We start from the raw sequence: 72,089 nt of genomic DNA, 5'->3' as shown, positions 1-72,089 counted from the left end.
GAAAGACCTTATCATAAACCAGCGGTGCTTAAGGCATACTAAAATTGTAAGGATTTTCTCTCCCAAAGAATTAACACAACGTCCCTCTGGCACTGTTTAGAAATTCTTCATTTGCTCCACAAACATTAAAGAGCTGGAAGAGCATAAGTGTAAAGAGGGAACACCAAATAAGGACTATTTAACTGCATTCAAAATCAGCCTAATTTTTAAAAATTATTTCTTGAAGATTATTATCATGTAAGACAACTAATAATACAACAGACAGGAAGTTTTTGAAATTCAAACCTAAGTAGCAAAATTTTTAATATTAGTGCTTCTTCACCACAGTATTATTTTTCATTAGCAATTAAATCAGCCTTTTAAAGCAATTATAATTTCTGTGGATCAGCCCTGTCTCTCTCTTTCATTTCTCTGTTTGTCTATTGTAGGGAGACAATAAAGGGTCTTTTACCAAGATAAAGTGTTGGTGTCAATAAAATATGCCACTTTTCTTCTTATTCAAGTCAGTAATATCACAGCCCTCCTGAGAAAGCAGAAACTTGATCAAAGGGCGTTGAGCTCTTGTTCCAGCTGAATCCTGGCTAGCGAAGTGCACACATCGTCTCAACAGGGAGATGCAGATCCCAGAATTAGTGCTGGATCTAGAGTGGACCACAAAGGGACAGCATTTTGTAGAGATGGGAACAAGAAAATCTGGATCAACTATTCCAGATCAAAGGAGACCTCAACCTGGGTGGAACTCCTTAGGATAGATGCCACTCTGCAGAACTGGGCCCGTGCTCTTCATAAAAAATTTCCTCCTTCTGTCTAACCTAAATCTACTCTCTTCCCTCTCTCTGGACCTACTCCAAGAGATCCATGTATTTCATCTGGTTAGGATTCCAGAGCTGGATGCAGCACTCCAAGTGGAGTTTCACAAAAGCAAGAAGAGAAGGGCAGAATACCCTTCCTTGCCCTGATGGCCACACTGCTTTAGATGCAGCCCAGGATAGAGTTGGTTCTCTGGGCTGTAAGTGCAAATTGTCAACTCATAACCAATTTTTCATCCACCAGTCCTCCTCAGGATTGCTCTCAATACATTGATCCTTGGTTTATGCTGGTAATGGGGATTGCCCTGACCCAGATGCAGGAGCTTTCACTTGGCCTTGTTTAGCTCCATGAGATTCACCTGGGTCCAGTCCTCAATATTGTCAAGGTCCCTCTGGATGGCATTCCTGACTCATCTCACTGTCATCTGTATACTTGCTGGGGTTGCACTTGACTCCTCTATATATTTTGTTGATGAAGATATTAAATGAGTTTTGTCCCAGTACTAACTCTTGAGGGAAACCACTATTTCTGGTTTTCACTTGGACATCAAACATATGACTGCAACTCTTTGCATGTGACCATCCAGCTAATTCATTATGCATTTGAGAGTTCATCCATCAAACCCTTAACTTCAATTTAGGCAATGGCAAGAATTTTGTGGGATACCATGTCGTAGTGGATTTACAAAAGTCTGTATAGTTAACATCTGTTAATGACTTCCCTTATCTACAAAAGCAATTGCTTCCTTGTAGAAGGCCACTAAATTCATCAGGCAAAATTTACCTTTGATGAAGCCATACTGCCTGTTTCTAATCACCTCTTTGTTTTCTAAAGGTTTTGACAAAATTTCCAGGAGGTTCTGTTCCATTAGTTTACTACTTATTGAGATGACACTGACAGGTCAGTAATTTCCAGCATCTTCCTTTTAACCCTTTTTAAAAATGGGTGTGAGATGTCCTTTTCTCCAGTCAGTGAGTCTTTGCTTCTGTAGGATGTATCTACAAATTCTGAGAAAACTGTTGATGCCATTGTGATGCCAATCTCAATTACTTTTGAAGAGTCATGATGATCAGCAGAGGTTCCTTAGGGGCTGGAAGAAAGCAAAGGTCACCCCTGCCTTCAAGAAAGGTAAGTACGGTCCAGAGAACTACAATTCATTCAGATGCACCTCAGTCTCAGAGTATGCAATGGAGCAAATAGCCATGGAAACCTTTTCCAAATGTGTTAAAGGAAAAAAAGTGATTGGGTTGTCAGCATGGATTTACAATGGGAAAGTAATGCCTGATCAACTTTCACAACAGAAGGGCTAGCTCAACTCAAGGGGCAAAGGGGAAGTAGGGGGCAGCAAGAGAGGTGGTGTTGCTTATTCCAGATTTAGTAAGGCTTTCAAGACTGTCTCCCATATCACCTTCATAGACAAAATGAGGAAGTATGGATAACTGGAAAGTAGTATGCACTGAAAACTGGTGGAGCCACTAGTCTCTGAGGGCTGTGGTCGATGCCATAAAGTCCAGTTGTAAACCATTCTTCAGTGTGTTGATAGCTCAATTAAATTTTTATGCATGAGACTGGCACACTTATGATAAAATAATTTCTAATCATGAATGTTTTAAACACAAGTGTCTCTGAGATTCCTTCTGAAAGAAAAGTACTAGTGCCAGACAAACATCAATTCAAAACAATATAGATCTTTATCTATGGTATTTCTCAGACATTCCTTTGAGCCCTCTTTTTTCAGTTGCAGCTACCTTCCTAATAGTATGTGAAAGTGAAACTTACCCAGAGAGACAGACATCAGGCTCAGGCTTTAGATTTTCTGTAATTCAGTTTGAAAATAAATGCCATTAGAGAGTATGTGTACTTAGAAGTGAGCTCTAATGTCATCTCTTCTTTTGGTTTTTCACAAATTGCATAATCCCAAAAGAGGTTTTATGAACATTATTCTACCCCCAACAGTGTAAATACATGGTTAGTTACACTTACACATGGCTTTCATACAAACTTAAGACCTTCAATGTAAAATAAAGTTTAATTTTGAAATACAGTGTCAAATATATAGCTCTGAGTAGCCTAGTGAATTAAAAATTACCCTGTTCACAGCAGAGAGGTTGGAACTAGATGATCTTTAGGTGCCTTCTAACCCAGGATATTCTATAAATATGATTCTATGAAACCTGGGCAACGTACAAGAAAAGCAAAGAAGAGTTCATGCTGCTGCAAAGCAACTGTAAAACATGCTTCATTTAAGCATTTTCTTTTTTTAAGATATGATGAGCCCATAAAATGAGCCAAACACAGTGGTAAGGAAATGCAATGCAATGAACAAGAAGGGTAATACAGCTGAGATGCTAAGTGGATCAAATCATAAGGACTAGTGGAAAGGAGGAAGAAAGACAGAAAAAGGAAAGGGAAGATGATCTGCATGGGGATTCTCTAAACCAGTCGTGTAGAACAGCAAATCTAGCAGCTCTGGGCCACCATCTCTGAGCTCAGCTCTCATTCTTCATTAAGGGATTCTGAGATCCGAGTTTCTGCTGCAAGTAATTGCTATGTATTTCCAAAATTATAACAGCCAGTGCTAATTCTCTCTGTGGTGAAGGTAACTATTGCCCTTGAGCATGGAATGATCTGGGAAATGAGTTATCACTCAAATGCTCAGAAGAGGGAATATGACTATGGTAGAGAAACACACACTGGCATGTGCAGCAGTCATGGGTAATGCTTCATTTACTTCCATAGCTCTCTTTTTCCCTCTCTCTCCTTCCAAACTTCTTCCCAGTTGCTGATTATTGCTGCACTGAGGTGAATTAGTGGTGCTTTAAAAAGAAGGGGAAAATAGCATAATAAAAGATCTGGAATGCAAAATATGAAACAAACATACAGCATTGAAAAATAAAATTCCTAAATTAATACATAAAAAGCATGAACCTATAATATTACCACTTGTTCATCCACTACATCTGTGTCTTTACAGTACTAGAACTGTTACACAATGCAGTCTTTCTTTCAAATGAAAAATTTAATTGATTACTAATTTTTAAAAGTGTATTAGAACACCATATGCATACTTTCAAAGAGAAGAACATAGGGAAATTTTAAAAAATAGTTTGACATTAGCTTATTTAAAGTTTACATTTATAAAATGCTTTTGTGTCAGGGTGGCATTTCTGGCCTCAGCAGAAAGGTGGAAAATAGATCATTTTAAGCCCAAATCATTCTATGAATCTATAAATATTTTCATTTGTGTAATACCTATCACATACCTAATATTTTATTTGGGGTAAAATAGAGACATGGGGGAAAATAGAATATATAGAGTAAATCAATCTTCATGATCAATTTCTTCAAATGAAGCCTGGCTGTCTTTTCATTTGTTCAAGTATAATTTGTAATAAATTTATTTAAGTTGGAATTATAATTAGATACACCTTGTGATATATGAACAACAGTTATATTTTTATGAATTTATTAAACAATTATTCTATTGTCACTTGTTCTAGAGCAAAACATACAATTCAACTCAGAGTAGTTCCAGTCACTGCAAAGTGGATTTCTTTAATAGAAATCTATATAAAAATGGTGACTTGATGTATGCATCAAATGCACCTTCATGTCACAACCAACAAAAGGATGTGACACACTGACTGGTCCTTTTGACTGCTTTGAGCCATACACAGAGCAGAAACATTCAGTCAAGGAAATCATGCTAAATACAGTGTAGAGCTAAAACTCAAACTTTATGTATGGTAGACATAAATGCCAACATGACCTGCTTTGATCTGCTGATCCTTCCCTACAGGATTGAATTATTTACTAATGTAAATTTAGTCCATAATTTCTGGTACTTTGCATTCAAATTCCTGCCATTGATGAGTTTTATATAACAAGGACTGCTCCAACTAAAATTCTTACTATGCATAAATTCCCTTATTTTTTTGCCCCCAGATCAACCGTTTAACATCTAGGATCCACTCTAGAATTTATCTCTGAAGAAACAGCTCTCAATCTTTTTGTGTCAGTGGGAGCTGAACTCATTGTGATTTTCTGAATGCTACAATGTTCAACTCAATGCATCTTCATTGGCCCAAAGTGGTTTTGACTGGTCCCATCTCCCAGTATGTTCTAGGAGATATATCCATTTTTCATACTAAATGAAAGTGAATTAATTCTTTAATTTTGACACAACATCCTTGACAGCACACCCTCTCAGTGTGGGATGGAATCAGAGAACCTGTGCAGTAGGAGCCAGTACATGGCAGAGGAATACTGTCCCTAGTTTAGACAGATTTGTAAGACTAAACTTTGATTTCCTTGCTCTATTAAATCTTCTGCAACTATCAAGCTGGATTTGCTGTGTCTGTATACTTTTCCCTAATCTTCTTTGACACAATTCTCTTCCTCTTCATATCTATTCACTGTTTTTTCCCCATCTTTGCTCATATTGTCACCAACAGGTGGACAAATCAAGTATACCTCAGAAACATGTTCACTGTAGCAGAAAACAAAAACATCCACATAAAAAAAAGCAGAAAAGGAAAAAAAAAAAAAAAAAAAAAAGTACATTGAATCTGTTGCATTAATGCACCCAGCCTTTAGCTGAGATTTCATGAGGTAAATGGCCCAAATCAGCCTACAAAGACATTTGAAAATGCAGATATATCTTAAGGCTCTGTATGGTATTTGGCTTTAGAACAATTATTGGAGAATTCAATTAATTTTGCAGAGTACTCTACGCTGATCTGTACGTGTCAGAAGAGAGAACTTCAGGCAAAAATGATGCTGTTTTTTGGATGAATGTAGAAAAGCAAAGTCTCCTGGGACCATCTCTATTGCTAGCCTTTCTGAAGCAGCTTGCAGGATTGGAGGGGAGGCAAAGGTGGGAGGGATTTTGTTGTTAGCACTGACTACCCTTCAACTCTACAATTACCTTTGTATAATGGGTCTACAGTGGCCATTTTGGGGCAGAATCCTTCTGCATAAAGGCAGCTTGTATATAGTCAATCTGAAAAAACAAAGAACTGACATTGGTCATTGGTGCATTGACAAGTTAAAACCAATTAGCTGTCATCAACACTTTGCAATTCAATATTATAATGTTCTGAATTGGACAAAGTAAAATAACTTTATATAAAACTTCTTTTTGCATGATCTTAGGCAAAGTTCTGAACAACACAGTGCTATTAAAATTATCTGGAGAGAGAGATAACCAAAACTAGCAACACTGGCATTTCTAAATTACTAGTTTGATCCAGTGAATGTAGTGAAGGGGCAGGAAAGCTGAGATCTCAGAGATGTTCTTAAGCCTCACTTGTACCCACTGAGTAAAATATAGAGAAGTCCAAGAGCACCAGTAAATCCACCTTAACAAATCTGTTCTGCAGCTGGATGAAACCATGTCATAGCAAACTACCAGAAGTCAACAATGTCTCTCTCTAAATTAAATAAGCAACATTAAAAAAAACAAACCAACAAGCAAACAAAAAAATCTACATAGCACTAATGAGCAAAAAGATCTGGCTCAATGTTTTTTTGCCTCCTTCTATAAGCCTTCTTCATTTCAGTGTGAGGACACTAGGATAAAGGAACATTTTGCTGCACAGTTATGAGCATCTTTAATATATGCCTTCATCCACTCAAGGAATCCTTTTAGGATTTTGGGAAGGATTCAGTTGACTAAATTTTAGTGTCTAATGTCTTCTGAGGCACTCCAAGGAAGTAAAGATGTATATGCAAGGACGACAGATACCACACTGGACTTACGAGAAAATTGTACCTTTCAATAAAGCTGGGAGTCGGGCAGGACAGCCTACAGCATCTCATGAGCAAAAGATTATTTATACAGAACTCAGGTGCATAGAGCTAAAGGTATTTATATCTAGCCTGACTCTGTCAGACACACAGAGCATAATTACAGGTCTGATGACTAGGCCTGAAGGACAGTAAACATGAAATTATCTCAAAGAAGGAATTTCCTTCCCATCCTTCTTTCTCCTTCAGAAATGGGCTGTTGGCACTGTTAAATTCTGTTGATATTTAATAAAAGCTAACATCTGTGCCTTGCTTGCCTCCAATTATAGAGCTTCATCCTAGGGCCACTTTGGAGATTCTTACAAGCACTGATGCTTGAAGCACAGCTATAACAAAAGAATGGACTGACAGTTTTTATCGGCCTCTAGCTACCTTTATTTGTTCTTTTTTTATTTTTATCGGTCTCATATTTGCCTTATATTTTAGGTGGCCATCCTAAATGACCAGCCTGCAGCAGTGGCACCCCTGCAGGAGACCATTTGATCAATCCTCTTTTATGCAAGGCCTCCCAGGAGCAGAAAATATCAGTGAAGGATGCTTCCATGCCCCAATTACATGCAAAAACACATCACCACAGCTACAAAACTGTTGGACTTGCTGAATTGGCTGGAGAGAATTATAAGGATTCTTTGTCTATAAGCCATGATAGATAATGTGAAAGTACTGCTTAGAATTGTTAACAATGAACTCATTATAAGAAGGTTATCTCAGAATTTCTCTACAAAGCTTCTTTAGGGTTGAAATTCACTTCAGATCATGTTCAACATCTGTCAGCAAGAAGCAAAAGCTGGAGAAAAAAATCTATCCAATTTTATCCATTCTTGCCTCTCTAAGAGTCTTGTGGAACTGCTAGATGACTAAGAACAACTGATTTAGAAATTCACATTTAGAAAGAAAACAATATGAAATAAGAAAATAGAGGACAAAAGAGAAAATGTCAAAGGAAAATCAAACAGCTAAACTGGCATCTGAGTTATATTGAACCAGGCATGCTTTCACTATCTAGCAAGTATTTCCTACTCACTTTAATTCAAATTTTTCTTGATTTTTCAGGCTCTAAATATTCCAGTTTTTCTGCATTGTAAATGTTGTCCTTCCCTGAGTCATCACTGTTAGTGATGATCATTTGTATAGATCCATATTAAATTAGATTTTGTGTAAACAAAATGTTGAGGCCTATTATGCTACATAATCAACTATAGCTATAACATAGAATTTCTTAAAACTGTTGCATATTAAAGCAGTCAATATGTGCATCTAAGTGTATACCTTTTATGTGCAATTTTTTCATATGTCTATATATTCACATATACTATGCTTCTTTGTAGATATTATGTAGGAAATAGTAAAGTTGGTGCAAACAAAAATGAACTTTGGTAGATAAGTTTTTGAAGTTTTGTTGGACTGCATTAACATAAACTAAAGAACCTGGGTTTCTCAATTTGTTTTTCCATAGTATCTATGACATGGTCTCAATGCTGTGAAAATTCACATTTTAAAAACAAGGCCTTTCCAAGACATCCAGGCAGAAAAACTGTAGTATATTTGGCAATTCTGAAATTTTTGGATTTGAATTATTTTCCATAAACTGGCATGCACAATATCAAGAAGCATTATTGATCCAGCTCAGAAATGTATATATAATTTTCTGTGCAAACATACAGATAACTGCATTTCTTTCTGCTCTACTGCAAAATGTTACTCTGGGGAGATGTCTGATATTCCCATCACACTAGTCAAAGCCAGGTTTAATACAAGTTATTGCAAGCAAGAGAAATAGGCTACTTGCACGCCAAGAATTCAAGTTAGATACAACACTCTCTGTAACACATCAGATTTTTCCCCTTTTCCCCTAAGGACCTCCAGGTTATTCAGCAAATGGAGCTGAACCACTCTACCATTTTTCAGTCAGTGTGAAATAGGCCCTAAATGGAAAAGCAGTTGGGCTGTGACACACTATTTCAGACACTGATTTGTCATCCAGCTCAATGAAATGCTTTACTGAAGAGCACTGAAAAAGTAAATTTCTTTTTATATTCATATTTGCAATTAATTACAGATTCAGTCTCACCACCAAAAAAAAACCCCAGAATAGACAATCACTACTGATGAGCACTGGGTCAAAGAAAAACTTAGCACACACTACATCTGTATTCTTCTCTTTAATTGAAGTTATTCTTAATAGCAACAAATAAAATCTCCTTTCTTTGCTCATAAAAAGCATTTATGTCTGTATTTTCAAACCCTAGTTTCACTCAAGTAGGTCCATTTTTCATAAATATGAAGTTGATATAATATAATTTATATATTTTTCTGAGTAACTATTGTCATTTTCAGAGCCTAGACACCCTCTTATTAAAGTCAGAACTATAAAATATCTGTAAAGAACTAGTAGGAATTTTTCTTATAATTATTTTTCATTGAATACTTCACCAAGGCATTCATTCTAACCCTTTTTAAATCACCAATTCTTCCTCAGAAAATATGGTTTCCTTTTCTATATCTAAAATGTCAGAAGGTAGGTCCATTTTTTGAATAGTTGTAAGGCTAGAAATTAGAGCTCTATGCCACTGGAAAGGATCAGTTTCCCAGTTTCTAACTTTGGAGCATCCCCAAGATACTGGATGTTAATGTCATGACATTTTAGATACAGAGAAACTCTTTTAAGCTATATTTAGAGATTTCAAAGGCTCCCTCTGTAACCTTCACACAAGTGGACCCACAGTAAACAGGGAATCTAACTTTCCCTTAGCAGTATGAGATAATCCATAAACATACTTTAATGCTTTGATGTGTACCTAAAATCACTTCTTTCTAACATACGTGGCATGTACAGAAAGTATGATGATATGATTATACATTAAAGGTTTTTCCACGGTAAATGTAGGTCATCCAGAACAAATGAAACTGATAGCAAAAGGAAAAAAGCTAACCTAAGGTGAAAAATTTCAGTCCAAGCTTAGAACACTCAAGAAGTAGTCACGTGTTTGTTTTGGTTTTTTTAAATTCTTTATTAATTTTATTTATTTATTTATTTATTTATTTACCACAGAGCTAATATTTCTCTTTAAAGCTGCAGATTATTCATTGCAGAGAAACTATAGGGACTTTAATAAGGCATTTATCCTCACCCTCCATGAAACTTTCATGGTGCTTACTTTAGCACCACAGGTTTTACACAAAAAAAACCCCATAACTATTGATGAGGAAGCACAGGAGTTTGTATAACATTTTGTATTGTCTTCTACTCTACAGCTCTGTATTTATTCAACAGTATATCTTCAACTGAATTGAGAAATACACATGATTTTAGAAGGTGGATAGACCCTTGGACCGTTTAATTTATAAATTTATTTTTAAAGTCCACTAGTGTTGGATTTTATATGATAGATATTCTTTATTATCTTCATGCAATACATGTGGTACCTCTCATCTAATTAAAAAATAGACCCCATCCACAAAGAATGAAATCTAGCAAAATAAGAAAAGCCTAATAGTTATTTTGGTTACCAATATTTGTAAGGGTATTACATTTATGTCAGATTCTCCTGTATTCTTCTCTTTGTTCCTGGGGACAATAATTTATTCATTTTTCAGGCTAGAAAGAAAAAAATCTTACGTTTTCCCCTTAGACTAATACTATTTATATGTTATAAATTCCCACCACAAATCTCTTGAGATTTGTTTGAATAGTTTTTTATGAATTAAAGAATAAACCATGGCCAAATGTTCCACTCTTTTACCTTATAAAATCATATGCAAAGCAACAGTGAATTCTCATTAGTTTCAAGGAACATATCAAGCATGTTTTATTTTTTCCTTTTCCTCTACAAATATTATAGATTCATCAATATTCAAGCCTATCATAAGATACATGTTACATTATAAATGTTATTATTCAGCAGAATGCTCAACATTTAGGCAGCAGACCTCCCAGAAATTCAGAAATTTAGAGATTTTCTTAAAAAGCACTGCAAAAGTAGATGTTCATGCACAACCAGTTTTCCCATAAATGAGGTTAATTCGTGTTAGCAAACTGTCAAAGAACCTGTCATATTCCATTGTCTTTCCAAATATAAAAAAGTTAAAAAGATTACAGGACTGAAATAATACCCCAAAGGAATCCTGGGCAATGAAGAAAATCAGCTGATTTTTAAATTCATATATTTAAATTACATTTACATCTGATTTTAAGGAATAACTTTTTTCCTGATTCTATATATTAAATAACCATGTTCTGCATTTTTATTTTCATTATATTCTCTTTAAAATTGCTGTAATAATAGCAATAGTTCTGTGGAACTATTTCACCTTTTATAAATGCAAGGTCAAATGTTTCACTCCAGTACAAATTTGAAAAATAATTCCATGCCTTCTGTTCTGTGCAATTTTAATAAAAAAATTTTAAAAGATAGAATATCACAATCTGTGGAAACAAATACATTGTGCAATTAACAATAAGTGTTAGTTACATTTTTAGAAAACCAATATGCACTGGAGATATTCAAGAAAGAATGTGTATGTGTTGTAGCTACCACAGGACTAATAAAATTGATTTTTTTCTTTTTTTACTTTAAAAGTTTAGACTTTAACAAATTGTAGAAGAAGATGGTAATTGAAAGATACATTAGGAGTAATTCTAGAGAAATAAGAATTAAAAGTCATCTGATGCATTAACACAGGACAACAGTTAAAAAAAGAGCTTAAAAGCCCACATTCACAATTTACTAGGAAATTACATACTTGGTGTGATAACATGGAGTTCAGTGTATCTTAATATGAGATAAATTGTGGCTTCACACTGCTTTCCACATGGTTTTCAAAATAATTGCTTTGATTTCCTAGAACTTGAGTGAGCACATAAACAGACAGCAAATAGTGAAATATGTACCTGTTCTCTTAGTATAACAAAAATATTCAGCAAACAAGTTAAATTTTATAACTATATTGCCTTATGGCAGATATATAAATTTACTATCCCAAGGATAAGAAATAGACAGTTTAGCCTTTTTTTTTATTCCTCTTTTTTCCCACACACAAAAAAAAATCGTTCTGTAAAATGCTTGATGTTATTATAACATGCTGTATAAATACTTGTACACTTTTCCACTAAAAAGACATCACAATTACTTCTTTGTAAGTAACCTGTAAACCCACCAAATGCATGCTAAAATAATTTCTATTTGTTTTTATATCAGTGAAAGCAAACAGATATCTTTACTGTGTAAAGTTAATGAATCCAAGTAAGGAGTCTCCAGCACATGGGTGGAGATATAGGGGAAAATAACATTGAATTCAGATATTACCACATGGAATAAATTCTCTTAACATGCCTTTGGTCTACATTTTTCTCTGACAGCTACATAAACCAATAGTTTAGTCCAGTTCTATTTTTCAAAGAGGCATTTGAAAAGATTAATAAGAGCAGTATCCTTTCAAGACTGAGTCTTCTCATACACCGAGCACGAGGAAAGTCTTCAAAAATCGCTGTCTACTGGTTAGCATTCATTAGTGACATTTACAATTTCACATGCCCAGACCTGATTCTTATAATTTCCTACAAGGTTCAAATAACTTGAACTTTTATTGATTACAGACCATTCAACATTTTTCAGGAATCAGACAGGGACAAGGATATGCAACCACATGAACCATTTATCCAGACAAAGAAATTGAACCAGTGAAAACTGTGAATTTAAAATATTGTAGTCATGTCTGCATAGCTCATACATGTAGAACTGCTTTTTCTGAATTAAGTGTGTTTAAACATGTACATACATACACACATACACATGCACACAAATAGCAATATCCAGATAGCTTGGAAGGGGATTACAATCTGGAATAGGAGACTTCGCACAGATCTTTATATTGACCTGCTTCAGCTTACTCTGGCACTACTATTAAAACAATATATTTAAAAATTCTTCAATGCAAACAGGTCTTTAGGATGCAGCAATGTTTCTGGAATATTTCTAAATAGTGGAGATGTCACTAACATGAAAAAAATGCAATGTATTAATCCTTTGGTGCAGTTTCTATTGAAAAAACAATAGCCTCTGAAATAAAGTTTTAAGACATTGATTTGAAGATACAAAATATTTATTGGATAAACAAATTCAAATGTATCTTTTATTGAGCTTATGTTGGGACATATCCTTTCCTTTTTCCAAAGTAATTATATTTATTTACAATCAAAAAGCTGAAATGAATGTATCCCTTTCTGTGTACATAAATGGATATTGTCCACAAACACAGATACAGACTTTTCCCCTAGAAAATATTTTTTCTAAAGTATTTTTGTTTTTATTCATTGTATTATGAGTAAAAGCAAAAGTATTTAAATATCCATTTTTTGTTTTCCTTCATTATTGTTTTGCAAAGTGCTAATTAGCAAAGATACTTCATACAAATGATTAGCTCTTATATCTGCTTTAACACTTGAAAGGTTACAGCAATAGGAAAAGGAAGAACTTTAATTAAAGAATGAATTATTCAATACTCCATTTTAATTGATGTAGCCTTCTGCTATTATTTTGTGTGTTTATAGATATTTTATGTGATTCAGTAATCAAGATCACACACAAAAAGGAGTCTTTACTAAGGCTAAAGAATGAAGGGTGCTGATCACATTCAGCCATTTAAGTTCAAGAATCATGTGAAGTATGGTTTCCATGACAACAAGCCACTAATTGCTAACAGAAAATAAAATAAAAATCAACCTTGATGGAATTTGGCAGTGACATGGAAGAGCAAAAACCTTCCAAATAATTATATGACAATTTTCATATATGATGAAGAAATACAAGCAACCCCACCTTCTGAGACATGATGAAAGCACTCAGAGTTCCAGGGTTATTTCAGATTTGGCAGAGCTGACTGCATACAGTAGTCACTGTGTATTACACTTGGTAGTCAACACCTATCTTCAGTAACAGATAGGAAGAGATGTTTGTGATGAGGTGATGAAGGATTTTTGTGTCCTTGGGCTACGTACCAACACAGGAAAATGCTGTGGAAAATGAATCAAGTAAAGAAATGACACAAACCCCAAAATTTTAGCATAAATTCACAGGGTAAGAAGAAAAACAAATTAAAGAAGAGCAGAGGGGGACGAAAGAAGCTATAGTCGTACATACCACCCATGCTAACTTACTAATAAGTGTGTCAGACACCTCCAGCTGGCAGACAGAAAGAGTCTTTTGAGACTGGGGAAAACTACTTGGGAAGTACAATGATGCCATTCAAAATTTACTGACTTATGAACTGCTGCATATCATTTGTAAAAATTGCTTCAGTCTGAGTTACCTTTCACCAGCTCTGTAAGTCGACTCACTGGGTCACTAGGAGTGAATAAGAACATTTTGATAAATTCAGTTTCCATGACAATGAATTAGCCATGGAAAGGGGGAGGTGTTGAAAGATCTGTGTTCTGTAGAATACTCTTCAAATGTTTGCCTGTTTTCATTTTTAGCCATTTAGTTCTCATGGCTCTGTTCCAGGACTCTAATTCACCAGTAGCAGGTTTTCCTCCACAGATTAGAGGAGTAATTCATCAGTGAATGTTTCACTCACTGGCCCCATCTAATGTAAGAGAATATATAAATGAATTTTTCCAATTATGTTTTTTGTTTGTTTTGAAAGAATGCAGCAGACTCTTGTTGCTGTTCCTCTCTACCCCAGCTACAGAATACTTAATCTTTCCTATTTATTGCACACTACTGTACTTAGGAGAACAATTGTAACTTGTAAGATGTTGGGAGTTTGTTCTAAATGACCATGAACCCCCAAAACAAAACAAAACAAAACAAAACAAAACAAAACAAAAAAATGTTTTGGAGCTTGCTTTAAAAGAAACAAGCCAATAAAACTATGTCATATTCAAAGCCTGCTATAGCCTACATCAATGGGAATTGCAGAGAGACAGACCTCCCAAAACAAATGGTATTTATTTTTGATAGAAGTGCTTAGTTATTTTTCATTTGTCTGCCTTTTGAAAGGCTAAGCCAGTGGGATATTTGTTAGTGTCAGAACTGAAATCTACTCAAATTCAGGAATGTCGTTCAGCTGTTTTCAGTGGGCCCTGCGTGAGAGCCTTGTGCTAATGAGATTAAGAGTGAAGTTGTTTAACCATTCATGAAGCATGAGTATATTTCAGAACACAAAGTAGCAGGGAATCAGAAGAGCTGTTTCCACGGCTATTGGGATAGGTGGGTTTCCATCCAGAGGCAATTGAGAGAAACTTGACTCTTTCAAAAAGTAAACCTGTTCTTAGTACCTCCAGCAATATGCTCCCCATTGCCATAAATTAAAATTGAAAGGACTGTGCACATTGTTTCTGCTGTCTCTGCTGTACAGGATTGTTTCATGTGCTCCACAAGAAATGGAAGGGTTTTTCAAGAAGCTGTTAGTGTCTGTGACAGCCCAGCATGGGCTAAAATGTCTGAATGACTTTCAAAGAAATAAAATGTTTCTAGAAGAAAAAAAAAGTAAAGAAAAACAACAAGAAAATCCCAAACCAAACAAAAAAAAATCAAAATAAAAGCACAACAAAGGAGGCCACTACACAGAAAAGATAAAAATAAAGCTAGAAGAAGAAGGGAAAAAAGAGGGAAACAAAGGAGGAGGAGGGCAGCAGACAGGTTCAAAGGAAGAGGAGAGGAGAGGAGAGGAGAGGAGAGGAGAGGAGAGGAGAGGAGAGGAGAGGAGAGGAGAGGAGAGGAGAGGAGAGGAGAGGAGAGGAGAGGAGAGGGAGAGAGAGGAGAGGAGAGGAGAGGAGAGGAGAGAGGAGAGGAGAGGAGAGAGGAGAGGAGAGGAGAGGAGAGGAGAGGAGAGGAGAGGAGAGGAGAGGAGAGGAGAGGAGGAGAGGAGAGGAGAGGAGAGGAGAGGAGAGGAGAGGAGAGGAGAGGAGAGGAGAGGAGAGGAGAGGAGAGGAGAGGAGAGGAGAGGAGAGGAGAGGAGAGGAGAGGAGAGGAGAGGAGAGGAGAGGAGAGGAGAGGAGAGGAGAGGAGAGGAGAGGAGGAGGAGAGGAGAGGAGAGGAGAGGAGAGGAGAGGAAGGAGAGGAGAGGAGGAGGAGAGGAGAGGAGAGGAGAGGAGAGGAGAGGAGAGGAGAGGAGAGGAGAGGAGAGGAGAGGAGAGGAGAGGAGAGGAGAGGAGAGGAGAGGAGAGGAGAGGAGAGGAGAGGAGAGGAGAGGAGAGGAGAGGAGAGGAGAGGAGAGGAGAGGAGAGGAGAGGAGAGGAGAGGAGAGGAGAGGATATCCCTTTTGTATGTACCTTCACAAAGCTGTTTTGTGTATGCCAGTAAGAGAACAATTTCTATTCACTAATGTACACATGTAAATATATCTTATATAATATTTGCATATATTCACAAATGACTGTATATTTTCACTCACAACCCTTCACTCATAGACTCAGAGAGGGAAAACTACTGGGTGACAAAGAATATCCACAGTTGGAGCACCTCCCCAATGAGAGCAGGCTGAGAGAGCTGAGGTTATTATACCCGGGAAAGAGAAGGCTTCAGAGAGACCTCACCACAGCCTTCCAGCCCCCTCAAGGGGCTTATGAAAGGGAGGGAGAAGGACTTTTTCTACAGGCAGATAGTGAGAGGACAAGGGTCAATGATTTTAAACTGCCAAAGAGTGGGTTTTGATTAAATATTAGGGAGAAATTCTTTACTCAGAGGCTGGTGAGGCACTGGAACAGGGTGTCCAGAGAAGATGTGAGTGCCCTATCCATGGAACTGTTCAAAGCAAGGTTGGATGGGACCCTGAGCAACCTGGTGTATTGTGTGGCATGCCTGCCTATGGCAGCAGATTTGGGGCTAGATGATCTTCAAGGTTACTTTCAACACAAGCCATTCTTTGATTCTATGATTTGAAACTGTTTTACGTGAGAGGCATCTATGCTAAAAAGCTTCTAATTGAAATTGTATGACAATTTTCCAAAGTGCAAATGTCATTGATATTGGACTATTATGAATATATTGCAGTGTGAAAATCAAAATAAATGTTTTACTCAATAAGTACTCATTCTTCTGAAGCAGAAAAATAAGAGCAAGAAAATATTAATCCAGGCTGGTTGATACTCAGGAGCCTTGAGTCTCAGTCTTGATTTAAAACAGTGGGGGCAGTTGCCATCAGGCACCAGAGTGCACATGGACAAGAATAAGCCTAATGACTTCTTTGGTTTATCTGCCATGTGGAATTGTTTCAACATTCTTAATTCAGATGTGAAGGAGGTGTGCTAATAGCTGCACACTTCGCTCCTGGAGCCGAGGCGGAAAGCGTGCGGTAGCAGCGTTCAGGTCCCATTGATGTTAATGGTGAGCAATGGCTCAGCCTGCTGCTCTCAGTGAAGCACAGTGCAAAGCCCACTGCGAGAGACAGATGTCAGGGGCTTCTTCACTCCATCCATGACCTTCAGTTGGCACAGACACTGTGGCACGTCTCGTCTTGTTAACATTTGAACAGGTGAGAGATGGATAAACAACAGTTCTCTCAGACCTGTAGATTGCTAATAAGTGTCACAAAATACACACCAGAGCTCAGGTGCAGATCATTAAAAAGGAAGCAGGAATGTGAGAAATAATGACACGTCAATCTACCTCAAATCAAGTTTGACATCCCCGTGATACTAGTTAGCACCATGCTCAGGGAGTTTTGCCTTCTGTTCTTTCCAACTTGAACCAGGAGCACAGCACTGGAACTTATTTCCAAATGCTTTTGGTTAAACTTTGAGCCCCTGCTCAAATTAAGGAAGAAAATAAGGACATTCAAAAATTATCTTTCTTTTTCTGATAAGGGTTTAAGTGATCTAGTCAAGCACCGTGAACTTTAACTAATAGTTTCATGCTACAGTAATTGCACCTATTATTTGAATTCATTTCCCATACTGACAGCACAACTCAGGCATACTCCTGACTATGCCATTTTAAGCAACTGGTGATTTTCAGTTGCTTTTTACAGTACAATTGTATGAACTGCAGAATAGAATGCATACACACCTCTGTGTAAAATACAGTTCATGCTACTTTTTCTTTTGCCGCTATATAGAAAAATATCTATTTTAAAAATTAAGAATGCTCAGGATATGCATGTTTTCCCATGCTAAATTGGATCAAAAGGAGAAAATACCTTCAAAAGTTTTCATTGCCTCAGTCAAGCCCATGCTGTTCTAGTCTTTATCAGTATTACTGAATTTTATAGTCTAACAGTATAAAGCACAGAAAGTAAGAAATGCAAAACCAGTATGGAGCAGAAAATTAGTCACACATGTATTTTTAAAGGATCATCCATGTCTCATAGCTAACAAACGCTTATCACTCAATTTGTATTCGTTTATATTTTTATACGTAAAAAATATTTTATACATAAAAAACAACTCACCAACATTCCCCTCCAATGCACAAAAAGCAGACATATAATCAGAATTTGGAAAGCTGTACCTATGAATAGGAAGAGACTTACTTTTTGCAGCTGCTTATTCGGTGCAACTTGAGGTGCATAAAATCACAAATTGATCATAGACAAGTAAGAAAAAAATGTGGCAGGAAATAATTCATGCTTCTTCACTCTTTTAAACTCACAAGTTCTTAGTTGGAAGCTTAATTTCAAACTAGGACAAAGTTAGGAAAAGAAGTCCAAAATTTTTCTGGGTTCCCCACATGGCTCAAGATTCCAAGTACTGTGTAAGACAAAACTTGGCTCCAGCATGTGTTATTCTGATGCTTCATTATGCCTTGGCAAGACCACTTCACCATGATGTGTTCACTTCGAGCTAATTTCATTTAAGGGATAAAACCTGCAAATGAAAAGTTGACGGCTTGTTTCTCCTGAACTTAAGATACAGAATCATGTTAATGCTCAAGTGTTATCACCCACTTGAAGCTGACCTAGAAACCAAACCATAGGCATAATTTATAATCATAGAATAGAGAGCAAAGTAGCTCTTTGGAATGACCAATCTATGTATTCTGAAATCCATCTCTTTCCTTTTTAATGAGATTTGGGGAAAATAAAATCCATACATTTTTAAAACAGAATATTTTGTTTTGAAATGCACATTTGCAGGCAGTGTGATATTAGTAATAACTCCATGTATCAGAAGGTGAATTGGTATTATTCATCTGTGCTATTTCCAGTCATGTTATGGAAATAAATTAGAAAATATGAATATATTTTCCCCTTTTCTGTCATGTCTATTACAAACTCCTATATATACTCTTCAACAGTTGTGGGTGAGATATTTTTTAATTTGTGTGGTTGATTGGTGGGTTGATTGGTTTTGTTGTTGTTGTTTTTGTTGTTTTGAGAATTAGGAGAATATCCTGAGAAATAGAAATTAAACCTTTACAGATACCCTGTCTTTGTTCAAAGTCAGTAAAACTTAACTCCAATAACTGGTATTAGGCTCTCAATAGTGCTGAGGTCAAAAGCTGTTCTTGTGCTATAGTTTAAGTACATTTGCAGACATATACTAGTCTTGAACATGGGATCGAAGAGATAAAAGCAGAGTGACAGCATCTCTTTCACTTTATATTCCACCACTCTAAGGACTTTTACATAAGTTCAATTCTCAGTGACATTTTGCCATTGATTTTTTAACATATCTTTTGCATCAGTGTTTTTTCAGGAACCTCCTCCAAGGAAGATGACATCAGAACAAGTTAAGAGCATGTGTGTCTACCGCAAGAAAGACTGTGGGGTGTTTACCCACCACCTCTACTAAAGATTTGTAATGAGTGTGCTGGAAGAAAGATCTCTATATCCCATTGACTGAATATTTCTGCATCATCAAGTATAAAACACAATTTTTTTTTTATTCAAGTATAGTAAAACAGTACCCATCATGGTGCAGTCCTCAGCCAGGTGAATTCAGTGGTAAAACTAACACATTACAACAGACAATGATCTAACCAAACTGATTAAATGTCTACCACAGCATATTACAAGCTGTATTTTGAAGTGTGTGGGTGACTCTCATTGTAACTTTTTGTCCAGTGCTGCAAGATATAGATTTTTTTTTCCCAAAGCTCACCATATTCACTGCTGATCTCTTCAGAAATCTGGCTATTTTTTGGTGAGATAAATAAAAGATTAGTTCTCTTAAAAAAACACTTCTTACACACTATAATAAAAAAAAAAAGTATCAGACCTTGTGCTTTTCATTGCTTCCAAACTTGTGTAGATGGCTAGGAAACTAAATAACAGTACAGAAGTCAATATAAGCTGTTGACAAGCCTAAAAATGTAAGTGTTTATGAAAAATGCTGATGTTCAGCTATTTACTTTTTTAGAAATGAACTGGAACTTAAAAAAAAAAAAACAAAAACAAAAAAAACCAAAGTCACAGAATGTACAGAAAAATGTCTGGAATGCTGCCCAGCAGCAGAGGATCTGGGATTGCTGGTCAACATCCATTGTGACATGTACCAGCAGTGTTCCCAGGTGGCCAAGAAGGCCATTGTCATCCTGGCCCATGCCAGCAATAGTGTGGGCAGCAGGAGCAGGGCTGGATTGTCTCTCTGTACTTGGCACTGGTGAGGCCACACCTCAAGTGCTGTGCTCAGTTCTGGACCTTCAATTCAGGAAGGACATTGAGGGGCTGGAGCAAGTCCAGAGAAGGAGCACAAAGCTGGTAAAGGGTCTAGAGAGTGAGTCCTGTGAGGAGCAGCTGAAGGAGCTGGAGTTGTTTAGCCTGGAGAAAATGAGGCTCGGGGAAGACCTTATCTCTCTGTACAATGACTGAAAGGAGATTGTAGCCACATGGGTCAGTCTCTTCTTCCAGGCAAGTAGTGACAAAAGGAGAGGACACAGTCCCAAGCTGCACCAGGGGTCCTCTAGGCTGGACATCAGGAAGAATTTTGTCACAGGAGTAATTAGATATTAGCATGGGCTGCCCTGGGAGGTGGTACAGTCAGAGTCCCTGGAGGTGCATAAGGAAAGACTGGATATGGCACTTAGTGTCATGGTCTAGTTGACAAGGTGTTGTTAGGTCGTAGGCTGACTTTGATGACCTCAAAGTTCTTTTCCAACCTCATTGATTCTGTGATTCTGCAACATGAAATCTTCTGTTGCCAGGTTGAACATTCATAAACACATTCAATTTATTTTTATGTAAGCACAAATCTGTCCTACCTATCTAGTTACTCAATAACAAGCAGACATTTTCCAGTAAGAAATTTGAACTTTTGGAGAACAGAATATTCTATTGTGGATCTTTACATCAAAATATTAAAATTATGAAAAAAAGGACTACTAAATATCTGCTAAATCAGAAATTGGTGTAGATATATTGGTTAAATGTCAAGAACAAGCGAAATCTGGACCAGTTTGGTTCCCTGATCATTTCCTTATTCACACAAACAATATAGGAGAAGCCAAGTCTGGCAACAGACGTAGTCTTCAGCTGACTCTTCCACAGTTCAAGTGAAATCCACAGGCACTGGACTAGAGACCATTCAGGAAATTCTCTCCTATGGCATAAATTTCCCCCCATAATCTCTAAATTTTTGAAGTAAAATATTTTAAAATTACCTACTTTCACACAAGCTTTTATTTACAGCTAAACAAGATTCTGAAATCACTTCAGATTGAAGATACATTGTTAAAAAATCCTGACACTCCTTTTTATCATTAGACATGCAGCAACTCTAGTAAATCAGACCTTGCTATAAAGCTATAGCTAGCAGACCCATTATTGTAAAAAGGGGATAAAGCTAACACTCTCTAGGAGGAGTAAAGTAAGTTAAATATCAAAATTAGGGGTCTCAATTGCTTTGCATACTGTGTGTTCCTATTGTGAGTTTGTCTGCACAGAATTCTCATTCAGCTCTGAAAATATTGCTTTCTCATCACTTCTTTTTCTTTTAATATAGAATAAATGTATTTGTTGTAATCAATTCTAGGAAAATCCTTTTTCTTATGGAGAGTTAATATACCAACATGTCTCTACAGAAAAATCCAAGCTTTCTTTACCTCACAAGCCATTTTTTATTTATGAATTCAAGTTTATCCTATACTACTATTTGTATGATGGTGATATCTCACAAATTTTGGCATCAGTAGAAGGGTCATTTGGCATCACAATCCACTATTTTCTTTCAGAAGACAAGTAGAAACATGAAGCAATATAATAATATAATTTTTTTGTTCAATAAGCAAAACATTGGCAATATAATCACACTGCTATATATGAAATGTGTGCTGTGTAAGACAGCAGAAATGGCTTCTGCAGATCCAAAAAATCCTTTCATATGCCTTATGCACAATAAAATTATAAGCAACAGTATTTCAGCTGTGATGGTTTCAGCATGTAAGGGACACAAGGGTAGGGATTCATACATCTTAACATACAGAATGTAAACATTTGGCCAGTCTGTAGCCAGGTTTCTTTCTAGATAAGGTGAAAAAAGGCCTCAAGAAGTAATTCCTCTGACCAATCCAAAATGTCTCCCGAATTCCCTTCCGGAGTTGTTAACTTTTACAAATGCAATTAAAGAGGCTAATATAGATATGGTAATCTAACCATAAAATCCCTATCAGAGAAGAAAGAATTCTTTAACAAGACTAACTGAAAGAAGCCATATATCTCCTATCTTCCAGTGAAGTTGGAAAAAGCATGTCTAACCCAGTAAGTGGATTTTGTGCCCTGAAGTCTACCTACGTTGTTTTTCACTGCATAAACTGGACTGAAAAGAGGTCCTCCTTAATATATGTTGTGCCTTTACAGACCTTGATGTTATCTGACAGTATTTCAGTTTCAGAATACTTTCAGTTTTCACTGGATTCCTGGGTTTCTCATTGTGTTGGCCAGGTGACAGGGTTATTGGTTTGAACCCTGCACAGTATGCAGATTATGGTTAGTGCAGAATTTTTCTATTAAGCTTAAAGCCTCCTTTCTTTGCAGAAATTTGCTTCCCTTCAGATACGTTGTTTTGCAATGAATAGGATTTTATTATTTTGTATCTTATATTTGCATGTCTTTCCTACCCAAGGAGATAATTCCAGCACAGCTTAGACATGTTTTACTGAAGGATCCAAGAGCATTTATACTGAATCAGTTCAGATTTAATATTCTTCAGTGACTTTTTTTTTTCCTGACAGAAGCAACATCTTCATCATACATTTACACTAAATGTAAATGGGGGGGATGGGAGGAGAGAACTGAAAATAATTTTCCAGTCCCTGGGGTATGTATGGTTATTACTGCCCTGTGGCAGCCCCTGATGGAAAAGGACACGTGTCAAACCACAGTCTGCCTGCCAAACCTAATGCTTCCTCACTAGCTTGTTGTGTTCCAGCACAGCCATCAATGACATCCAGGTACATGAAAACCTGGAACCGGTTTTCTTGCCATCTGCAGAGCGGCAACTGCTCACTCTTATCAGAATGAGGCCTGGGTGCCAGAAGAATAAATAACATTTATGATCCTTTTCTGATATATTTGTAGCCTCAAACAATAAGGAAAATGAAAAATATTAGTGTAAGAGAAGCAAAGCTGTACAGTGTTAAGATAAAGCACTTGGGAAAAGCTTTACTTAAAGTACATGTCCTGACATAGTGTCCAAGGAACATTTTTCACTGAGTGAAAGCGCACTAAATTATGCTAGCACTGTCTTCTCTTCCGTGTGGTTGCTGACAGATGTTTGGAAAATAAAATCTTCCTTTCTGCTTGACCTTAAAATCTATTTATGATATATTTATAATGCAAAACAGGGGAGTTCTTGTGTGATAAAAACCAAGCTAGAAGCAAAGATAGAAACTTTTGCTTTGTTACTGAAATTACATAGAAAAGTATTTAAACTTGTTTTCCTAATCATGTTAATAGCAATAACAGCAATGACAATAATAGTAATAATAAATAATACTTATATCTTGCAATTAATAACTAGACTGAAAAAATCCATTGATTGCAATGTGTTTGGCCATACATCTGCAATGGAAAGAGAATTCTGCAGGCAGGTTGTGGTAAAAACATGTCTATTTTCTTTTATTTATCACAATCCTCCCAAAAATATCTGTAAAATGCCTACTTTTCTAATAGGGGTAATATTCCCCCAGGATTAGTCTGAGTGATAAACAGTAGTGATAATTTACATGGAACTGATTCATGTAATGGGGAAAGCTGGAGGATATGGGTGTGGGGAAGAGAAGGAATGGAACAATGGAAAACATGAAACATAGCACAGGAAACAAACTGATTTAAAGACTTGGAATGACTGGTTACTTTTGCACTAGGGTGACTGTGTTAAAGTGGAAGAGTGATTTAGTTTTAAACAGTGACTGCCAAAAAAATGCAAGCAGCCCCAAGAGGAAGAGTAGTACCCTGCAATGGAAGGCAAGTGTCTCTGGGTTATGGCCATGGGGAGCTTCATGTCTTGGAGTTGCTGGAGAAGCAGAGTTTCTATAGTTTTCAAGTTCAAATTTTTCCTGTAGTTTGTCAAGTTCAAGTGGACAATTGGACTTTACTACATTTTAGGAGAAAATCAGAAGAGTCAACTTTTATCACATTTCTCTAATACATATTGCATAGGCAGCACAAGCTTGTATGACAATTACATTAACACAAACATAAATAACCAATAGCAAGCTCAGGAAAAGGAGTGCTACAGGGTCTGTGGAGTTTGTCAAAATACAAATAATTTCCACTGAAAAATATTTTATTTTTCTATTTTTTTTTTAATCTAAATTTCAAAGAACAAATACCTTCATTATTTTGCCAATATTCACACCTTTATTAGGAGGGAATAACTTCTTGGAATTAAGCAGGCTGGAACTGTTAAGGACCCTCTGAAGGGTCCTTAATTAATCTAATTGTATTGCAAACAAATAGGATAGAATAATTGCATCAAAGTTTTTTTACTCCGTTTGTCTTGTAACTAATATTTGATATGGAGGTCAGTAAGCATTACACTGAGAAGTTGTACTGTTAACAAGGAGTGTGCACCTGACATAAGCACTGCCTAGCACATTTGGGGAAATTTTGGCCTCAATATTAAGCAAGAAATGAGAGGAAGAAACATCAATCGAAGAGGAATGAGAGGGGAAAGATCTCTGAAGTTGAGCACTGAATCTTTAAACATGACAGATTTCATCATATCTAATGAAATTTTATGGCATAAAATGTTGCATTTTACTGAAGAATTTTCTTTTATTATCTTTTCAAAGTCCAAATTTCAGTTAGAAATTAAAATTTGTATTTTCTTCCTTTTTCCTGACAGCAATATTCAGTGGACTAGAATGATTAACTATCCTACATACACAAAATCTGTCATCTTTAGAAGTCACCTTGGGTGTTTGTTGTATATCTGTCTTTTTAATTAAAGAACTTGGATTTTTTTGGTGGCAATTTTAATAGAAACCAAAATACCAGGATAATAATGTAATTTGTTTAAAAATACAATGTGAATTTAGCATTGAAAATTATCATCTGGGTGAAACAGGGGGCTCTGCTCAATGCAACCCTTATTTTTAAAAAGTAGGCTACAAATGAGACAATGTAAGTCCTTGCTCCCTGTTCCTGCTCCCCAGCTGCCAGCAGCTTACTGCACTGCTACCCAAGAAACATCACAGCCACAGAGCAGTGCTGGAAAACTCACTAAGGTACTACCAGCCAGAGGAGCTCTCTACAACTTTTCACTGTTAATGAATTAGCAAGACTTGGAAATGCTCATACGTCACTAAAATTTTTTTAAAAATTAAAAAATATATATATATTAAAAAAAAATCTTAAATTTTTTAGCTCATAAGGCCTTCCTGCAAATGCAGAGCACTGCAAGCACTGCAGCTGATTCAGTTGTTGGCCTAGAAACTGCTGTTAGGACACTTAAACAGGTCCATAGCTTAAGTTGCTCAGTAAATTATGCACAGGAGAAGCAGGCACAATATCTCCCCTGGAATTTTCTCCTATTAAATCATGGACTGTGTTGCAGCATTGATAGACTCCAACACTATACCCTGTTGCTGGGCTACAGTGTATACAGCAATACACTGCTTTCCACAGCCTTGGTCAGTGCAGGCTGCTAAAGGTTACTATGCTTTTTACTGAATCCTGTGAAAAAGACATAAAGGAATAACCTGGACTAGGAGCAAAGTGCTGCAATGAAGGGGGCCCAAGCCAACACCCTGTTATGGGCCTTCCTTTCTTACATCATAAATCACTTAAAATGCTATCAAAATCAGCCTTGCATGGTCCTTATCACCCAGACCTCTGCAAATGCTCTAAGAGCTCTTCCCTAGCACCAGATCCAACTTCACAAATACACCACACTGTCTGCTCAGTTTCCAAAACACTAAAACACAAGGTAATTACTGGAGACATTGTGATGGCAAAGCAAACTTTAATTGAAGACAAAGGAAACATTACTCCTCTGTTTTCTCTACAATGTTAAAGGTCAGTATGCAATAACCAGAATATAATTACTACAATTATGCATTCTCTTTCAATGAGTGCCCAGCTAGATGCACATCAGGTAGCAGCCTCAAACAAAAGAATGCTAATTCAACTGTAGTGTGATACAGAGTTTATTGGTTTATAGTTCTTAACAAACTGTTTTCTCCCTCTACTCTGAGTTGCAGTGCCATGTGTTGAAGTGCAGTGTGATTAGAAACTGGCTGAGGCTGTGGCCTTTTGTGAGCAATGGAGGCAAATATGTCACTCAAAGATGTTTGGTTTACATCAATTCAGCAGCTCTCTTGGAGTTTAGTTTTCTAATGTCTAACTAGGATTGTTTTTCATAATAGCTGGTAAAAGGACTCAAGATATTTGCACTCAGCATTGGGTAGGCTGTCCTTTCACATTTAGGTTAATAACTGAAATATTAATCTTCCATATTTTGAGTAAATAAATGAAAATCTGGCTACATGCTGACAAATGTAAATCACTGTATACCAGCTGTCACCAGGGGGAACTATTAATTCATGCAGCAACTTTCAAGGCTGAACTATTATGGACTGGAACACCATAGAAATACACAAATGTTTACAAGACAGAAAACTGGCAGCTGTGGAATGACCTAACCACAGGCTAAAAGACAGAGACATATGACACAATTTCAGCTACCATAGTAATTAAAACTGGGCAAAGATTTCTAGATATTATATATATAAATGGACATTGAGTGGCATATTTACAATATATGACCATGATGTGTTTAAGAGATTAGTTTTGTTTAAAATAAATGAAATATGATTCGATAGGGACAAGTCTACTGTGGGATGGTATCAGTGACCCTTGAGAGATTCCCACCAAAAATTCCCCAATCTAAAACAACATTATTTTGATGTTTCTTTCTTATTCCTACATTACTTGGCAGAAAGGCTGTACTGGTCATGAAGAGAAAAAGACAAAGACATTTTTGTCAAAGCGTCTTACAGTCACAGGTTTTGTTAAAAAAAGTCAAGGAATTGTTAGCTCTTTTAGCAGGGACATCTGATATAAGAACATGATAATGGGTTTAAAAGCAGAGATCACAACTCAGTAATGTACTAGTAAAACAGTAGTGATTCAAGAAATTCCACAAAACTTCTCCTTTCCATCCACTCTCATATGCCTTCTAGTCCACTTGAATCTGAATGGACCCTATCTACCTTAATTTAGAATACTTATTCTGATTTAGATTAGTCAGAGATAGCAAGCATGAACAGTGATAAGGATAAGTGAAGCATATTTACCAAGTCAGTAGGTATAGAAAATGATAGCATGTTAGCAAGAATAATGCCACATGAAAAATATTAGCTTTGTTGTAAATGAAAGACTAAATACAATCAAAATAGCATACTTTAACAAAGAAAAATATTATATTGAATTGTGATAATAGACATATCACATGTAAAATAAGCAAGGTAATTGTTTTTTTTTTTTTATAGAGTTATGGAAATATAGAATGGCTTTGATTGGAAGGAAGCTCAGAGATCATCTAGTTCCAACTCCTTCTGCCATAGGCAGGGAGACTTTTCACTAGACCAGGTTCCTCACAGCACCATCCAACCTGGCATTGGGCACTGCCAGGCATGATGCATCCACAATGTCTCTGAGCAACCTGTTCCTGTGCCTCACCACCTACACAATAATTTCTTCCTCATATCTAATGTAAACCTACTCTGCTTTATTTTGAAGCCATTCCCCATTGTCCTGTCACTACATGCTCTTGTAAATAGCCTCCATCTTTTTTGTAGGCTTCCTTCACATTCTGGAAGCCTGCAATTAAGTCTCTTCTCCAGGTTGGACAATATCAATTCCCTCAGTCTTGCCTCATAAGAAAGGTGCTTAATCCCTCTCATCAACTTGGTGTCCCTCCTCTGGACTCACTTCAGCAAGTCCCTGTCCTTCCTGTGCAGGCACCCCAGAGCTGATGCAGCACTGCAGGTGGGTCTCACAGAGCAGAGCAGAGGGGCAGAATCCCCTCCCTCCCCTGCTGCCCACACAGCTCTGGATGCAGCCCAGGACAGGTTTGGCTTTCTGGGCTGTGAGTGCCCGTGGCTGGGTCATGTCCAGCCCCTCATCCACCAGCACCCCTAAGTGCTCAGCAGGGCTCTCTCTATCCTTTCATTCCCCAACCTTTGTTGACACTGGAGGTTAAACCTCATGAGATTCTTTTTGGCCCTGTTCTTGAGCTTGTCCATGCCCCTCTGGATGGCATCCTGTCCTTCAGGTGGTTCAACTTCACTGCTCAGCTTGATGTCATCTGCAAATGTGCTGAGGGTGTACGGGTGCCTTATCTATTTCATTACTGAAGCTAATAAATAACACTGGTCCCTGAGAGACACTACTCGTCACTGATGCCCATTGGGACTCTGAGTTGCTGACTGCCATCCCCAGATGTAACCATAGCAGATGACATGGCTGTGGTTAACCACTCTGGGTAACAACTTTCTTATCCATCTAACAGTCTACCCATCAAATCCATCTCTCTCCAATTTAGAGAGAATGATATTCTCAGGAACTCTGTTAAAAACTTTATAGAAGACCAGATAAATGACATCTGTAGCCCTTCCCTTGACCACAGATGCAGTCACACCACGGCAGAAGGCCAGTGGGTTGGTCAGGCAGGACTTGGGTGAATCTGTGCTGGCTGTCCTGAGTCACCTCCCTGTCCTCCATGTGCCTCAGCAAAGCTTCTAGGAGGATCTGTCCCATGGCCTTACCTGGGACAGCTGGGAAGCTGGCAGGCTAGTAGTTCCTAGCCTTCAATCCTTTTTAAAGATAGGTACAATATTTCCCTTTTTCAGTCACCTGGGACTTCACCTGACTACCACGACTTTTCAAATATCAGGGGGTGCAGGTCAGAAACCACATCAGCCAATTCCCTCAGGACTCTGGAGTGCATTTCATTGGGGTCCATGGACTTATTCAAGTTCCCCAGGCGGCTGTGAACAGAAACCTTAATTACAGTGGCAGGGACTGTGGTCCCCCAGTTGAGTTGCTCAGCCTGCTCCTCATCTGTTATTACCTGTTCACCAACACTCTTCTTTGACCTTCCCTTTCTGGCTCACATACTGGTGGAAGCCCTTCTTGCTTCCCTTTGTTCCATTGTCAGATTCAGTTCCAGCTTCACCTCAGCCTTCCTCACCCCATCCCTACACAACCAGATTTCATCTCTGTACTCTTCCTTGTTTCCAGGTTACCTGTCCTTGTTTCCACTGCCTGTGCATTTGTTTTTTTTCCTTTAGTTTGACCTGCAGTTCCATACCCAGCCTTGCCAGTCTCTTGCCTTCCTTACCTGATTTATTGCTCCTGGGGATTGCTGGGGATTGCAGTTTTCTTGACACTGATTAAGCCTCTGTTGGGTTACTGTGTTTAGTTTCGGCACAACATTTTCAAAAAGGCAGACAAATTGGAAAGAGTTCAGAGGAGAGTAACAAAAATGATAAAATAAGATCTGTGGGAAAAGGTTAAGTGAACTGGGCATGTTCAGACTAAAGAAAAGAACACTGAAGGGAGGCATGACATGTCTACAAATACACTGAGTTACTATAAAGAGGATAGGGACAAATTATTCTCCTTAGTCAATGAGGACAGAACTAATGGGCTTATGCTGCAGCAGAGAACATCTAGGTTAAGTGTAAAGGAAAAACTATAACTAATAGAAACAGTTAGAAATACAACATGCTGCCAAAGCAGCCTGAAAAACTCCCTCTGAGGCCTAGGTTTTAGTTTCTTCTTGCTTTGTATCTGGTAGAGGGAGGATCACACTGGTAGAGGTTAGGGCCCTAGCCAGCTTCTTTCTGCACTGCAGATTTCTGCTGTGACCTTGGGCAAGCTGGTTAGCAGCACATTTCAGCTCTCTAGCTGCAAAACAGTGAGAAAAGCAATTCCCTAGCTCTCAGAGATGCTGTAAGGATAAATAGTTAAGGATTCTCAGACTCACTATGAGCCAGATAAGCAACTATACAAATTAAACTTTGAAACCTTCCACAAAGACACCAACCCCCTGAAATACCTGTAAGTGCCTTCCCATCCAGAGGGCTTCTGTGAGTGCTGCAGTGGGCTTTAGCTAACACATCCAGCCTAGGATGCATTTGGATGATCTGAGTAAGCTGCATCTGAGAAAATAAAAGGTACACAGTAAAAATAAATCAGTGGCTGATATAACAGGACACTGGAAGCTCAGCCTAACTAAGCTGAGCTAAAGTCAATGGACTACTGTCTTAGTAGAAGATGCATCAGTACTCAGTACCAGCCCTCAGGTATGAAAAGAAACCAGTTATTAGGGTTCTGTCATAGCTGTCTGCCCAAGTTCTACCACACTGATGCTCCTGAGATCAACCCTGAACAGCAGATTAAAACCAAGTTAGAAAGGCAGAAAACATTAAAAGTAAAAATATAAGAGAAATTGACTTCATTTTTTGTTATATATTTATTCAAAAGTTTATTCTTATTTGTTGCTTAATTTCATAAGGATTGTTTTGGTGGATTGAAAAGAGATGCATTTCCTATCTAAAATTAATTATCAATAATAAATTTTTTTAAAGCTCAAAATAAAGCAGGAACAGCAACATCCTACTGAAAGAATTGAGGTTTTGTGATGCTAAAAGCAGAGGAGAATGTGAAAGAAAATATTGCAAATAAACATAGTCAGTTTAAATCTGTGCTATTTTTTTAACCTGCAGTGGCTTTGCAAAGTATTTAATTACATTTATTATTATTATTATTATTATTACTATTATTAATTTTTGTTACTGCTGCTGTTGATGTTATTGCAATTCCTGTATAAAACTAATGCAGTTTCATCTTACTTGTTTTGCTTTTCAGATGGACAGAACACTCATTTCCCTGGCTCTCAGTACGGTGAGACTCACAATAACAAAATGCTGATTTCCCAAGCTATTCTGGAATAACCCTTCTTCAGCCTATTGCACATTTCCCAGCCTGCTCCCCATTAACTCAGCTGACACATCAGACTGGGGTTACCTATAGCAAATGCAGGTGCAAGAATTACTTTTCCAAACACATCTCACAGTCCAGGCTTTACTACTGTAGTAGAAACTTTCACATTTAAAAATTTGTACTTAAGCTATGTAGTGTAAAAAAAAAAAAATAATAAAGCATCCTCCAACTTCTCCATTGCATTAGAAAGCCTGAATAAACATCTGAATGAAAGAAAGCTATGAGAAAGAAACGATTTGCTATTAGCATATAGACCTCAAAAGGCAACAAAAACATAATAAAACACTACCACTTAAAACATTTACATAATAATAAACAGAAACCATGTCATATTTCTAGTGCTGAACATAAAATGGGACACATTTCAAGAAAAGAATAAATGTGTCTCCTCATGGGCACAAGTGGTTTCATTGACTAGCAGCTATACAGAAAAAAAAAAAAAAAAGAGTGATGTAAATGACAGTATAACTGGAATGTAAGTCATGAGCCCAGGTGGAGCGAATGAAAAGCATGACACAAGATCTCAGAAGACCTTGACAGCACACAGGCACAATGAGCTACATTAACCCAGATGCTATAGTCATTTCATCTGGGAAGTTAAATGTTTACTGCATGAGTTGTGTGCTATATGCTTATTCTTATGCATCTCTACACTCACTACAAAAGCCTTTCATGTAGAATTGTGTGAACCATGGATGTTTGTTTGTTTTTTTTTTAATTCAGTTGAGAAACCAAGAACAAAAATTCAGCTTAATATTTGGCTTTATTTTCAAGTTATTTCAGCCATCCTCTAATCCTCTGGGGGGATAATGTACAGCAAAATGTGAAATGAAAAAGTTTGTTTGAAATAAAGAGCTATAACATTTCATTTCAAAAAATAAAAAGTAGAAACAAGGAAAAGACTGGTAAAGAAGAAAAAAATCTCCAAAGGGAAAATAGAGATGCAATACTAACTTTGAACTTAGACACTTCCCACATAGTAATCAAGTGGCTTACCAGCCAACCAGACATGTATACCAGAGAAACAAGTGAGAATGAGACTGTGGGGAGTGTGGTAGCAGTTCTGCACTCACAGTACTTCCTTTCATCTCATAGTACATATATTTGTGCAGCTGGTACATTTATTGGTTGCATTTTTTTCATGTTGCAGACAACAGTTTGCCCAATGTTTTACCACAAAATATTTTTAAAAAAGACTGCAACCAAAGTAATTAAAGGTTTTAGTAGCATAGAAGCAGTTTTTGTACACGCACTACACACAAGATGATCTTTGAGGGTTTCATATGTGTACTCCTCAGTGACTCAGTTTTAGACAAATTATTTTCTGGGTTTAGATCAAAAAAGAAGTAATTAAATCCTTTATTCTCCTTTTTAAATAATCTTGAAAGGTTATTTATCTTAGCTCCTATGGTAGTAATACAGATATTCTGCTTCAGACTTCAAGGAGCACTGGATGTCATGGAAAAAAACAGGATGCTGCCAAGTATTTCCTGGCATTATTTAGTACTGAATAGCACTACAATACAGAGAATGACAGAATTATACAAATTTTTAGGTTGAAAAAGATCCCTAAGATCTTCAGTTTCAACCATAAACCTAATACTGCCAAGTCCACCACTAAATCGTGTCCCTAAGTGACACATCTACATATTTTTTAAATATCTTCAGGGATTCTTGATGTAACCAACTTCCTGGGCAGCATGTTCCAGTGCTTGACATCCCTTTCAGCGAATTTTTTTTTTTTTTTTTTAATATCCAATCTAAACATCCTCTGGAACAACTTGAGGCTGTTTCCTCTTATCCTCTCACTTTTCATCTTGGAGAGGAGACCTTCTCCCACCTTGCTGCAACCTCTTTTCAGGTATTTGTAGAGAGCAATAATAATAATAAGACCTCCCCTTTTTTCTGGGCTAAACACCCTCATCTCACTCCGCTGCTCCTCACAGGACTTGTGTTCCAAACCCTTCCCCAGCTGCATTGCCCTTTCCTGGGCTCACTCCAGCTCCTTGATGACTTTCTAGCAGTGAGCAGCCAAAACCAGAGCATGGGATGCAAGGTGTGGCCTCGCCACTGCCAAGTACAGGGGGTGGTCACTGCCCTGGTCCTGCTGGCCACACTATTGCTGATAGAGTATAGGATGCACTGGCATTCTTGGCCTCCTGGGCACTGCTGGCTCATGTTCAGCCAGCATGTTTGGCTAAAATCATAATTAAATAATTCAGTAAGTTTCATGTATTTATTTGGATTTGTTTTCCTTCAAGCTTTATGATTTGAATGACGCCAGTAATAGAGGGGAAACATGTTCATCTTTCTGAACTGTCACTGATGACACAGGTAACTAAAATGGATATAGGTGTTTCTGTTTTGTTTCTTACTAATGAGGCTTTCCATGTGTTTCAATAATGAAGACTTTGACATTTGAAATGTTTGCATCTCTTGCACTCAACAGGGTATACCATGAGGAAGAATGCCCAAGTTTTGTGCTGATAAGAAGCACAGAGATAAGCTAAGAAAGAGAACAGCAGCTACAGAAAAAAAAAAGAGGAGTAAATGTAATCCCTCAGGTTTAGTGCAGTAATACACTTGGAGGACCACTTTGACCTCCAAAAAATATATTGTCACCACTGCAACTAGTGAGTGGTTAGAGAGTGGAATGATGAAAAGGCCACAGGCCTCTCAAGTGCTAAAATGGCAGAAGAAAGAGACAAAAAATCAGTGTTTGTTGGAGAATACTGTTTTCTTCTGTGCATTTAGGCTAATGCCAACAATTCTACTCCCCTGCATACTATTAGATTATTTGACTTGATCAATTAATCTAATTTTACACTGCTTTGGGGAAAAGAAAATCAACCAGAGGAACATATTGATGTTTCAAATATATTTGATTCAACCTTCTCTATCTACAACAAATTGCACATACCAGTTTTCTTAAGCTGAACTGGAATCAGACAAGGCATTTCCCTTGCTAACTGCCCCCAGCTCTTGGCAGGTGTGTGAATCGACAAACACAGGTAACCAAAGGCAACCATCAAACCCCAGCTGAAATGCAAGGAGTAGATTTATTTCATTACCTCTCTGAGAACTCAGGCAGCAGAGACACAGGGGCACACAGCTCAGCTAGGCTCAGCTCATCCTGGAGGGCAGCAGAGGTGGATGAGGGGCACTCTGCACCTCACTACAAAACAAAGCTTCAGTCATGTCTGTGAGAGTGTGTTCACTCTCAACAGTAATTCTGCTTCTCAAAACAGGGAGAGGTTGGACAACATTAGGCATTAAAAATGGGGTTTTCTCACACTGACAATTTTAGCATTCACAGCTGCAAGTTCACTTTGAGTGGAACTATTCCCTCCTCTTTGACAAATCTTCCAGTTTGAAGAGCAGGTAACATTCAGCTTCAAAAATAATTAGTTTAGACTTTATTTTCTTATCCAGCTTCTGCAAGCATATCCTTTTCCTTCTTTGCTAGCTTGTTTCTTTCCTCTTTTCTCTGAGCTTTTGCTTCTCTGTTACAGACTCTCATACCCTTAAAAATACAAAACCCAAGAAAATACTTCAACACTGGTATTTTTTTCAAATGTCCTTCTGGTGACTGCTATTATTTTGGTTATCTGGTTCCACTGGGGCATTTTCACAGATCCTCACCTTTATCCCAAATGATACAATACTTTTTGCATTCCCAAATGAAAACAGAAAGTATAACCAACTTTGAACATTTCATGAACATTTGCTGTGCAGTAGGAATCCTGGTGGAAAAAACACAGCCACAAGCTAAGATACAAGAGGAGGACTGGTTAGAAATAGAGTCTTAAATAATAAATCAGAAGATCACTTTTGCTAGGGATGGAAAAGAAATCTGGCATATGAATACATGGAAAGGTACTGTCAGGAATTACATTGCTTACATCTCCAACCTTCTAACTGTGGCATTGTCTTAAAAAGGTTAGGAAATATGTTTAAATGTTGGCTTGTAACCCTTTTGGTAAGAAAAATATAAAAGCAGTGTAAGAACTGATTTAAAAATTAAAAGAAACCGTAGCTCAGCTTTACTCTCACTCATTGCTCCAAACTTACTTGAATTTTAGTACAAAAGTGGTTAGAATGTAAATATTATTTCTTTCTAGGTGGAGTGCCAAAGCCAAAAAGAATCAATTCTCATCAAAATTTGTTTAGTTGAAATGCACTTGTTCTATTGGGAACTGGAAAAAAAAATATGTATGAGCTATATTTGTTCTCTTCCTTCATCACTGGGCAATACTGATATTCCTTCCTGCACCCCAGCAAAAGGGAGATGCATCTGCTCTTCTAAAAAATCCAACCACTGGAAAGCAGAGTGAGACTTGCAAGGAGCAGCCTTCCCTATGGCAGAGATTGAGTTTGCATCAGCAACACTCATGGAAATTAATACTATATAAAAGAGTAGATTACAAAATGTGTTTTATATAAATTCTTTTTAGATGACTATATTACTTTTAGACTCCTGTTATTACACACATCCTTTTCTGTTGTTCCCTCTTGTCACCTTTTGCTGTCAATAGAGAGGAACAAGCATTTATTTTTAAGGTGTTTCTTCTGACCCATTTTAAATGTTTGCATTAGGATGAGATAAATTGTACTTCAGTACTGTCTTACTTTGTTCAGGATAAGCCATAGGAGTTCAGACACAGACATCAACATTGCACATCCTCACTACAGACATCTGTAATTTGTCATATAAATCCCAGACAAAAAAAAAACCACAACCAAAACCAAACAAAAAAACAAAAAAATAAAAAACAAAAACAAAAAACAAAAAAAATAAACAAGTGAGAAAAAGAGGGAAAAAGAATAAAAGGACAAATAACGACAGAGTCCCCAGTATGAGATGTAACCTAAAATTTAAAAGCTAAGTATCACATTTAAAATTAAAAAAAAAAAAAGATGAAAAATACCTAAAAATAAATAACTCAAATAGCTCAATTCATCTACATTAAATGAGTCAGAAAAAGCATGTTATCTTTTCCCCTTAATTTTAGACTGAAAGGTCACCTCGCTCACTACTATTGCAAGTTTGTTCTGAGTGATATGTCTGTTAATTTCCTCATAAAAATAAATTTCCAAATATATTAACTTGAGGAATATTGCTTTTTCCTAAAGGAAAAACTTAAATAATATTTAAACACATCTTCAGAGAATTCTTTATCTTTGAAATTGCTGTGAACATTCTTTTTCCTAGTTTGGTTCCATTTCTTTCTGAAATGTTCTAAATTCTATCTGTTTTCATGGATGTTAAGGTATTCACACACACTAATTCTGGACAAAAGAAAAGATGTTAAAGTTTTGTGCATTACTGTTATAGCTGGACTCAAACCATCAACTCAGCAAGGGTTAAAGTGCAATTAACAGATTTACAGATGAAATCGTATAATGACAACTAATTAAAATTACTTGTTTGTTTTTTTCTTTTTCATTTTCAAATTACCATCTCAAAGAAATTCAACTATTTGATTTTTTTTTTTTTTTTTTTTAAGAATAAGAAGGAATTCAAACAACAGAGAGTGGAAAAGAATATTAAGAAAAGAAAAAATGCTGAAATCTTTTACTCTGTTAATAGAAGAGACTTATTTTTTCCTTGCAGTTATGGAAAATGCATATATAAAAACCTGTCTTTTTCAAATTTGTTCATGCTACACTTTTTTTCATTTTCCAAACAAGAAGTGTGCAGCATTTAAGAAAAGACCACAGCTTGAAAGATCACAGTTTTTGAGCACTGTTTTTTTTAAAGTTTGTACAGTTTTTTAACAGCAACAAAGGTTGATAGCAAGAATATTAATGCAAAGAACAGAATATGATGGGCAGTTTTAAACAGTCTTTTTTCTCTTTTAGACATGATATGTTTTGGTACTTTAGCTGTTGGTAAATACTTTCTTTGAGAGTTTTAGTATTCAGTTATGCAACATTGCACTTCAGGTAATCTTATTTGTAAATGAATCTGTAGGATTGATGTTAATGTGTAGTTTAATTTGTTAGGCACAAACTTGAAAAGTCACAAACTCACTTTGCATCCCTACATACCCATATATTAAGGAGGTGTAATTTATAATAAACATCTGCTTTATAATACTGATTTGACAGAAGACATTAGACAAGGAAAAAGGGCTTTAGGTGAGATACACTGGGCACAAATATGCACATGTATAAGTAAACCTTCAAATTATATCAGAGTGATTTTCTTATGCCAGTCCAAGGATTATTAATACACATGTCAACGTCAGATTTAATAAAGCTGTTGCATTAATTTTAACTATAGTGTCTTGTACTAACACCTGTCAAGGTGTTTCTGGTGCAGAAAATCTTTGTCATGAATGAGCTAGATAACATAAATTATAAGTGAACTAGCCTTTTACCTCAAGAGATCCAAACTCAAAAACTGATTTTAGTCTCAAATGAGTTGTTTATCACACCCCACTGAACCTTCAAATATGGCACAGTTCTGCATGATTGGAAATCTGGACTCAGGAGATATGAAGGATTGGGATATTAGGCTGTACCACTAATCAAGATTGTGGTGTATTGGCAGAGACAAGTAGGAAAGAGTATACGTGTGTATAGCAAAAGCCAGCTCCTTCCCTCACAAGCCAGCGCTATTCCTATCTTAATTCCATAAGCAGGATGTTTGTTAGCAAATTTTGGACAGGAAAGTAAGATGCTGTTACTAATGACAGTTTTTCCAAATCAACCACAACTGTCAATATTCTCCCATCAGAAGCAATGGTATCCATGTGAGCACCAGTCAGTGCTACTTATCTCTGAAAATGCTGAATATAATTTTTGAAGCCTGAATGCAAAGATCTATGAAGACTGCAATCCTATAAGTTTCAGCTTTCTATAGAGCTGCTCTCATATAGCAAAATTGTAGAAAAGCATCCCATTCATGAACAAAAAAGGGAAAAAATCCCAGTGGAAAGTCAATAAAAAGTATTTTTATGCTAACAACATCATATATTAATATGTCTTTGAAGAAATTGCATCCATTTAAACTTAATTCATCCAATTTTCTCTGGAGGTATGACACCATACCAAAAGAATGTCACAGAGCTAAGTTTGTGCAGAATCACAACTCACGTTCGTTTTTACAAACATGAAAAGCCAGCTAAAGGAAGCTGCTGCCATGTTCTTGCATGTAACATGCAACACTCATGGGAAGATGGCACTATTTTTCATCAGAGAGCAAAAGAGTGGAGAGGAGAGTGCTGGCAGCATCCACACAACCTTTAGTAACAACTATACCAAGGCCACATTCCAACTTGGTCTCGTCATTGCATGTTCTGTTTTTTACATATCTAATGGGCTTCAGCAGTACATCATTAAGAATCTCTAGGCTGAAAGTGGAGGTGCAAACCCTCAACTTAACCATAAAATGTCTATATCATTAGAGGAAACCAAGGAAAACCCTTTTTGGCACAGAGCCAGGTTGTCACTTTTCAAAGCCCTGTGTTAACTTTTAGCATCCAAAATGAAGATCTGCAAAGAAAGCAAGAAGAAAAACAAATACCCTCGGTGCACAAAAGGCAAGATGTACAGGGTGGATACAAGCCACAGAGTGACTGTTCAGACATACCAGAATAAATCTCAAGTCCTCTATTAGCAAACATTAAATATATATCTCTGCAGCTTTACTAGAACTGTCTGCTGGAAGATAACAAACAGGAGGGGAGAGCCATTTTACCGTTCCTGTCTTCCTAAGGGAAACATCCCAGCTGAACAGACCGATATACCCAGAACCAAGAAAGATGAAAAGAGCCTACTCAGCAGGTGGATTTTTACTGTGAGGTTTTAATGCAGTAAAGCAACCCCATGGGAAAAGCAGGAAGGATATAAATCCGAGTTTTGCAATAATCAGATACCAACAGAGAAACCTAGATGGCAAGTTTTTGTCTTTCTTCATCAATAAAAAACTGCCTCATTTTGCTCTTAAGTAAGTATTTCATGATATTAATGTACAGAAATTTCAAAATTGTTTTAGTACAGAAATTTTCAAATAACAGTGTTAAATGAAAAATACTACTTATATTGCAAAAATTTTTTAGAATTGCAGAATTGCATTTTAGTTAAGAGCTATGTTAAGAGCTAGCAGTTCAGTAAGTAATATATATTTCATAAAAGACCTAATGCATATTTAAACAAATTGACAATTAATGCTTCAGAAGGTGAATATGTATTCAGCTATTTATTGAAACAGTAATCCAATTTCAATCTTCTTTACAAAAATAAAAATAATATCTGCACAAACTTATACAGAAATGAATATGAAAACCAATGCAATGGCAACAACTATTTAATAATAAGTAATAAATTAAAGTCCAAATGAAGACCAAATGCTATGCTTGCTCATGTTTATTATAGAAAAAGACTGTATAGGAAAAATAAGCTGTCATAATTCACATGCTCCTGTCTATGTTTTGTAGCTGGACATTCTTCTGAACAGCAAAAACCAATAACCAATGTTTTGACACACAAATTTGGTAATGGAGTGAGAAACAGAAAGTGAATATGTAATGTGTAATTGGTAAATAAAAAGCACAGAGACTTAGGGAGTACATATGACTCCATTCAGACTAAGTTTTCTGAGGTTTATTTATTAATGTTTATATTTACATTTATAAAATCAGCATTAGAAGGCCAGAGATATGCACATATATACACATATATTTATGTTTGCCTTCCACCTAAACAAGAAGATGTAACTATGGTTTCTATCTCATAGAGAAACTGGTAATACAGCCAGATCTTTCTTTGATCAGCTTGTTTTTTATGAAATGGTGCAGAATCCTGCTTTTCATAACAAAGTAGGAAATTAGCAAGAAATAAAGAAATTAAAAATTTATTAAACATTGCTTTGGGACACAGTTGTTAGTGGTATTTTCAATTAGAACTTTCATCAAAATCTTTTAATCTTACCTTTTCTTCAAGCTGCACTCTCAGGATTTTTCCAAAATATATTTGATCCTTGCTTACAGCCTTGCTATCTGCTTCTGTGGAGTTGCAGCTCTCTCACAGAGATGAGCATTTTCAAAAACAGTAACTAGAAAAGCTCCTTCATCCATATGGGCAGGTGCACATGGTGTCAGTGCTTTGGATAGTGACAGGTAGCTGAATTTGGGGTGGGGGGGTGCAATTGTTTCAAATATTTTGTTCCATAAAAGGTTGCAGCTATCACTTATAATTATCTTAAATTAACTGAAAGTGGATGGATTTTGGCTAATTAATAAAAGCAGATATCAAAGTATACTTTAAAAAGATTCATGGAGAACTCTATGGCAATACTGCATTTATTAGAGGTATGAGAGACAAAACAATTCTAGAAGTTCAACACTCTCTTTCAAGAAACAAAGAAAAGCTCAAATTTAATAAAAATCAGTCAAGAATGAAGGCAACTCATTCACACAGGCACTAGAATGACTGCTAAGTGAGTACACTCAGTGGTCATTGAAGAGAAAAAGAGGTCACAAGTTTTCACTGAAATACAGGCAAAAACTATGTGTCTTTTAGAAAAGTAAAACCAAAGCAATACTGAAGTATTTAGACAATCCAATAATTATTTTTATATATACATCAAAAGATATCTGGTAGATGTTTTTAAATTAAAAGCCTACTTCAGTTAATTTACTGTCTTTTGATTTTAATGGCACAGAATGTTCTAAGAATCAGAAAGCTCATGTATTGATCTAGAGGACAAAAAGGCAGAAGAATATCACCTATATCTCTGAAAAGCTTTGGAGAAAAACAGAGCAACAGATTTCAAATTAAACAATCAAGCATGCAGATTCCTGGGACTAATGAATGTGGAAAACACTGCAAGTCATAAAAGGTTATGAGTTTGTTTTTGACGTGATTAAGACTGTGATCATCATGCCAGCCCAAAATGACAGGGAAGAAATACAAGGAGTCCTTGAAATTGTAAAGTGTGAAAAATATTTGCAATGACAATAGGAGTGTTTTTGTGGCAGATATTTGCTAATCTTCATAAACACTTTCAAAAATCTTAAGAAAAGAGTCCCTAGGTGCTTTGGCAGTGAAAAGGAAATTAATTTGTCTGAGATTCACATCCATTCTGGTAAGAGCAGTCCAGTCCCAATCGTCTGGTGAGCCATAATCGTGAATGAAACCTGTGTGTCAGTAGGGTCAAGCACAGAAGGAGACTCTGTAGCCTTAGCAACTGGATACGGCATGGGTCACGTCTTTAATTGCAAGACACCAACAGCATTTGAAAACAAATTGTTTGTTTTAACGTGTATTGTTAAAACTTAGGCATGTGAATGTCCAGCAGTCAGGATCTCCCCCTGGAGGTGTTCACAAGCATCTACAACTTTCTAGTCACTTTAGGGAAGTGAAGCATGCGTTTTTAGAAAACTTGTTCACTAGCTGCTAAAATGCAGTTGCCAGTAATGTGACTAAGCTGTAACAGGTGGATCCCATTAACTAAAAATAAAAAATATGTTTCTTTTATTATGACGATCAGACTGCAAATCAAACACAAGCCTAAGAAAGATCTGAGAGTTGTGGACTCTCGCTCCAGAACACTTGACAGGAGTGATGTAGTACAGATGAAAGTGTGAGATACTGGTACATCAAACTGAATTTTTAACAAGTACCCTAGAAGTTATGGAGATCGAGATCCTCAGAATAATTGCTGAGGAGGGGGAGCTGTAGAAAGTGGTCCCAACTTTTAAGATTGGAATGGTTATCGCCTGCCACTAGTCTTATCTGAAGCCAGAACTCTCAGATTTATGTGAAACTCTTTAAAGATACCACACATGGTGAACCTAGGGGTAAAAATGTTGAAAAACATATAGTAAGACCATTTAGGACTACCAAAAAAAAAAAAAGACAGTGTTTGGAAACAATATCTCTAAGGTAAATATTAGTGTTTACCTCATGCAACAAGAACAAAGCTCTGCTAGAAAAAGAGCTTATATTTGTGGCAGGAGGAACTGCATGTGGAACACAAACCAGGCGCAGATTTGTTTATGTTAACTGAAGAAATTCGTTGCTCCTACGTTTATGGTCTCATTTCCCTGAGCCAGCTTTGCAAATGGACATTGCAGCTGACTCCATGGTTATGTGCATTGTACCCATTCCTGCCAAACGTGCTGTGCTTAACACAGTGATATCTAAATATGGACGGGAGGGTTTTGGTTACAGACAACAAAATAACTTGCAGAGGAGTTGGATGTGCCCATACACATGAGGGTAAGCAATTTGCAGCATCTAGATCTAAAGGTGCTACTTCTCTTTCTTTGTTTGTCTTTTTAAAAGCTTAGACAAGAATTTTTTCAGTGGTACTTGGAAAATATCTGAAAATATAGCTCAAATTCAAAAAGCTTGTGAAATCAGCCTCTGATCATCTTATAACATAATTAAGTTGAAGGATAACATCAGTGAAGCATTGCATCTTGACAATTTATTTTTTATGAGAATTAATTATAAAAAATGAAAACAAAATTGTCTTTCATGTAAGAAACTTAATGTAAAAGAAAAAAAAAAAACACCAGAAATTTGCATAAGGATGCAAGGGCAAATTCAAATAAAGAAGTGATAAGAATGGCAAGCTGCCAACAATTAATGTAAAAGTTAAATGAATCTAGTACATAACATCTCTTGCACCTAAATAGTTTTCCAATTAATTGTTGTTCAACAGACAGGATGATAGAATGGGTGAAACTTTTTCAGCTTTCCTGAGAAGAAGGAAATAAGGAATGTTGTCTGCCATCTTGTCTTAGATGCTTTCAGCAAGGGAACAATTTCATCAGAATAAGTCAAATAAGAAATCATGCTATCTATATGAACAGGGTAACAGAGTTTTGCCAATAGCACTTTCATATCTCCAGAGAAACTTGCAGTACAAATTATGACTGAGCAAAGCCTGTAAGGCAAAAAATTAAGATGAAAAATGAAGTTATAAGCAAATTTAAGCTACACAAGTATTGCTCAAGTGAATATGTTGAATTTAGAAAAACTAAGATACTTGAATGTATTTTTTCCATTTTGAAATTAAAATTGCAATGAAAAATGTTAAGTAGAACTTGTAAAATGTAGATATATGTAAAAGGAAAATACCTTATTTTTCAGCATATAAATCATCTTTTTTTCTGAAAAGATATTTGCATAACCTTTCATTTTACTCAGACTAAAACGAAAACATTCTACTTAAAATGAAATAGAATGTAATTTTTACAATGTTGTGATTTAGCCATAAACTAAAAGAAAAAAAAAAAAGTAGTGTGAAGATTTCATACTGCCCCTTTTTTATTTAAGTGAAAAATGCTCTTTTAGGCATTATACTTTTCAGGTGCTCACAACACTTAATGAAAGCTACATTACTCAAGATGAAGTAATACTGGCATAATTTTTACTATGACATGAGTGAAGAAAGTCTCTGCTGACTATTCTGTTTTAAGAAGACAAGTATGTACTTGATGAACATCTCAGCACTAACACTCAGCAGATAATGTTTCCAAGTATTCCAGTATTTCACCAAAAAATATTAGCAGAATATTAACTGTTTCATCATGGAAGGAACATTTAGAAGCCATTGGTCAACAGCATGAATATGAGTGAGCTAATGAAAGACTCTTTCTAAATCTTCTCCCAGTACTAAAATAAGGAGGCTGATTTTTTGTGGAACCTTTCATCCTCAATTTCAGAGCTTTGAAAGCAAAGAGAGAGGTTGATAGACTGGAACAGTGTTTGAGTGTGTGACAGCAATATGCATTGGATAAGTGCAGAGTAATTGGGGAGACTATGTGTGGCACAAAAGTCATGCCTCACCTACATGCTAAGATTTTATGAGAATTACCACTGAATTTATTTTAATAATATGTATTCTTCTTCACAGAATTTATAAACACAGGGGAATGCAATAGCATTTTTTTATACAGCCTACAGAATATAGGATGACTTGTCCTCTGGAGCTGAGCCTAAAGTTATAAATCAATAGATTCCTGTTAGTGTGATCAAGAGCCTATCTTTCAAAAATACCAGGAAAGAAAAGACCCCATTCACAGAAACAGTATTTGCAGCTCTCCATCAGTGTTACAGACACTGATCCCCAAGGCTCTGTCAGGTTTTAAACAAAAGGAAAGGCAGATCAATAATACAATGATAAAAAAAAATTGAAAGGGTTACTCTCTACAAAAATAAACCCCAACATATTATTGTTATTGTTGCTGCTATTTCAACTATTATTAAATATTGTGGATAATACTTTTATAATGGATTCTGTAGGGTTAACACAGGAAGGCCTTACCTATTCTATCACCAAACAATGGGTAAAATGGAGCCTTAAGGAAAGCCTGTTTTCATTTACCCAACAAAGTTTAATTTCTATTTTTGTCAAACCTTAAACGATGTATTAATGGACTGGGGTTAGGGTAACATTACTGTAATGAGCATTTTTCTGTGTGCTTCCATGCCTGCAAGTCTATACCTCACACTAGTTACACATCCTCAGGTATTCAGGACAGAAGTGCACACATCTGTCTAAATGGGAGCAATCTTTACCTATGTTTGTGCAACTCTCAAGGAACTAGTTATCCCAACAAATAGCAAAAAAAACCCCACAGGTGGTATTTTACTCTGAAGCATCAAACAACTTACTCGAGTCAGTATGAAAATATAGACCAGTCCAATGAAGCAGTCAATAGCAAATCAGGACATTTCAGGCATGTTTCCAACAAGCAATGGAGTATGATGTGAAAATCCTGGAATAACCTCATCACTGAGGCTATCTCCTGAGCAAGAAGGGGTACAGAACTATCAATAGAGCACATTTTAAACCTATCTAGGTCTGCTGAGAAGCTGGGATTGCTGGCTCAGTCACAACTGTTACTTCCAGCAATGCTTTGCGTATCTGAGCTGGTTCCTTGGCACAACTCTGCTCTGCAGGATGACACACCAACTACATGAGCTCCACTCAGGGGATATGTCCAAAGCCAACATGTGGAAATGTTTCCTGTTTCCTGTTTTTACAATTGACCCTAGAGAAATCTTAAGTGTGCTCTCTCTTAATGTGCCACGCCATGCAATAGTTTCCTTGTGCTTTATCCTCGAGACAACCACACACGTGATCCCAAAACACATTTTATGCAGTGTACAGCTCTGGGCAGACTATATCTTTAATTGGTAGCCTTTCCATACAAAACATAATTGTTGATTTCTCGGAAAGTTATGATAGATATAAAACAAAGATAAAAATACATGCTTAGATTTTTTTCTTGCTTGCTTTATAGATTTAGCTGTGAAAAACACAATATCTATATGCCTGGACTTTAGAAAGAGGAAGGCATTCAGAAACATCCCTTTCTTCCCTGTTTTTTTATGGATTGCCTCTAGACAGCATCTGTACACTATGCTATTTACTACGAATGCATTCTGCAGGTGTTTGTCTCTTCCCACACATTGCACGGAGTGCAGATGCCTTAGAGAATCCTGGACTGCAATCCAGGGTCTGAGGCATAAAAGTTAGGCATTGTAAAGCTCAACTTTATGTCTCTTTTTTTATTTTTTTGGATTGAGTTTTCTAGCCCCAGGCTTGTTCAGTCTGTATCGACACCGAACATTTAAGCCATTGCAGCATCTCACACAAGACCCTGAGAGAATTTCCCCTCCACAACCTTTATTTCTTGCCACGGTATTCCTATTCTGTAACCACATCACATAACCCTATGCAGAGTATTGTCTGACCTCAGCCACCAAGAATTCAACAGAGCACTTGCACTCCACTCTGCAACACCCTCTTGACTTATCTGTCATGCTTTTGAAAAATACAAGATAGCAGATGATTAGTAGAAAAGCTGCAAAAAAAAAAAAAAAAAAAAAAAGTGGGAGGCATCCTTTTCCTCTGTCTAAGATTTCATCAGGAATGGGACAAAATTTTACCTTGCACTTCTGAAATTGCTGTTGCTTGCACTAGAAAAATTATGTGTAGGTATGTCATTACCAAAGCTCTGCCTTGCTGTTGTTTCCCAGGACTGTGAAATCAATACACAGTTTCTGAAACAATAGTTTTGAAATGTAAACTGCAAATTTCTTAGCTAATGTTTTTCCCAGGTTTCAGATATTCTTTTGCCTTTGCTTCCCCATTCTGCATCTTGCTAAACAGAAAGAAAGAAATCTTCAGACTGTTGAAAACAATAGATTGTAATAATTCTAATCTGTTGTTATTGAGGAGAAATGACAGGAGTTTTACTCTACAGTGTATCAATATTTTCCATCAAAATACTTCTCTCAAAGCAGTTGCATTCTATCATGACAAAAAAATCTACAATCAGTATCATACACATCTACAGGTAAGAAATTTGAATATTAAAGGTTTTATAATATAGTCACATTGTATGCAAGACATCTGCTTGATGGGTCTCAGTTTCCAATGCATTTATTTTTCCAATAAAAACACTCCAACATTCATATATGGTCTATTACAGAGAACACTTTGACTTAACACAAAAAATCTGAGGTGTAAAACTACATTAAAAGAAACAGTTTATTTCATTACAGCTTCTGTACACACTTCAGACAAGCATATTAATCCTATTTACAAGCACTAATGAAAACTTTCAGCACTTCTGTAAGACAGTAAGACAAATTACTGTCAATGCATAGGCATGGACTGTAAGCTGCAAGACCAGAAACTAATAGTAGATCTTAAATTTTTATTGCTATTATAATTATAATTATTAGTAGTAGTATTATTATTATTACTACTTTCATTGTCATCATCATCACTTAATACAGCTCCCAGCTGATCCAGATATTTATATTATTGCTACAGCTGAATTCAGATATTTTCTGAATTCAAGATTCATATTTCTTTTTGCCAAGATAAATAGCATCCTAACAGGGTGTCCCTACACTGTGATCAGTAGGACCTTGCAGCATTCTTGTTCCAGGTTATTGGTAGTAAACAACAGCTATAATAAAGGAAGAAATAAGATCTGCTGACTTTCTGTTCTGCTGCTCTCTTCACTCGAAATCCCCTGTTTATCTCTCTCTCCCTTATTTGATCACATAAGAGAAATTTATTCCAACAGAAATGTAAAATCAGAAACAAAAAGAGCCAGGAAAAAAATGCAAGAAAAAAATTTAAAAGGAACAGGAAAAGAAAAGGTCACAATTCCAGCTCATAAAGAGATAAGCACTAGAATATTCCCTAATAAGCAATCTTTATCCCATATGGGAAAACCTGGAAAGTAATCATTTTAAAAGGATGAAAACTGAAAGATATTTCAAGATTGGAGGCCAAAACTGTGCCTCCTTTGTCCTTTCCCTTGACTGTTCAAGCTGGAAGACAAAACTGAAGCTGGTCCTTCAAATTCAGATTTCTTTCATACAAGAGCAAGGGCATGAAGAAGAGGCAGAGAAAATGTTATTCCAAAGTTGGAATGACAATGCAGAAGACAGGGGCTGAGTGTGAGAAGCCTTATTATACTCCTCAGTGTAGAAAAGCCCAACATCATGTTCCATGAGTTGCAATGCATGGTCCAAGCTTTAATGGTATTTTTGTATCTCAGAGAAAATCCTAAATAATAGAACAAATCATCTCAAACGTTTATGCACACACAAAAATGTTGCATGAATTTTCTCAATAATTTAAAATGAAGACTGATAAAATAAAAAATATATCTTTAAATTTCACAGGATGGATGGTGAGTGATTCAGAAATTTTAGGAATGTCCTGGTTCTGGTTGGAATGCAGTTAATTTTCTTCACAGCAGCCCATACATTTCTGTGTTTTGATTTGTTACTAAAACAGTGTTAATAGAACAGCAATGTTTCATGTGTTGCTGAAAACTGCTTGCACAATGTCAAGATCTTTGCTGCTTCTCACTCTGACCTACACAGCAGGTGAGCTGAGGTGTGGGCAGGAAGCTGGAAGGGCACAGAGGTGACTCAAACTGACCAAGAACATATCAGAAACCATAGAGAGTAGTGTTCAGCAATAAAACTGAGGGAGGGAGTTTTTCCAGTGCAGCCTTTGCTGAGAGACAAACGGGGCATCAGATTTCTGGTGGGGTGCAGTGAGTGACTGCCTTTGCATCACCTCATGTTTCCCTTGGTGCTTTTCCCTTCCCTTATTGAACTGTCTTTACCTTGACCCACAAGTTTTTCTGACATTTACCCTCTGTTTCTTGCCCCCATTCCACTGAGGATGCTGCTGAGTTCAAGACTGGGTGGATGCCAGCTGCAGTCAGCTCAAGACAAGAAGATAACCTGTGAAAAACCACTAATAGAGATGAAAGACAGAGCAGCTGCAATGTAAATGCTCAGGCATCCCAAAGAAGCTCTACAGAATGCAACATGTCATCCAAAAGGCTAAGCACAACAAAGTGCAGGGTGAAAGCTGCAAGGAAGAATTGAGAACTCAGTGGTGAAAAAACTTTCCATATGATGACATATAGAAGGGTTACAGTAAAGAGAAATCAGTCTGCTAAGTCAAAAAAGGTAAATATTGATACAAAGGATTTTTTTTTTTTTGCATATATATCACAGTAATACAGGGAAAATAGCAAAAATAAATTATTTACATAGTGTGGACTATCATCAACTGCAAAGACAAGATCATAGAAAATGTAGGCAATTTAAGTGCAGATAGAAAGTTCACTAAATGAAGATTTCCATTGTCTTACATGAACAACAGAGCCTGCAGTCAGGCTAACCTATTTTAAAATCATATGATGATATTTTCAATAACAACTGCAAGCACAGAATCAAAGAAATTGGTTGGAACTTCAAGCATCTTATTTAACACAGAAACAATGCTTTCAGATAAGTAGAGTTCAGGCTGAGAGCAGTAATTCAGTGTAATCAAAATTTTAAAACATAGAACCCCCAAAAACACAGAGCAGGCAAAGATTAGCATGCTTTAGAAAACCTGTAATGACTTTCTTCTATGTTACAAATGAAGATAGATGAAGCAGTGTTGCTGGAACAGCATCTTTCTTTCAAAATATCAAGTGCATTAGAATAAAAAAGTATACAAAGAAGACAGACCAATAAGGATGAGATAGATAAAGACATCTTTGTGAAAGTTAGAGAATACATGTTGGCTACTAGTATGGTAGATACTGAAATGTCAGGCAAAAAATACACTTGAATTGACTCGAGCTATTTGAATAAAACACACAATGTGCTCACTGCCAAATGTCTAGAGTCATGAAATATTGCCTAGGCAAAAGCAAAAATTAAAAATTACAGGAAAAAAGACCTGGTGCCAAATTCCAAAATTCAAAAGACAGATATTGGCAAGTATTCCTGAGTAGCAATTGTCTACCTCACCACATTCTGCTGATGTTCCCTGGAATGAAAATTAATCCAACTACATTGTAGCTGATGTTGGACAGACACACTGCTGTAGCAGACCCTAATTTTAAGTTGTTTTGAATGGTACAAGAATCAGGGAAATCAGTCAAAAACTGTTTAAGTACAAGATGACTTCATTGTGAGCCATACTCGCTGCATTATAGATCATACAGAACAGTCTTTTTTCTCCAACATCTGGAATCTAAATAAGTAAATACACAATGAAAAATGTCTACACCTGAGATACTAACTCCTCAAAAGTGACTAGTAATTACAAAATGTATTTATGGGGAGAGGGAAATTGTGTGTGCCAATCTTTCAAGCTACTGCTGAAAGAAGATGTCGTATCACAAATAGCTCAATAAAACACACCCATTAAATGTATCAAGACACGGATGTGAACAAAGAAACTGTTGTCAGTGTGATGCTAGTGAGATGGGACACAGGGCAGTACTGTTACAGAAGAGAGTTGTCAATCTCAGTATTACTAGCATCACCCAAATCCAAAAAAAGTCAAAATAGAAAAGGAATTTCTTGTAGCAGTGTTTGCATGCAAAAAATTTGAACAATATAGTCAAAGATAGATAAAATATTCCAGGAGGGAAGTGGCCATAAATCACTTGGGAGTGCTTTTTAAAAAACACTGTCAGTCACAGAAAGCCTTTAGAGTATGTTACTGAAACTGCAAAGTGTAAGCATGAAAGAGACTGACAAATACATAGCTGATTTCTTATCCAGAGCAGCCTTGCAGTGCACAACTACAGTAACTTAACAGGAATGAGAAATCTCTAGACTGATATTAATGCAGAAAATGCAGAGAGACAGAAGCATCAGCTAAGTCTGCTATGTGCAGTTTCAAGGTAGGGGCTACAACATATTTAAGAACAAATGATACAAGACATAGATTTACAAGTGCTTGCATCTATCATCCTGTCACACTCTGTCAGGACAGCCAGACGCTGTGGGAGAAGCCTTGTCTGCTTCCCAAGAATGCTGGAACTGCCCAAACAAGCTGAAAATCCAATATAGGATCATATGTAAGTCAACTGAATCATAAACCCAAGGTCAGTAAAAATAAATTCCCTCAAGTACACACTGAAGTCCTACAGGAGCAGCATCCCACTCCTCCATAATGCAGAGACACTGCATGCTCTGCGGCAGTGCTGCACTAAGCCAAGACATCTGACATCTCAGAAAAGGCTTTGTCAGGCTTATAATGAAACAGAAGTTAGCCTACAGGACACCAGGCATGCTAAAGGTTTTTATTCTAATGGCGGTATTTGATGAAAGACGATGAAGTCACACAGCATCTCAGCAGGCTTTGGAAAAGACCACAGCCATAACTATAATCTGGCATTTTGTTTGCAAGTCATCATGGATCATTTCTTCATTAAAGAATGCTATTTGGACATGAGTGACAAAATTCAGATACCTTCTGTTCTATTGTTTGAAAATGGAGGCAGCTATATGTAATGTAGAAGCACAAAATCCTACTGCAAGAACTGGAAATATAACCAATACAGCCAAGACTGTTCATCTGAAGGAACAGATCTGCCTGTTTCACAGAGGATAGTAATTCTTCAGTCTCCAGACTCGTGTGTTGACAGGCCAGTACCAACTACAAGAGAAGTTTAGATACCTGGTGCACATATAGGTACATAAATACTTTACACATAACTTAATTCAGGATTTTTAACCTTTAGCTGAAGCACACACTAGTGGCATATTCACATCACTTAATTTCAATTATCTAGAATTTGGTATACGGCCAAAGCATATTGGCAGCTTCTTTCCATAGTCAGCAGAAGCTTGGGAACTAAACCATTCTAGAGGCTGACTCATCAAACCTACTAAGACACCTCTCTTAAGATCTCATGTGCCTACTCAGAGACCTTATTTCTCCCCACAGACTTCAGAGACAGTTTACTGAAAGAGACTAGGAAGGACTAATGTGAAGCAAGACAAATCCCACCCAAAGCAATACTATAGTCACTCTCAAAGCTGTAATGATGCATTTTAGGAGGCCTTGTGTCTTGTATAATATCTAAATATGCCAGAGAAGGAGCAAAACAATTTTGGTTCACTATTATCCTCTGTGCCCAAATACTCTCAGGTGGGATGTGAGGGCTTTCCTCCATGAGTTACAGCTTTCTAAGCAGCAGAAATAAGACTACCCTTAAGAGGTTCCTAGAAAAGAAAAATTAAAGCACGTGGAGGGTGTGCTATTGAGCCTTGATGGCATGAATTGTCAAGATCACTAGGGAGACAGGTGCAGAGAAAAATTTCAGGGAAACCACATTAAAGAGAATCTAACATTCCATGCTGGGAATCAGACACTTAGAATTCACTAATTGAAACATTCTTTCATTCATTAGAAATAGATAGATGGTTTGCAAAGGTTTATTAACTAAAATGGTTAGTCATTTTTTAAAGATTTGAACAGAAGAGTAGGGAGCTTGTATCTATCAATAGGAACTTCTAATGAGCAGATTATTGCCATCTACAGAATATTTATTAATAGTTTACCAGTATATTATGGACATTAGTGCCATCTGCTACAGATAATTATAACCATGTTGATAGGTGTTTGAACTGTTCATAAGATACATATGATTCAGTTAGACTTCACTATAAATGATTAACCATTTTAAAGAATCATTTTGTAAACTCATTGCAAACTATTCATAAATGAATCTTTATTCAAAGGATCACAAGCTTCAATTGTTTTTCAGGATCAGATTATATACAAATAAATGCATGTTTTGCAGTTAAGAAAGCTTAAGTGATTAGCATTTTAAAAAATATGCTAGGATGACACAATTAATAAAAATTGCCACAAATACAAATAAAAAGACTGAATTATGGAATAGCCTTTCATGATATGTACAAACTGGTAAGCTGCTCATTTAAGAGAATGCCATGACTATTTTATGCTCACATTTAGCTTTTGTTGGTATTTAGAAAAATATGTCATTAAAACAATACAAAATAAGACCATAAAAAAGTATCTAGGTTGAGACAATTTATGCCAAGCTATTGAATTGAATTCTGAATTGAAAAAAAAATAGAATCTTTAGATAAATTACATCATGAAATCAGTAAGAAAATTAGGGCTTTTGGAAAAAAAACACTGACAACAAAGCAGCATAAATGAGCAGCACTAGAAAATCCCTGTCTTTGGAAGAAAATGTTCGTGTGCAGTACACGCCGGTACTACAGACGGGCACGGCTTAGCTGAGACATTCTCAGTGCTTTAGCTGTTTACTTAGGCAGCAACAGAGTTCTAAGAAATAGTTGCTATGCCAACCCATCACAGCACTATATATATATATACATTCATGACCAGGGCTTATTTTAAAAGCTCTCTTACCCTTTCCTCCAAAAGTTTAAATATGCTGCTGCTATGTGGTTTCCATTAGGGCAAAACTCTGTTGTCTGTGCACTACAATGCACAGCCCTGATTTTTTCTAAGATAGGGCGTGGAGTATCTAGAGTAACATGAAGACATTTCAAATAAGAAGCAGGCCTTTGACGTCACATTTCTACAATCACTGAACAGAATGTTCTATTTGCAAGCCTCTAAAGATTTGGTGTTCAAATGATAAAGGGCACTGCTTTTTATAATCTATTATTAACTGTCATGTGTGTATTACTGCAGGAGTTCTCTGAAGAGAAAGCAAAGCATGGTTTGGTGGTATGATGAAGTGCTTTTTTGTACTATTTACTAGAACAATTTTCCAAATTAACTCCATCCAGCCTGTCTTCTTTTTGAAATACAGAAACAAGGCAGACTAACCTACCTCTGGATCTTAAAAATTATGTCTTCAGATAAATATGTATTCTAAGAGAATTAAAAATCATAGAGGGAGCTCTTTAATTACCTTATTCTGTTTATGTCACTTTAGGGGCTTTTTTTCACATGCATTTGAAAGTTCAGTCTATTTATTTCGTAATTATTGGATGACTACATGCAGCACTACCATTTCAATTAGATTTTGATGGTTGATAAAACAATTGCTGACAGCAAGTACACAAACAAATGAAGGGAAACCAGATTAGCAATGTTTGTGTCATTGCATTTAAATAAAACTAAATGTTCTGGCAGAAATATGATCAAATCCAAAGAGAGAAGAAAAACAGTAAATGGCATGGTAGGAATGGAATCATGTCAGAAACAAAAATCTTTCTTTAGATATCTGGATTTTCTGAAGGAGAGTTATTTCCTTTGGAGACCTAATTTTAATTCCCAGAGAGTCTAGCCACTTCTTTTTTAGACTAGAAACCTAAAAACATTTATATGTGTCTTCTAACAAGAGTTTTGCAACAAGACAGACTTCTTGAAATGTGAGAAAAGCAAGAAGATAGGAAAGATCTCAATGCAGATACAGAGAGTTCAACCCACTAGAATTGATAAGGCAAGAAAAGCCATTGTGATAAATTCCAAAGGTTAAAACATTCTGTCTATTCTAAAGATCAATATAAAGGGGAAAGGAGAGGATGGGTGTGATAACACCATTTAAGAATGACGATATACTTGCCAGATGAGAATCTGCATCAGACAGTTGTTCTTTTTAAAAGAGAGGAGCATTCAAGCAGTTGTCTCCTGTGCCTCTCTGGTTGAAATGAATGACAAACTTCATACTCATTCAAATGCCTATAGAGAAAATACCTGAAACTAGTGGACAAGAATTGAATTATACATTCAATGCTCTGAATTAAATTTGATACAGCAGTGCTGCGACAGGCTGGATGCAGTTTTCTGCACAAAGCCTGATTCAGGTCAGTGTTTCTTTAGTTTATACAGGGTTAAGTTTTTTAGAATCTCCCTAGGAAGCAACAGATCAAGCCATTTTTTCAGTGAAATAACTTCATTTTAAGTATTTGCATGTCTTGGTTGTTGGAGAAAGCTTACATTTCTTGGTGAAAATCTATATCAAAATCGGAGAATTCTTGGAATTCATTTCCTGTGTTTATGTCTCACACAATTTCTTTAATTCCTAGGCTTTTAGACTTTTTTCTTCACATTATCATCATTTTCTTGCTCTCCTTGCATGAAAGAACATAGGTTTGTAATACATATCCAGAAGGGATTTTATTATTTGTCTTACCTAGGTCCATACTGTATTTTGCAGATCAAGCCAAAACCAGTTCACAGTTACAGTCTGTAGATGTGCCTCCTCACTTAGAAACCACTGTAATGCACCTTTGGGAAGCATTGAATAGAAAATATACTGACTTATGTCTCTCACTAACACAAAGTGTGAGATTACTTGCACAATAAAAGGACCAAGACTCTTGAAATTGCTCCGCCACAAAATTCAGTGTCTCCATTTGAGAACCATGGAGTCTGCTAAAATGCAAGTCAGAAGGACCATTGAAACATTCCAGTCCAAAATCAACACACCAGGTTTGTAGCAGCTGTGGAGGTTCCAACAGCAACAATACAGAGACAGAGGAGTTAACTCAAGGAGTGCATCACATCTCTCGTCCGGGCTGCTAGAGCAGGTTCAGACTGTGCCATAGTAACCAGACATCCTCTCAGCATGCTAAAAGCATGTACCTTTAGCTGTCAACAGCATCATGGTACTACAGCTCAGAGCAGAGCTGGCAGTGATAATGTCTATTGCAGAAGCATTACATGTCTTTGAGGTAATGAACAGACAGTGCAGATACTGAATTAGTGGAGAGGGATAAGGGTGGCTTTGATTAGCTTTGACCTTGAGAATCTTAAAGTCTGGATGACTCCCAGGGTAACTGCAAATCAAGGGTAGAAAAGAGGGGGGACCAATTCTGAAGGACATCTCAATTCACTTTACAAGATAACAGTCGAAAGATATCCACGATTTAGCCAATATCATCAGAATGTATATATCTACCCTTAGTTTCTCCTTGACCTTTGAAACTGCTATTAAAGGCAAAATTCTAAATCAGTTTGGAAATTTCAAATGTGATATTAAAGAAATTGTGTCTTTAAGCTTACCACTATTAATCTAGTCTTTATTAGATTAAAAAAAAAAAAAACCAAAATATTTTGCAATTTTTGTATTTCTTTTAAATGCAAAGGAAAATCCTCCTTACAGTACATTCCATAAATGGTCAAATCCAAGGCAGCATGCAGGACTCAAACTAAAGCTAGAATACAGTAAATCAACAATGGAGCAGAATTACTGCAACAGTGGGACTGAGGTTTTTTTTCCTCCTTTTTAAATTTAATATAACAGACTTTCCTAAATGATTTATGGATCTGGGAGTCCTGCCTCTCTTATCCTTTCAAGAACAATCACAGTAGGCTGGAATGGTTTGAAAGGCTGAGCTAAGGGAGAATCTGCATCCTTATCCCTATAACACTCTGGTGCTCACTGAACTGTTTCCTCAGACTTCTATTTGCAACAAAACTGCTGATCTCAAAACAGCTGCATTATTTCTGTTTTAGTGCTCAATCTGTAAAGAGAGAAAAACATGAGAGATTAATGAGATCTTTTTCTTCTCGTGTTACTCCGTTTATCTCATAAAATCTATTTTTCAAGGCTTTCTTTCCAGATCTGCCTGATATCTCTTTGTATCCTCCAGCAGCCCTCTTCAATTTCTCATTCTCTTTTCCAGTGCTTCATCACCAGCTTCTCAAATTACCATGTTATGGGAGAAAAGGTAATAATTAGTTTCACTTTTCTTGATAGATTCCTCACAGTCACAAATATCAAACAACAAACTAAAGATGACATAAAAATCAAAATATTCTGTTGGCAATAAGAATATTCTTACAACTAACCATTATATGCCAGTAAATTGGGATTTTTTTAGTTACTCATGAAAACAGTGTAAGTCAATGTAGTTAAATATGAAAGTCTTCTCCAAAACTCTCAGATCTATAAAGGGCATCACCATATGAATCTAAAACTAAAACTAAAAAATTAACAATATACAGTCATTCTATTATCTTTTTTATTATTATTCTGTTACACTGACATTTAAAAGTATTGCTGGATTCTGCTAATCACTGTGATCATCCATAGTTCATATATTCCTCTGAGGTAAATACCAATGAATCTTAGTGCATTATTGCACAGTGAAACTTCTATGCTACTGTAAATAAGGAAACAGTACTTGAAAACAACACACACACACAAAACAAACACAAAGCCAAACCAACCAGCAAGCAAAACAGCAGCTCCAGTCTGGAACACAGTATGTGTGTATAAAGCCTTCTGTGGTCCTCTCTCAAAACACAGAAGAAATTCCCAGATACTGTGATCATTACATGAATTTCAGTTGCCACTTCAAATCCAGTAAGAGTTCACTTGACCTTGTTTTCAATCACAAATATCCATGGCATATTGGGCATGAATTATACAAGTATAATGCATCTTCCTAGGTCAAAAAACTTCAGATAATTTTCCACTTGAAAGAAAGGAGTGAGAATAAGATGTGACAAATGTTAGTCACATCAATTAATGATCTTATGGGATATACTCAGATATTGCCTGGGTGAATGCTGTATTAGACCTGGGTAGAACGGAGCAAAAAATTTCAGCATAATTAAACACAAACCAAATTCCCTGCTGCAGTTTTTTCAATTATATACAATAATTCTCTACTCTCCATTATGCATTTTTCATAGTGGTGCTCAGTGTTTAGCATTTACCAAATTTATACTACAGATGTGACTATGTGTATTACCTTTGTCAGGCTATTTTATATGACATATCTTTTGAATCTTTCTGTATGAAAAGTGTGTGATACATGTGAGTCGTAATCATTCCATCTACCTTTGGAATGCCTAAAAGTAAAAATAGTTTGAGATATGGGTCTGTGTAGATTTTCTTTGAAAACTGAGAAATTGTGCAAGTTATTTAGCTGTCACAAATTGCATTCTATCTTCCATCTCTTTACAGTTCAGAGGCCATTTTGGTAAATTAAAACTGTCTTCCAGTGTTGTAAGAGGTTCAACCCATAAATCCAAGAAAGGCTTTGGTTTTAAGTACAGTGCAGCAAATCAAAAACTTTTGTTTGCTTGTTTTTTGGCAGAGGAATTCTAGAATTTAAGTGAGATAGCCTCAGTATGGTTACAATCTCCCTCTATGCTTTTTCACCCAAGTATGTGTCAGTGCTGTTTTATATCAACAGTCAAATGAAATTACCCTTGTGCTTCAGCTGCGCATCTAAAATTGCTGCTGTGAAGTCTTCCCTCAAAAGAAAATTAAGGAGGGTGTGACGTGTGAGGAAACCTCAGTTGCCACTATTTGAGTTTCATATGAATTAGTGTAGTTCATTTATTTTATTCACTGAAACAAAGTGGTTTTGTTTTCTTTGGTGTGACTCAGAAGCCTCGAATTCAATTCTAAAGAAACACTGAGATAGAAACTGTATTAGCCTGCTCTAAAATATTTACTGAAGATACTTCTTTGGTAAGCTATGTTTATGTCAACAGAAAAAATGATGCACTAGAGATCACACACACTGCAACAGCAACAGAAGAAGGATGGAAACCTGTGGTTCAGCTGTCCCCCTAGGTGAGTAAAATTTTATTACAGATATCTCGCACAGCAACTGTACAGCTTGCCCCAGTTGGCATCAGCAAAATCTTGGCTTGTAAGGCATATAATTCCTGTCTTCTGTAGAAGTATGTGCAGCTTTAGCAGCCTACGAAGCCTTTGAATGTCAACACAAAAGCTTCTGGGAGTTTCTTCTGATAGCTGATTAGGAGACAAGTAAAATGAAAATCTTTATTTTATTACTAAGTGAGATGCTTAAAAATATATGAACTCAGGGGAGATATTTTTTAGGTACATAAATTTTCCTTTCTTTTTTTCGTTCTTCTCTCTTCTCTATTTGAGCATGCTAACTTAATTGTTATATGTTTCCTTCTATAGGGGCAAATTAAACTAGTTTTCCATGCCAAAAAGCAGAAAAAATAGTGCTGTACTTTTACCTATGTTTTGATGGATGGCAAGGGAGCCATGGTAGCAGGGCTGTCCATCGTGGTGAAATGGGCTTTAAACAGACTTGGGGAGGGGTCTAGACTGGCAACCCCATTGCAAGCAACTGGGGAACAAACCAGGACAATCAGAATAGAAACAAATGCTCCTTAGCTGCCTCTCAGGAAGAGAACAAGAGGAAAAAACATCCTCAGATTGTGAGTGTCTTTTTACAGAGTCATGGGGAAAAGGTGAGGTGTAATGGGCACTAGTTCCTCCCAGGAAGATTCCTATTGAATATGGGAGGAAAATTTTACTCAATTGGAACTGTCAGCTATTGTAATTAACTCTAAATGGAAGTGGTAGATTCCCCAACACTGAATATGTTAAAGATTCAGCTGGACACTGTATTGGGTCACGCTTTTGCCAAGAAGACTTGGACCAGACGATCATTGCTGTGAATTTTAACCTAGTATTCTATGATTCTCTGAGTATTCCAGATAAATAAAAACCAATCAGGATCATTAGATGTGTGGAATGTCCCTTCTTTGCTCTCCCTGGACACCCAGTGCTCCTAAAGGAAGAGATATGAAGAAGATGGGGATATACCTAACTTCCCCCCAAAAAAGGAGTCCTATCTCAGTGAAGGCAACAGTCACTTTCAATCATGTTGCTGTTCCAACCACATATTCTATGGAAACACTGAAAATTTTGAACAGTTTTGCAGAAAAAACTTCAATAATTTCTCCTGAGGTGGTGTGGGTCAGGGATTCTTTTTCAGATTCTGTTAAAACAGAGTCACAGTGACATTAGCAGAAACTACACAAAGGTAAAAGTAAATTAATGGGAACGTGGGAGGAAAGAATTTCAGCATGTTTTTGACGAGAATGCCTTTGGCACTGTACAGTAATTAGTCCAAATTTGCTACGTTGCCAAAAATTGTCCTGACTCAAATTTTGAAGCTTTGGCATATTTAACTTGTGTCTTCATTTTCATGCTATTTTCTTGATAACAGGCAAATGTAAGTAAGATTATAAAGATAAATTTAAATAGCGCAGGATATGTGGCCCTAGTCTTTCATGCTCAGACAGGATGTTTATTAAAAGAGTGAATAAGTGACCCCCTTAGTATTAGCACGCCAGCAGTACTAGACAAGCAGAAGATGGTCTGTCATAATAAAGGCAGAAGTTCTGCTAGCAGCACTCTATCTTACCCAGTGTGACATAAGATTATTACTGAAAGAAATATACAGCTTACTGTCTTGTTCTAATATTTTTTCCAGAACTTTCAATGGTACTATAGAAGCTCTTGAATGTATTTTATAAAAATATTCTATAAAGACTGAAGCTTGTACCTTCCATTGACAAGAAATAGTACTCTAAGGTGCTGCAAGGTGCTTCTTAGCACCTCTGCCTCTGGTTGATAAATCTGAGGAAATTTTTTTCCTGTGACAGTTGTAACAAGACAATATCTCCTGACTGGGAAATTATGAGGAATCTTATTCAGGGCAATATCGATGCTTTATGGTAGATAAATGCTCAAATTCTTCCTGAGCAATGAGATTTCACACTTAGATATAACTTAGAAACACACATCTAACTGCAGTTTGATTTTGAAATTAAAGAAAATAAATAATTTTTATTGAAGAGATTAAACTCCCCATTAAAAAATACTTTCAGAACAACTGGCCAAAACCTTTTGAAATGAGGGAAGACACTTTGGAGATCAAGTGTGTTGGCATCTAATTCAGACCAAATATTTGACTTTTCCTTATCTGAAGTATGTGACATGAGTAACAGCTACTTGCAAGACTTTTGATCTTGGCATCTGAAGAACATTTAGTTAGAAGTCCTAAGCAGGTTGAAGTGAAGTGTAGTGAGGCTGAAGATCACAGAAAGATTTGAAAACATTATGATTTTCAAGTTCTGAGTATACGAAGCTTGGGGCTAACTTTACTTTCATGGTAGTCAATTAAAACCCTTTTTCTTTAAAAAAAAAAATCACGATTGTGATAATAGCATCCATATTAGAAAATTACATGACAGGAGTAACATTATCATTAAAAGAAAACCCAGAATACTTGGATAAAAAAAGTAAAAGGATGGGGATTAGATTAGGACTGTTACAGGCTTACAGGACTCCTGGAGCATCAAGAACACAGTACTGTTACAATGGGATGGGTGTATGCATTTTCACCACTCTTACACTGTTACATTACTGATCTGATGGATAGTTCTGATAGAAAAGTTGTGTATCTATTTTTTAAAAGCATCTTATTTCTCATTCTTACCTTTTAGGAAGCTCAGTCCTCATTAACATCCCAAGATAACAATGCTGTTTTCTGCTTTTTGGTTCTTGATTCTTTCTTGGTCACTAAAGAATAGCTATGGAATAAACTAAGAGGGGAAACCAAATAACAGAATTTCTTTCAGCAGGTTTCCTAAAAAAAATGGAAACACCCTTCTTTTTAGTACTCCCATTTTTTTTTTTTATATTGCTCTATCAATCTTCTATGTTCCAGTTTGGCCTTTTCCTCATCTACCATCTTAACATTTTGATTTTATGTTAAAGTCAATGCTGAAACAACAACAACAAAAAAATGTCAATGTACCACACTAAAAAAAATAAAAAATAATAATAAAAAAAAATTTAAAAGCCTAGAGATCCTGTGATTGTAGCAGTGATCTTGTCACACATCCTTGCAGTCTTTCAGCAAATTAATTTACATCCATCTCCATAACCCATTTTCTTCTTGTCTTCTGCTATTTTTTCTTTCTCCATCCATGTATATATATCAAGTTTTCTCCTAAGAGGAAATGTCAGATTTCATAAAAGAAAAAAGCCATGGAACAGCCAGTTTAAATTAAGTACTACTTTCTTTAAAATGGAAGTTAAAAAACCTCAATTTTTTCCTAAGCATATACTAGACAGAGTTTATATGTACTAAGCCAAAGCAGTATAATAAAGATTTATTCATTTCTTATGTCACAATATTGTTAATATTTGTTAATAATTGTTAGTATTAAGTCTAATTTTCATTTGATAAGAAGTCAAAGAATATCAGTGCTACTTGATATAGACCACTAGCAATCAACAAACAAAAGGAATTTTAGAGGCAAAGACACGGAAAATCCTCTGTACTATTAGAAACTATTTCACAGAGAGGTTTATCAACAGATAGAGTATGACATTTTCATTAACTGAATGATCACTCGGTCAGTCCAAATCTGCTGAGGTTTATGGAAATAGCTGAGTTACAAGAAGTTGGCTTAGAGCTTAATGCAAGTCACAGCACAATGACTCCTACATTATCATTGCATCATTTCATTTACACAGTCACTCTAATTGACTTTAATAGGTTTTGGATCAGAGCAAACACACAGACAAAAAGATTGATTATACAAAACCAGAGTGTTTTTATTAAACTTGCCTTAAGAATATACAATCTCCAAGAAATCTCTATATCAGCAGCTAGAGGCTTTAGGAATTTGTGGCAGCCAGCACAGAGACATTTTGTCAGCTTCAATTTAATTTTTAAAAGATAAGTTTTCCAGAAACTTCTTTTTAGGATATGTTTAAACATTGAATCTGTCTCATGAACCACCCTCTGTTCACATTGACCACGAGCAACTAACTAATGATTAGAGACAGTAGCCATCATTTTTATCAGACCATAATGTTAGGAAATTGATATCTCAAATCTGATGGGACTTTTTTTCTTTGTAGTATAATTTATAGGGAGAAAAGAAAAACAAAAGGGCCGGATTATGTCATCAGCAGCAATCTATATAGAAAAAGCAAGACTTTTCCCCAAGTCATAGGGAGTCCACAGGCTACAGTTTAGGTGACCTGTTTAAGTTTCCTTCCCCAAAAGATCATTGCATTGCTTCATCAGAGGAGGTAGATGCAAATCACAGAAAAGGCACTGCAGTCCATTCTGTGAAAGGGGGAAAAAAACAAACAAAAAACAAAAAAAACCCTACCAAAACACAAAAAACCCCACACCAAGCAAAATGTTGCAGCCATACTGACAATCAAAAATCACCAGCACATGCAGTTTTGCCACAAATAAGTTTGTGTTGAAATGTAGGTCTTCATTGCCTAATTTGCAAATTATTCTCTTCTTTTGTTTACAAGACATACATGGACACTTTTCTAGATGCTATTGTAGCATCAGTTCTATGGAGGTCAAAGGACTAAATTTGCATGCAGAAATCCATATATGTGGATATGTTTTACAGACGGAAATTCTAACTCCGAGAACTGTCAGTGTTAGCATTTATCTGCCAGACAAAAGCAGTCATTCTGGAATTAGGAGAGTACAAAATCTGAGATACATGGCTGATTGCTACATCAAAAACTTCTTTCAATCAAAGTCTCAAGCGTGCTATATAGTAGGACTGCAGTCTACATACTCTAGTCCTTTTTTATTCTACCCACGCAGTTTTATTGTTCTTGTACTGTTAATAGATAAGCAGAGGAAAAAAATTCACTCATAGAATTTATTTTTTGGTACAATAAATAGGTTCTTGTTTGTTGACCTTGTACACATGACAGTAGCTGATCTTCAAACAAACATTCCAGTTGGGTTTTGACATAAAATTTGTTAGGTCTATTCTGCTTGTGCAAACTCAAGTCATGTATTGATGTACTCAGAATACATTCTGCTCTTCTTCTGCTCCACCTCTTCCCTCCTCCTTCCATAGCTGTTTTCAGTCTGTCAAGGATTTTTATTCCTATTCCTTAAGGTTTCTTTTTTTTCCCTTTTTCATTGTGCTTTCAACTTCTCTGATTTTTAAAGACAAGAGAAATGAAATGAGATATATAATCAAGACAGTTTTCACTTCACTTGTTTCTCTAAGAGACATTTTAAAAGAGATTTTGATGAAGGAGAAAAACAGCCCTGCTATGTAATGATCTTTTCTATGGTAATCCACCCACTGGGACATTTTAATATGTAAATCATGTTATTGTCTCGCACATGACAATCTGATGGATTTTAGATTCCTCATTTGTTAAAATATAATGAACAGCACTTCTGCAGTTTTTATTAATGCAATAGCACTTTTTTCACTCAAAACGGTGTAGTTATGCCAAACTGCATAAGGTGATACAATTACTGAATCATTTGAGACCTGGCAAATATAAATATAATAAGGAGCTTATTTTCACAGAGATACACTCTAACCCCATGCTGGCAGCAAAGAGATGCAGAGACATTTTCATGTTGATAAACAGGTGTCCTTCAGCCAGCCCAGGCAAAATAAGCCCCTTACTAAAATATACACAGGTAAGTAAATATGTACAAACACACATATTTTAGTTGTACAACGTCTTTTAGAAACCAAAAAAAAAAAATAAAACCAAAACTAGACAAATGACTGATGAATAGACATCAAACTGTGACAACAGAAACAAACTCCTCTTCTTACACACTCCTTTTCCTTAACGACTCATACGTCTATATAAGCAGACACAAAGAGAATCTAAAGAGGAGATAAAAAAACTAGAGCATGTTTTTGAAGGATCTTGTAAATATGCTTTGGCATGCGTTTATTTGCTCTCTTTGCATCTTCTGGAGAGCATATTCTATTTAAAGATGTAAACATGAAAAACACAGCTTCAGAAATTTTGTTCATGCTATACTGTGCTCTTAAAAACCTCTCTCTATTTACTATAAAGGGCAGAAGTCTCAATACTGCTCATATCAGCAGAAATGAAGGGGTACAGAGTCAGAACAAGTCCTTTATTGACCTTATATTGTCTAAACCTTCCAACACTAGCAATAAAGCAAAACAAAACAAAATAAAACAAAACAAACCCCTTCCACCAGACCACTGAATCTGTGAAACTTATTTTGAAAATATCAAGAGCATTTAAAGATCATGAATAAAGGTCACTTCTTTGTACTGTCACCACCTTTTCATACACTACAATTGACCTACAAAAGATCCTTTAAATGGTTTCTAAAGCCACAGAATTTCTTTTAGGTTCCTTTGCAAGCAGTTAGGATTTGCCTAGAAGAGAATGGAATGAAAATTCACCACAGTGTTTTTCACTCTCGTTTTGCATGCATATGAGTGTGAAAATTTCTGCAAGAAAATTGAAAATTCACATAGACCCTTTTTCAAGTTACTTTTAAAAAGTATAATGGATTTAACATGAAATAGGTATCCTAATGAAGTCAAAATCTGAAGAATTCTAGTGAAAGGCAAAAATCATATTTTTCAAAGAGATTATAAAAACTTTTGCAGCTCTGTTTTACAGCAAAGGGGAAAAAACACTAAGCAACTGTGGAAAAACAGTGAATTACTAACATTTTAACATTGCCATAAATGTTAGGGAAAAGGGCACAAAATATCATCTTATTGTGCTTTTAAGAAGCATCTAACTAAACAGAATCAGTCAGCACCAGAGAAGTACTGCAAAAATGCTAAATTAAGAAATTGGCATACATCCCAAGAGTTGGATAGCACATAAAGAGAAAAACAAATTTAAGATTATTATCTACAGTAATATAATGTACTAAGGTATGATTCTTTAGCATTTCTAACTACTGTATCACCTCCAAAGCTGAAATTTCCACTGGATGCCACTGGATTGTCTTCAAGCTGTTTATTTGAAGATGCTATGCATTTTATTACTTAATCTCAACTCTGTATGAAATGGCATATTAAAAGGAGAGGGAAATGTCATGCCAGGAGCAGCCAAAACTTGGCAACTGGGAAAAATCACTGTTAAGGTACAAATAAATTAAAAGTTATTTCCTAATCACACATAGCATAACAACCATTTAATGAAACAAAATGTCTTCAGCTTTACTTCAGTCTTGCATTTCCTTCTGGTTTTTCCCATATTTGTAATTACTGAGGCAAAGAAAGGTCTGTTTCTTACAGATGCCATATTTTCAGATAGGCTTCATCTATAGTAGTAGTGGCAGTTGTGCTGTATGAATCCCTACAGGTTGAACAGAGTGAATAAGGGTTTTTTAATTCTGCTTTTGCTCTGGGAAACTAAGCAATTTTAACACTGCCTTGTTGTCCAGGATACTATAAATACAAGGAAAGATCCTAGGTGGGATTCTTTTGACTAAATGTAGTCAATCTGCTAAGTAAACATTCATGTGTATGCCAAAGTAAGAAAATAAGTCCTGGCCCTCAAGACTAATTGACATTTCCCAGCTGCTATTCAGTCCTGTACATGTTCTGCCACTCTGGCAAGAGAGACTCAACTGGAAAACAGAGCCAAGAACCTAGCTAGCACTAATTCCTGTTCAAAAGTTTGCTCCTTGGATCATTTTTGGTGAGAAATGTACAGTTGTCTTATAACTGAGATTGGCATATTAAGTTTCTTTCAATGAATGAGAAGAAGGTTTTTCTTAGGACTGATTAGCCTACAGGAATTTAATATTTCGTTTAATAATGCCTTAAAACATCTATTTCTCACTACTGATTACAAAAGAAGGCTATGGCAACTAATTGAGCTACAGAAAATTGCAGTGGTGACCTGAGTTAGCTGAAATAAATCTGACCTCTGTGGCCACTAGAAAGAAGCAAGTTGGTCTTTGAGGGTTCTGTTTGCTCATATTCATCTTTGTAAAGGTGCTACATGGAGAAAATAAGGAGGAGGTAAAAATCTCAAGCATGCTTCGTATAAAAGTAAAGAAACAGGAATAACCTGTCAGCTGTCTGTGCAAGTTCAAACTGTTTGAGAAAGAGTATTATGTGTGAGAGAGAGTTTGAACTTGCACAGATTTTGTATCAGAGAAGACTAGAGAATGATTAATACAATAATTTATCTAACATAACAATTTGAAATTTTATTGTTTCAAATAATAATTTTAAAATATGCTACATCTGTAGCCCAACAGAAAAAAATGTTTTATAAACTTGGACATACTAGTATGGCAGGTGAGAGATGGTAATGCAACTTCATCTTTATAAAAGTGTTTTTCAGATTAATAATTTCATTAAAATAGTTTTGAGCAATATACTTTTCACCTCATTTTAGACACCTATGGTGTCTGAATCACTTGAGTCATTCAATTGCAATCCCACTTTTAGTCACAGAAGAAAAATGGGCATTTGAAGGCACAAATCTTTTGACTTATTTTAGAAACAGATGATTCATGCCCTGCAAATGCCTATTTCTCTGCATAAAGGCATATGACTTCTTTGGATGTAGTCCTTCATATTCTACAGCTTGCATTCAGTGAGCTGATTCTCATTCCTCAAAATGTTTCTGAAAAATTTCATTAGGTTTTCTTAGTCTGGAGAATTAGAGAAGATCTGGAAATTAAGTAATTGTAAAATTAAGTATATCACTAAACGATGAGAGGGATTATTTCCATATTTTGGGTCGGCGAAGGGATCACAGGGGAAAATGGTAGAATTATTTGTGTGTGTGCACATATATAATACCAAAGATGACTTGGATTTTAATTTTACATGGACTTAATTTTCTTTTCAGGTGGCTTGAGGAAAATGCTTCTCAGAACCTGTTAAATACTTTTAATTCTTCCATCCTTCAAAGCATGGTATGTTAGATTCTTTTCACTTGTAAATAGTTTTCTGATCTCCTAAACAGCACTGCACCACACTTTTGTCTTTAGATAAAAGGAAAACTTCAGAAAAGTCATATTGTTGATTTTGGTGAGCATTTTTTAAAAGGAAATCTTTCCATTTTAAGAGCTGAAAAAAGTTAACTTACAATTTTGCACCATAAAATTGACCTATAGATTTCTATTTTCTGTAATGATAAACCCAGTAGTCCTAACTATGTTCTTTACCAATCAAAATCATCCAGACTGCTCATCTTTCTGAAACTAACCCCATTCACATGTTTCAGTCTTTAATGTAAACAGATATGGAATGCAGAATGGTGCAAAAATTTAGGTAGAAACTAATTATTAACTATTAAAAAAAGAGTAGAAAACTCTGCAGACAGAGAAAATGGCTAGAACAAAGCATGCAAACACTTTATCATGTATTAAATCTTTAGGTTAAATGTCAGGTTTTTATTTAAATCAAATTCTTCTAAATCTTCTATTTTTATGGTAAAGGAAAAAATCTATCTTTTCCAGCATAATACATTCATATTGAATTCACATACATCACTTTCTCTGATAAGTACAGTCCACAGCATTTTATCTTCTGATACCAGTTTTAATATCAAGGTTTTTTTCCCCTCACAAACCCCCACCTTCTCCTGAAGTTCTCTTAAATTTTCAGCAAAAAAAATTTGGGTTGTATATATTTTGTTATTCCTTTTATAAACCAGGTTGCATATTATTTAGAACTGATAATTTCTATGTGTTTAAATTTCACAAATTTAGCTTGTCTAATTTTTTCTGCTTCTAATTTTGTGCATACCATATTGTCATTTGGTGAATCAGTTCTTTTCTGACTTGATAAATTTTCTATTTTTCATTTTTTAATGTGAAATGTTTTAGATTCAGTTACAAATAAATATTCAGTTATATTTTCCCCTAGGAGTAAGCATTCATTCCATAATGAAAGAACAGAATCATATTCTCAGCAAAATCCTAGACCACTAAACATTTTATCAGGATTACTACTGATGAAAAGAGGAAAATAAATACATTTATCATCGATTTTTGGTCCTTCTCTTTTGTATTCTCAAAACTATGAGCACTACATTAGACTTGGTACTGAGTGCTACTAAGTACTGGAGATGCTCCTAGTGTAGTAGTCTATGTTAAATTGCTATCATTCATTACTTCCCCACAGATAAGAAATTTAAAATCCATCAATTCCTCACATGTGAGACAGATTGTGATTTACATGTTAAAGTGCCCCTGTGACTTGATTTGCATAGGAAAGACTTCTGGCACTATGAAACAAAGGATTAGTGAGCATGACAAGAGTGCTGTTAGCATAGGGAGTACAGACTCTCCTACAACTCACCTTTCAAAGAATGTAAATACATTAAATACATTCATCGAAAATACATAGATTTTGGAGGGTTTCCAAGCCAGGAATGAAACAAAGGTCTTGTCTCAAGAGAGTAAGACTAAAGTTATAAACATTGGATGAGCATGTAAGCAGAGTCAGAGACAGGCATCTGCAAACAGGTCTTCCTTACACCCCACTTGGGTGGACTTTCGGGTTTATTTCAAGTGGTAAGGTGTGAACAGTTAATCTGAGCTAATCAGCTAGATTTCCTTTTATTGACAGTGTATGGAAGTAGAAAGGTATGTTACATCTTTCCTAAAGCACACCTTTGCAATAATCAGAATTTCCTCATACTGCAATGGTGCATTTTGGGGGTAATAAGAAACAACTATGGAGTATTAACTCTATATAACTATAGAGTTAACTATATAGTTACCAAAGCTCTTATTACAAACAATGTAAAACCCTTTAACAAGGCCACTGGACATTTTTCAGCTGTTCATTCTAAGACACCTCATCACAGTTTCTCTGCTGCTTCTTCCTCCTCAGGGGGAGGACTCCACACACCCTTCCCCTGCCCCACTGTGGGGTCCCTCGCACAGGAGACAGTCCTCCATGAACTTCTCCAATGCTGGTCCTTTCCACGTGCTGCAGTTCTTCACAAACTGCCCCATCATTGATCCCTTCTAGTGTGCAACTCTTCAGGAGCAGGCTGCTCCAGTGGGTCCCCGATATGTCCTGTCAGTAAATGTGCTTCAGAGGGGCTCCTCACTCCATGAGCCCACAGGTCCTGCCAGGAACCTGCTCCAGCACAGGCTTCCCATGGAGACGCAGCCTCCTTCAATGTGGGTTTCTCTGCAGGTTGCAGGTGCATCTCTGCTCCAACTGAACTGCTGGAGCACATCCTGACTCACCATGGAGCTGCAGGGGAATCTCAGCTCCAGCACCTGGAGCACCTACTGCCTTTCTTTCTTCACTGGCCTGGGTGTCTGCAGAGCTGCTTGTCTCACGTATTCTCTGGCTGTATTTCTGCAGTTCTCCCCCCACAGTATGTTATCCCAGAGGTGCAACAACTAAGGCTGTTGAGCTCAGCCACAACCAGTAGTGGGTCCATCCTGGAGGCAGCTGGCACTGGCACTGTTGCATGTAGAAGGAAGCTTCTAGCAGCTTCTCATAGAAGTCACCCCTGTAGCCCTCCACTACCAAAACCCTGCTGGCCTGAAAAGCCTTTATAGGTCAAGTGCTTAAAATTGAAAAATATTTCCAATGAATTCAACAGCACAATGAGTGCTCGCCTTCAACAAATAATGCACCACAACAGAGTAAATAAAACCCAAAGCTATAGCCAAGATATCCAAATTATGAGACTTAAGGAGGAGACTGTGTAAAATATTCACAAAGTTTATCTTTTGCATTATCAATAGTGGCCTGTGTAGGTTTTGTTTATAACCATTTAAAAGAGTGATTTCTTCTGTAGATGATTAAGAATAAAAATCTAATTTTAGATGCTTGTAATCAGCCTTATCAAACTGCCTCCCTTCACTGTCTGTAAATGTAGCCTTGACAAAATTCACTCACTAAGTTGAATCGAACATTTGGAAATACTTCCATTTAAATTGCTTCCGTTTATTTGAATCGTTATATATATGTGATAATGAGCACGTATGGTAAAACATGAAAAACTCAATGCTGCAAGACCAAACCACTTCCAATTATGGAATGTCACCTCCAAACTTTTGTTTCAACTTTTACTGCTGTAGTCCCTGTATATGACAGGCAACCATTGTGTGTGCCGTGGTGAATATCCTGCTGGTGACATGGGGCTTCTGCATGGCAGGATCTCTGCTCCTGCTGTGCCAACTGTGACAGGCCCTTGATTCCATGGAGACTTTTCCCAGGACTGATGGGCAGGTGTGGTAAATGATTTCTAGTGGGCAGTTCCCACTGCTGACAGAGCACACAGTGTTCTGCATGTCCAACAAGTCAATTTCTCTGGTGCCAAAGCCCTGGACCGTGTCTGGCATGAGCAGAATCTTCATTGTCACCCCAAGGAGAACACAAGGAGGCACAGCAATGGTGTCTCTTTTTTGGTCTCTGCCCAGCCAGAGCTGCCAGGGACTTTCAGAGTCCATGCGCAATGGCCAGCATGGCCTGAGAGTGCAAGGGCAGCACAGGGCGAAAATCATCTTTATAGCCATCATGGTCTTCAGTGGCTGCTGCACCAGGGAGACCAGTGACAGGAGCAATGTGGAGGGAGAATTGTGTGCCTTTGTTAAAAAAGGCTTGCTAATAACAGTGCCTACTCCCAGCCAATCACAAATTCAGAACTAGTGGAATTTATAAATACTCTAGGTCTGGTCAAGTTCAAGAAGAGCTTGCACAGTCCAGATACTGGAATAGTTCAGTTTATTGAAACAATAACAGAAGAAGGTTCGAGGTTGCTGAATGCACTAACTAGAGCATATTAGTATATACAGTAAATTCACTAACTAGAGGGTCCTAATATATACAGTAAATTCACTAACTAGAAGGTATTAACATATATATAGCAAATGAGGCCCCACAAGCACAGCTCTGTGCACGAGGATCTCTTTCCTGAGCTTAGACCAGCATTTGTTTGAGCTGAAGTAGCAGATGAACATACTCCTGCATGGCCTTCATGTGGGCATCTGGATTGCTGGCTAGGTGCTGGAAGAGGTTGGGTGCTTCAGCCACACGGAAGTCGGAGGGCAAACTGATCTCCATAGGAAACCTCTCGTTGCCAATGACAAAGTGGTTCAGCTGTTTTGTGTCCAGTGAGCAGTGGAGGTACTTCAGGGTGTCCATCATTCGCCACTAGAAATCCTTCCTGCACCACTGTGTCAGGGGCACTGTGCTCAGGAGGTGCATCACCACCATCTTCAGGGCATAGCTGGAGAAACCTGCACCCACCAGGATGCGGCTGAGGAGCTGCAGGCACTTGTAGTGCCAGCTGTCACCAGGGGCCTGCCTGGAAATGTGCCTGAAGAATTTTGCCTCTGCCACGATGTAAGTCTCCAGCCATGTTGTGCTTGGGATGCCTACTTCTGTAGGCTGGCTGCCACAAAGACATCCGAGTCTCCTTGCCTCACTCCAAAGATGACCTCAGCCATGAAGCTTTTCTGGTCTCTGCTTAGCTAAATCTACAGGAGCGGCCAGAGGGCTGCAACATTAAATGCCAATGGTGTGACTGAGGCAAAAGCAGCCAGGCTACTCTCATGGACCGATAGAACCAGTGGACAGTTTTGTCCACATCTAGATAAGTGCCAGTGCAGAGGGTGTGCAGGAGGCTGGGGTCCTGTTTCCTTCTCAGTTCTTCCTCAGAGTGGTGGAGGAAACACAGCATGTCCTCCCCCAGCTGCTCCCTCGTGTCGGTGCACAGCAGCTCCACATGGACACAGCAGTTCCTCTGGAGCACCCCTGCAGCATCCAGCTCCAGGTGGAAGGCATGTCCTGGAGGGGGACTCAGTGGCACAAGCACATGGTACACAAGGTCCTGTGCATGGGGACTCAGCCTTCAAAGGCGCTGCCCACTCCGATGGCTTGTTGTGGCACCGGGTAGAAGCCGTTGGACAAGCCTTGTCCAAAGATGGATATGAGTTGGTCCATCAGGTCTCATGACTGAGCAACCTTTGTGCAGATCCAGAACAGGCAACTGTATGCGCTCCTCTAAAAGGCTCCCACGGTTCCTTTGGACATTGTGGCCATCGTCTTCTTCATTTGCATGGTGTTTGTCTTCTTCATTTCCAGTAGCATTGACTTCCTCCCTCCTCTCATCATTGTTTGCTTCTTCCTTTGGATCATCAGAGCTTTCTTTTACTTCACTGCCAGCAATACTTTCTGCCCCTGCATCCACACTGCTGCCTTCTTCATTTCCATCCTTACTGTCCTCTTC

General features: G+C 36.8%; 1 protein-coding gene across 1 annotated transcript in view; it reads right to left on the bottom strand.

Annotated features, from left to right (window-relative positions):
* Positions 1-70,567: 70,567 nt before the first annotated feature.
* LOC306807896 (inositol 1,4,5-trisphosphate receptor-interacting protein-like 1) overlaps positions 70,568-72,089 on the bottom strand; it is a 1,935-nt gene continuing 413 nt past the window's right edge. Inside the window, 5 exon segments of the mRNA XM_079317911.1 lie at positions 70,568-71,011; positions 71,015-71,256; positions 71,259-71,331; positions 71,337-71,707; positions 71,710-72,089. The exon segment at positions 71,710-72,089 is cut by the window's right edge and continues 413 nt beyond it. Coding sequence (XP_079174037.1) covers positions 70,778-71,011; positions 71,015-71,256; positions 71,259-71,331; positions 71,337-71,707; positions 71,710-71,803 — 1,014 coding nt within the window. The 5' untranslated portion in view covers positions 71,804-72,089 and the 3' untranslated portion in view covers positions 70,568-70,777.

This window comes from Erithacus rubecula, assembly GCF_903797595.1.
Source record: "Erithacus rubecula genome assembly, chromosome: 1".
Taxonomy (NCBI): Eukaryota; Metazoa; Chordata; class Aves; order Passeriformes; family Muscicapidae; genus Erithacus; species Erithacus rubecula.
This window is presented reverse-complemented; position numbering and strand designations above follow the sequence as displayed.